General features: G+C 32.4%; 1 protein-coding gene across 1 annotated transcript; it reads right to left on the bottom strand.

The window, feature by feature from the left end:
• Positions 1-14,415: 14,415 nt before the first annotated feature.
• LOC139489795 (metabotropic glutamate receptor 6-like) lies at positions 14,416-71,216 on the bottom strand. Its single transcript, XM_071276646.1, has 7 exons — positions 70,180-71,216; positions 24,621-24,837; positions 23,024-23,311; positions 21,290-21,592; positions 19,898-20,024; positions 16,742-17,678; positions 14,416-15,174 (listed from the first exon to the last, which is right to left on the bottom strand). The coding sequence occupies exons 1-7, from the start codon at positions 70,696-70,698 to the stop codon at positions 14,821-14,823; spliced, it is 2,745 nt and encodes a 914-aa protein (XP_071132747.1). The 5' UTR covers positions 70,699-71,216; the 3' UTR covers positions 14,416-14,820.
• Positions 71,217-72,089: the final 873 nt, after the last annotated feature.

The raw sequence follows: 72,089 nt of genomic DNA, 5'->3' as shown, positions 1-72,089 counted from the left end.
TTTTTGTGCATCTTTGTTACACATTTGTTTGTTTTTTAAGAGGTTAAAATTATAACACAATGTTGACTGCTGTACCTCTATTTTTTACATTTTTACCTTTGTCGGTTTGTTTTGTTCACACATCGTAGTCAATATAATGGAATTTGATGAGACTGCCATACACGTGAGAGGTTTAGCTAGCTTTAAAAACTGGTTTTATCAATCATTCACATAAGAAAATGGGTTTTGAATTTTCCTCGTAGTTCAGTATTTTGGTGAATTTTTAACAAGAATATTAATATAGAAAATAAACATCTTTGTTTAGGAGCCAGCTGAAGGACGCCTCCGGGTGCGGGAATTTCTCGCTACATTGAAGACCTGTTGGTGACCTTCTGCTGTTGTTTTTTTCTATGGTCGGATTGTTGTCTCTTTGGCACATTCCCCATTTCCATTCTCAATTTTATTATCATCATAGAGACTAGAATTGTGTAGGTGACGGCATAATTAAATATATTTTCGAACCATGTCGGTTCCTCTTCCTAATCAAACCGCGCAAAAACAAATAGATAATTTGCATATAGTTACTTCAAACCAGAAAATAAATACTTGAAATAGGTGATTTATTATTCCTATAGAAAATAAAAATAGAATTAAAACCATCAACGATCAGACATAAAACAATCAGAATCGACTCAGAATTACAAGTAAAACACCACAACTAAATACATGGATGTTAGATGTAAAAATACCAAGGACATTATCAATATATTTGAAAGTAAACATAAAATAATTCGCAAGATGATTTTTAAAGTTTGAATGAATTTTGTTTGAATCGAGTTTGAAACGAAATCGGGTAGTAGGGGTACAATTAGTGCTAACTTTTAGTATTTTTTATTGTCATCTATAAAACGCTTGTGGCTAGTATTGAATGGGATGAAATTGATATGCACTGCAACTTGTTCCTCACTTGTATAGTTGATTATCGCACCTAGATCGGTAAATTGACGAGCATAGCATTTTGGATAACTATCATATAACAACTTTTACAGGTAAAAGCTTTCCAGGTTTTAGTGGCTGGTTTCAGACCAGCTTTGCAGAACTGTCTGAATTTTATTACACTTATTTTTATGTTTTAAATTTAACGTTTTATACTGCAACTAGTTGTGTTTATTTCCTAAATATAGTAACACAGCTGTTACTTGTGCAATGTTAATTTCTTCATGGACCACTTTTTACTTTTTCTACAATCAGAGGTTCTTTAAGATAATGATGAGTACGAAATTAAATTTAAATAAGATAGCTGTCAATGAATTAATTTATGTCGCAGTATTAAAACAATAGTAAATCAATGTTAGAAAAATACATTTTTTTTTATTTTCAGCATAAAACTGGGGAAGGGCACGGTACAACCTCGCCCTTCCCTAGTTTTTCAGCCTCATACAAACATGTTTATATTTTTCTGACATTGACTTATTTTTGTATATTCACAATATGAATAAAAGATACTAATCCAACACAAAGCACTATCTTGGAAAAGTCCATCTTTATAAAAGATGGCATTGTTTATAACTATCGATGCAGTTAGTTTGGAACACTTCTTGAATGTCATTTTTAACTCTTGAGTGACGCCTTATCTTTTACTCTAAATATTCGTTAGTTTAAAACGTGACCTGACATCTTAAAAAAAGAGTCAGGCTGCTATTTGATAAGGTACTTTACGTTTTGATTTTTTGATTTCGGTATTTTTGTTATTTTACTTAATATTTAAAAATTAGATGGAACAAGCACAAACAGTGTATAGGATGATTTTTTTCTTTGAAAAAAAAACCAGAGGTTGAAGGCTTTAGGTCATACGGTACAGTTTTGATCCCATGATGAATTTTTACGAAAATTTGCATACAAGCTATGTTCCACCTAGTCAATTCAAATATAACTTTTTGGAACTTTTGGTCTTTAGTGCTCTAAAACTTTGTACTTGTTTTGGCTTTCAAACTTTTTCCATCTTAGCGTTACTGGTTAGTCTTGTGTGGACGAAACGCACGTCTGGCGTATGAAATTTTTAACCTGTTACCTTTTGTTAGCTATTATTCGTGTTTCTCTGTCCTATATGTTCTCCCATTTATTTTTATTGCAGTTCTGTCATATAATGTCATTTTAATGTTATATTTAACATTGCCATAAAAGCCGGAGGTTTGGCATGCTACAAAACCAGGGTCAACCCGCAATTTTTTTCTTAAAATATCCTTACCAAGTCATGAATATGTCCATTGTTAAATTAAAGTTCGTTTCTGTGTGTGTTACATTTTAATGTTGTGTTTCTGTTGTGTCGTTGTTCTCCTTTTATGTTTTATGCGTTTCCCTGAGTTTTAGTTTGTAACAGGATTTGTTTTTTTTTCTAATCGATTTATTAGTTTCGAACAGCGGTATACTACTGTTGGTTGCCTTTATATACAAATGTACCTCTCTGTGCTACTTATAAGAAATAAATTGGGTCGAAATTTTTAGACATTTACCAAAAATTACGTGTTTTTTAACATTTCTTTGATAGACAAACCTTACTTTTTTTGTTTCAAAAGATAAACAGACGGGGACTTTTGTAAAAACATCTGAATAATCGTCTTTCAATTTTGGATAACAATAGTTTGCAAATGATTAATTTTTATCGAAGTTGCGGAAAATACGGCATTTTTTTGCTGTTTATTTATCTAATCTTAAAAAATTCCATTGTTGACTTTTTTTTATAAAAAATTAATACAAATAATCTTCATACGTAATCTAAACTAATATTTAAAAAAAAAGAGGGGTTCATGAACTCGTTTTTAAGTTAAATCAGTCTTAATAGAAAAAAATCAGCCGAAAATGCATCTCTTCCCTGTATGTCGAAGTTTGACGTCGCGAAAATAAATTTTACGTTAGCAACGTCATTACCCCCCCCCCCCCCCCTAATAACTGTATCGTATGTCCTTAAGGTAAAACTATTTTAAAAAAAATCAACATAAATGCCACTCTTTAAGGTCAATTCAAAATGGCTGTAATCGATTACGACCAATCAAAACGCAATCAGCCAACGTAAAATGAACAGTTCTCAAGTGCTAGGAATACTGTAAGATCGAAGTCATTATATTCTAGCTAACTTTTTAAGGAGAGTTCTTTTTAAATAGCAATTAATAGTTGACTTGGTACATGCCATCTTTTGTTTGTACCAAGCGTTACGACACTTGTATTAACAATCAATTACAGCCCTTCTGGCTATGTTATTACTGAGGATCTAAACATAGTTCAACATGAAAATCTCCGAAAGGTGATAACTCCAACACATCAATTGGAACCATAACTTCAAAATTACTATGGATTCCATTGAGGACTACGCCAGAGCATGGGCTAAACGACGAGAGGTTGAACTGGACACTTTGTCAGAATGGGTCTAAACTGTCAGGTCTCTGATAAAAACGTCGCATTCATAAGTTAAAGAACTGTGTGAAGAATTGACCAAAGTCTGTTTCAACGGACAAAGAGTCATTGAAATGTCTATCATCTCTTTATGATCAGTATGAGGTTGTTTCTGCGGACAAAGCTTCAAATAATATTGTCTTTGTATGTAATTCGTATTACTACGAATGTCTTGTGAAAGAATTAAGAATAAATGAGCACTCAGGTAATCTCACCTACAAAGACATCATTTGACAAGGATAAATTTTGTCAAATCATAAGGCCTTCATAGATTCAGTGAAAATTACACTGAACAAACAGTCGGAGGACTTACCTTGTTTGTTGTGATACCTAAGCTACACAAAATTCCGTACAAACAACCGTACATTGCCGCTTAACTGCATGTTACACAAAAGAATTGTCCATTAAATTGACAAAAATTCTGTCTGCAGTGAAAGAGGGTCTTGAGAAATACTGTGAAACTGTTTACTTGCGTTGTGGTAGTAACCATATTTGAATTCTTAAAATTTTTAAAGAACCTCTAGATAATTTGAAATCTCTGGTCTTTTTCTGAAATTAGGTATATCAGATATTATGAATTTTTAACCCTGAATCGTACCACGTCAACTTGTACCACCAAAAGTCAACACCTAAACTCGTAGCACTGCGAAGTCATACCATTCAAAACTTGTATACAAAAAAGTATATATACTATATATATATATAAACGAATGTTGTCATGGTATTTTTCTGATATTTCCATTGTTATTTATCTTCATTTCCTACATATATAACATAAAAAAAAATTACCGGCGACAAAAAAATGACCCAAGCGCCTGGGACAGAAATTGAAAAAAAGAAAATTGTTTTAGCTTGAAATGCAGATTTTTTGTTAATTTTATTACAAAAAAATCAGCCCCGCTACGATCGGAGAAATATCTGTTAATAAATATCTTAAAATTGAGAATGGATGTGCCAAAGAGACAACAACCCGACCATAGAGCAGACAACAGCAGAAGGTCACCAACAGGTCTTCAATGCAACGAGAAATTCCCGCACCCGAGGCGTCCTTCAGCTGGTCCCTTAACAAATATATACTAGTTCAGTGATAATGAACGCCATACTAAACTCCAAGATGTACACAAGAAACTAAAAGTTGAATAATACAAGACTAAGAAAGGCCAGAGGCTCCTGACTTGGGACAGGCGCAAAAATGCGGCGGTTAAACATGTTTGTGAGATCTCAACCCTCCCCCTATACCTCTAGCCAATGCAGAAAAGTAAACGCATAACAATACGAACATTAAAATTCAGTTCAAGAAAAGTCCGAGTCTGATGTCAGAACATGTAACCAAAGAAAATAAACAAAATGACAATAATACATAAATAACATTAGACTACTAGCAGTTAACTGACATGCCAGCTCCAGACTTCAATTAAACTGATTGAAAAATTATATCTTCATCATATGAATATCAAGCACAATCCTCCCCGTGAGGGGTTTAGTATCATACCATCATAACATATATGAGAAGAACATAACCCGTGTCATGCCAACAACTGGTTTATTAATAATAATTGTGTTTAGTTCCGATGCAAAGACCCTATAAGTGAATCAATATTAACGCCAAATATGCAATCTTTAATGATCTGACAACAGTATCGTAACTTTATCCCTTCTTACTTGCATACTTTGCTCAAAAAAAATTCTGGCTCACTCCGCTGAACAATTTGCCCAATTTCGAAGAACTACTTCAAACATACCAATTTGGTAAAAGTATATATATATATAAGTAATGATTTGAGGATAGAGAGAAATAAAGAAATCACAGAATAATTGAAATTAAACTTTATTTTCGTCGTCCTTTTGTAATTACGATATATCTTCTTGTCCGTCACCCCTTTCTGTATGTCGGGTGGTTACTCAAGGTTGCTTTTGACCAGCTTCATATGTATCACTTGGCGTCCCTCGTCGTCGTCTAACTTTCAAAAAAAAATCTTCTCTGGAACTACAGAATTGATTGGGCTCAAATTTGACCACAACCATTATAAGGGTTGGGCTCAAATTTGACCACAACCATTATAAGGGTATCTATTTTAAAATTTTGTCGGTTTTGTCCGTATATCAATAATTTGTATTTTGTCCAATTAGCTCTGAAACAATTATAGATGTGGAAAAAAACGTACCTACATATGACCAAACTGACCAGTTTTACATGCCTGAGAGGTATGACCGATGGTGGAAAGTCCATTTTTGTACTTTTTGTGGTTTATCTGGCTATTGATATCTTGATAACAATAGGAAATACAAGGTACTCAACGTAAACTGCTGAAATGATCTGTATGATAAGCTCATATTGCTTGCACTGTTTCGCCAATATCTGCCAGACATACGGACGGATTAAGGTAAAATTATATGCCCCTTTCACATACGTGATCGGTGGTATACAAATAATGGACGAAAAAAATATTACAGAAGTTAAGAAACCACCTTCCATACCATCATATATATTGTACGTCCTATCTTTGTCATTTTAGATCCATGGCTACACAAAAATACAAGAAATATACACATGAAAAGTTCAGCGAAGCAGTGGACCTAATAAAAAGGGGCATCCTAACAAACACCCAAGCGTCAAAACGATTCGTAATCCCAAGAAAACATTAGGCGACTACCTAAAGGGGAAAAGCACATTAGGCAAAAAGAGTGGGCAAAAACCCTACCTAACACCATCACAGGATTCGTCCCTTGCAAATTACGTCAGGTACATGTGTGAAAGAGGATTCCGACATACGAGAAAAGTTCTACAAATTTTCGCGTTTTCAATAGTAAAAAAAACAAGCTCTTCCACGAAATCTGCCCCGTCAAGAAAATGGTGCCAAAGGTACGTTTTTGAAAAGACATAATCTTTCTTTCAGAACCGCAACATCTCTCGCAAGATCAAGAGTAGCGGTTTCCTCACAAAAAGTAATTGACGACTACTTTACATTACTCAACACAACTATTGATAAACTTGGCCTTACAGACAAACCTGCCCAAATCTGGAATGCAGACGAAGTCGGCTTTGGGAAGGAAACTGAGCAAATAAAACAAAAGATTATAGCTACAACAGGAACAAAAAATCCATACCGACAACAAAATACGGATTACGACCACATTACAGTTTTAGCATGTGCTTCAGTGGCTGGTACTTTTATGCCAAACATGCTGATCTATACAAAATCCCTACCTTCCGGAAGATACGCCTCTGAAATGCCTTCGAATTGGATCTTCTCTTCATCGGAATATGGTTACATTAGAAGAAGTTTGTTTGAAGATTGGTTTTCCAGAATATATGTACCTAACATTGGTATGAGACGCCCAAACCTATTTGTTCTAGATAATCATAGTTCTCATTTATCATTGAAAGTTATAGACATGGACATTGAGAATGACATAGAGATATTAGGTATTCCGCCTCACACATCACACTTTTTACAACCTTTAGATCAAATATTTCACCCCCTCAGAAGTACCTACAGTGATCTTGCCCTGAACATTGGTTTGGTTTAGGCAGACATGGTTATTAAAAAAAAGAAGTTTGCAATAGTGTTGGAGCAGGCACAGATTAAAGCGTGGTCACCGCATCTAGTTAAACTCGGTTTTAGAAAAACTCGATGGCACCCTATCAACCACAAAGTGATAGACAAGTCCTTTATCAGACCTAATCATAATAACACTAATGATAATGATGAGGAAGACACTTCTTTGACGAACCCTGCAGACGATGTATGTAAAGAATGCGGACGTTTGGTAACAAATCCTTTGGTTAAGGCTGGACTGGTGGATAAAAATCTGCAGGATATATTGGTCCCAACAGACATTACAAAAACAGATAAACCAAAGAATAAAAGATTAACTGGTGCCCGAATATACACAGGGGAAGAGATGAGGAATAAACTTAAAAGAAAAGCAGAGGAACAAATAGAAAAGGACGATGGCATCAAGCGCAGAAATGAGGAAAGGGAAGAAAAACGACTCAAGAAGGTAGAAAATGACAAGACGAAACGATTGAAATCCGCCAATAGGAGGAAAAAGCTGTCTTAATCGAATCGAATCAAAGTAAAGTAATAGATGTCACAGAAACTGTTAATCCTAACACAACAACTATTATGGCAGTACGAATTCTTGAATTTGATCAGATTGACGTCAGAAAATCAGACAGAAATTGAGAGCGAGGAACTAAACATTGAACTTCCTCACCTCACCTCACCTCACCATTCAATTCAATTCACAATTCAATTCCTAATTGACTTCAATTCACAATTCACTTCACAATTCAATTCAATTCAATTTAATTCAATTCAATTCAATCCAATCCAATTTTTTTTCTTCTTCACAAAATGAAATTCAGCAAAGTAGACACATGCATTTATTATATTTATTTCCAGAATGATCTCATGTTCTTATTTCTATTTTATTTCTATTGCCTTTTCAGTTTCCTGAAGAGGATGATGACGATGAGGTATTTACATGTGGAGTATGAGCCACTAGAGGGAAAAAAAGTGATGAAAAAAATGGAATGTTCTGGGTAGGGTGTGACAGAGACACCTGTCCATTATTATAGTACCATTATAACTGTCTACAACGACATGATCAGATTACCGTGGATTTAAGTTTGCTATTTCCTGGAGAACAATGGATGTGCCCTGTTTGTGTTGACACCAATCATTTTGAAGAGTGAACATGTGATTATACCCCCATTTCTAGTAAAAGAACGTTGCATTTGGACAATACATGACAATTTATTTCATTATCTGTATTCCAAAACCAAAGTTCAAACTTTCTATAATTATCTCTAACATGCATAGACAACTGTAACACAGTGGTTACAATGAAAAATATATGGGCATAATATTTTATTAGTTTTAATTTTTATGACTGTAGATATGTAGCTGCATTGTTAAAAAAAATAATGACAAGAAAGTTTGAGCTGATAATCGAATAAGCGTTGGAAACGAAGGGGAATCAATGCAAACCCTAAAATCGATAAACAAACAACATCCAACACAAACGTGAAACACGACCCCACCCCCCCCCCCCCAAAAAAAAACAAAAACAACAAAATACAAAACAACAAAAACAACAAAAAAACAGACAGACGAACGGACGGACAAATTGAGATTTTATATAAAAATGACCCTCCTTTTTAATGACATCCTCTATTAAAATGCATTTACGTTTGACAACTGTATATTGATTTGGGGTATAATATATCTATAATACTAAAATTACGAGGTCCAATTTGTCAGCCGTCATCACGTAAAAACGACGAATCAAAGAATTCAGCGCTATATATAATTAATATAGTACAAAGGTGTAGATAAAAAATTACACCACTCCAGGCCCTTTTGTTTTCCACGAAATAATATTGCCAATAATTAAGAAGTTCCGGGTCGGGTCGGGTCCGGTACCGATACCTATAGTATATTCACCTGTTACCTATTGCCTTATCTGTACGTTCCGCATCTAACAGGTGCACCACCAAACGGCGTATTTAGGATTATGCTATATACACGGTTCATAATCACAGGGTTGACACTACTAAATTCAATCATTGTCAAATTGTTACCTATTGTAGTATTTTAATCTGTAAGACTTTCTAAGATAACAATACGAATACTAAAAATCTGGTCTAAAAATAAGGTGTACTAGAACACACCCGTATATCGCGGGTCCGTGACTGAATTAAAGTATATAACTATGTGCAAGCCTTATTTTAGTATTAGTATTGTCATCTGATAAAGTCATGCTGATTATAAGATACACAGTTTTCTCTGCTTTCAAATCTTTCTGTTTGAACCCGTCGAACTGGAACTTATCAATTATTGATAATATTAATTATTTGGAAAACAAAAGGTCCTGGAATGGAGTATTTTTTAATCATCAGCATTGTCCTATATTAGTTATAAATATTGAATTCTTTGATTCGCTGTTTTACGTCATGCCCGCTAACAAATTGAAAACTGTACCTATACGCCTTATTTTAGTCCAGATTTTTAGTATTCGTATTGTTATCTTAGAAAGTCTAACTGATTAGAATACTACAATAGGTAACAATTTGACAATTAAGTAGTGTCAACCCTGTGATAATGACCCGTGTAATACTATATAGCATATTAATCCTGCATATACCGTTTGTTGGTGCGCCTGTCAGATGCGGAACGTACAGATAAGGTAATCGGTAACAGGTGAATATACTATTGGTATCGGTATCGGACTCGACCCGGAACTTCTTAATTATTGGCAATATTAATTACGTGGAAAACAAAAGGGCCTGGCGTGATGTAATTTTTAATCTACACCTTTGTACTATATTAGTTATATATAAAGTTGAATTTTTTGATTCGTCGTTTTTACGTGATGACGGCTGACAAATTGGACCTCGTAATTTTAGTATTATAGATATAGGAACCGTTTTCAATTTGAGCGGGCATGACATAAAACAGTGAATCAAATAATTCAACTTTATTTATAACTAACATAGGACAATGCTGTTGATTAAAAATTACTCCATTCCAGGACCTTTTGTTATCAAATAATTAATATTACCAATAATTGATAAGTTCCAGTTCGACGGGTTCAAACAGAAAGATTTGAAAGCAGAGAAAACTGTGTATCTTATTATCGGCATGACTTTATCAGATAAAAAATAATACTAAAATGAGGCTTGCGCATAGTTATATACTTTAATTCAGTCACGGACCCGCGATATCACGGGTGTATTCTAGTACATATAAATAAATATGCTATTGAGAATCTTACATTATTAATGGTCAATTATTATATTAAATTAAATCAATTCATTTGAAAGTTCACCTTTATCACTGTTATCCAGGTGAGTGTCCAGGTGTCACCTCAAGGTTTTAACACAGTGGAAACCCACATCATGAAGCAAGCGCCGACGGCACTATAAATCAGTAACATCGTTCTATTTCTACGTACTCCTACATAGTAGGATGGCTAATGCGCTAAATACACCCACACCCACTTATGTAGTTAATCCAACAATCCATGCGTATATATAACGATAAAATATATGTGTACCAAACGATGTCAATTCATATATAAAAAACTTAAGGGTAGCTGGTATATTTATGAATTATGAGTGATGATGAGTTAGTGCTTATATAAGCATGGGTCATAATTTAAAATTTGTATATAAGTATAGGTCATTCTTTCTTAAATATTTATATAACTATAGGTACTGAATTTCAGTGAATGTTATATTAAAATGACACACCCCTACCAAAAAAAAAATCAAAGTTACCCCCCCCCCCTTTCCGTGGATAAACTAGACCCACAAATTCATGTACAATCAACAACAATAAACACTGAAAACTAAAAGTGAGAAACATGGACTACCACAAGGCACACGCTGCAGTTCAAGGTATGTTGTCATATGGATTACAGGCGCCTATTACAGGTCATTCAGGGTATAGTATGTAGAATTAGTATAAAAAAAAACGGTCACTGGTGATATTTATTTGAGCTCGTTATTCATGCAAAATTCAATGAATATGGAGACCTCGAAATAATTACAAGGACAATCAATCATAGGGTAAAATATAATTTATGTTTCATTAATGGACTTAAGGTTAGATGTTATCCAAAATAAATGCCAATCAGTAATGGATTGCAGCCATTCAATTAATGATACAAGTGGCAAGGCAAATGCTCACATTAATCTGTACCGATATAGGCTCCAAATGTCCTCCTTTAGTGGTAGTCCTATTTTTAGGAGGCTCATACGGAGACGATAAGATGATGCATATTCAGACAGTGTTGCATATACTGTATACATGAAGAGTGTAAATTTTTTGGTAGCTTATATTTGTGGGAATATCTTTAGTGCTTCTGATCTCTTCATTTTTTCATCCACGCATCATCTTATAAAATATTTATTTTTTGCCTGAAAATCACGCATGCGCAAATTTTTTTTTCTCGATTTTTTAAAAATAATTCGTTACATTGATTTTATCTAAAAAGAAAATGAATGGAACAACTTTTTGTTCCGTTTTCTGTATTTGGTTGACAATTTGTTAGTAATCAAAGACAACGGCGAAAATGTGTCCCCTGTGATGTGTGAAATACTTGATTTCGACCGACTTTGGGCTCTTCTGCAGACAGAAAAAAATAATGAACGAGTGATTTTAATGCATCAGTTCTGTATATCGAATAGTTAACTACACGCAAGTAACATAAAAAGATACTGGCGTTATAGAATTCGTTGTCTATGGGTAAAAATGGCCGTTTTTTTTTTTGCGGCGAAAATGGGCCCCCCCACTCTATGTGGTTTCTTAAAAATTCTAAAGAACTTCTGAATAATTTAAAATCTCGATCTTTATCTGCAATTAGTTCTAACAAACTTTAGATTTTTTAACCCTGTATACCACCATTCCTCATGTGAAATAACATTGAACGGAAAATTATTTTATATTTCTTCCTATGTGACGTTTTAATTGTATGACGTCAAACACGCGAAGCAATGCATGTGATTTTTAAGTTTGAGAGATGCTTTTTGTGCTTTTTTGTTAAATATAAGTTTGTTTTAAGATTGTGTCAGTGATGACTGCTGTGCCACTAATTTGACTATTTTACCTATAATGTCTGTTTTGTTCACGCATCGTTTTAAATATTATAGAATGTGATGCGACTGTCGTACAAGTCAGAGGATTACCAGGTTCAATCTACCACTTTCTACACTTGAAAATGCCTGTACCAAGTCAGGAATATGACAGTTGTTGTCTATTCGTTTGATGTGTTTGATCATTTGATTGGGGGCTTTCCGTTTTGAATTTTCCTCGAAGTTCAGTATTTTTGTGATTTTACTTTTTAAGTACTTCATGGCCGACCAGACAATGATGTTATTCTGTATTAATATATTCAGCTGCGCCGAACGAATGAAATTCGGGTGATTCGGAAACCAGGTGTGCAATCATGATCAGGAACTATAAATGGGTAAACAGTTACTGCTGCACATGTGGCTACCATTGTGATACCACTGGTTTAATCTTAGATCACTTAAACTTATGCATAACAAAGAACAGACATATACAATATACGAACCCTCGAAAAAACAAACAAAAGTATGTGTTGTCCATTTTACACCATGCTTAGGTCGCAATTCTACATGTGTGTATATCCGTGTCCAGTTAAACGCGGAATCTTGGTAAAAACCATAATTTGGCATATAATTAAAGAAGTTTCTCTTCATAGTAAAATTGTGTACTTAGTTAAACACTGGTGTGGGCACACACTACCTTAATTCTAAACTTGTATTTGACGTGGCTGTGTACTTACACATCCTGTTATTGTACTAGGGTAAATTATCATCTTAACAACGTGTTATAGCATTCTTTTTTGTTTGTCCTCATGAAAATTACTTTAACTGTTTAAGTCTTTGTTTGATGATATCCATATGTCGTGGCTCTGTACTTCTACTACATTCTGTTATTTTGATATGTTAATTTTTAGTATTCTTCTCTTTCATATTTGATAAATTGTTCTCTGTACATGTGTCTTTTTGTGTTTGTTTTTGTAGTTATTAAGATTATAACAGAATGTGGACTGCTGTGCCTCTATTTTTTTTTTTACATCTTTACCTATTATTTATGTTTTGTTCACACATCGTAGGCAGTATAATATAAATTTATGCGACTAGCATACAAGCGAGAGGTTTGTCTATCTTTAAAACCAGTTTTAATCCACCATTTCTACATAAGAAAATATCTGTTCCAAGCCAGGAATAAGACAGTTATTATCCATTTGTTTGATGCTTTTTAACTTTTGATTACATACTTTTGAATTTTCCTACGAGTTATGTATTTTTGTTAATTTACATTTAACTTACATGGGACAGATATTTCTCCAAAATCAATTATTCAGTTTTCGCTAATTTTTGTAAAACTTAAAATCAGGTTTATATGAATTACGGCAAAAATAATGCTGCCTCAACAAGAAATCAAGGATACGAGGCTGATATTTTGTATGCTAGACCCGCGTTTCGTCTACTTAGGACTCATCAATAACGCTCGATTATAAATCTAAACTTAGTCCACTTGCTTCAAACAGAAGGTGAGCATGCTGTGTATAAACAAGTAAAACTGTTACTATTGACAGTGTACAGTTGAAGTTTCTAGGTAAACATTTCTTAATTAACAGCTAATTTCTAATGAACCATTTGCATAATATGAAAGACCTAATATAAGAACTCACTTTGTCTCTTCTCTTTAGACATATTTGTCTATTATTTCAGAAAACTACGAATCAATTCAGGGAGAAATATGATGAGACAATCATGGACAAATTCGTTCCTTAGTAAATCGTATTGGCTGTAGCGACTGCGCGTAAGGTGTCGGACCACCAATTCACTAAACCGGAGGTAATGATATGAAATAATATCAATTTCAGAGCACAACACGCATATATTAGGAATAAACCATCAAGTAAACGTCTAAAAAAGCATTAAACAGATAGACCAACTATGCTCGAGAGAGTGAAGGAAATACATCTATGTCTATGACTTATTAGTTTTGAATGTCCCATAGTATCTTCCTCTTTGGTGCAAAGCAAAAACGGAACTATGTATCAAAATGTATCTTAAACATAATGTCACCATAGCGACACTACCTTTGGTGGCTGTAAGTTTACGTATCTTTGAACACAGCAATGACGTTTTTTAATTGTATAATTGCAGAGTTTAACAATGTCATAATTTGTTTCAAGAAGATGCGATTCATTAGAAAGTTCGAGGACTTTTATAATGATAGATTATGGAAATCAACAAAAGATGTTTCGAAGAAATTATTCAACGAAATCTGTTCACCCTTTTGCATGTCAAAGTAGAAGTATCTGTGATGAAAGTCGGAAGATAGCTCAAATATGACAGATCTGTACTATGCCACCGCCCACACGTCCAACTCTTCTTATTACAATAGGAATTCATATCAAAAACATAATCCAATATTTTGATTGTATTTCGTAGTATTTTATTATTGTACAAATGAGGACAACCTTATCCATTTATGATTCTCGAAATAAATGATATGTATATGTCAGTACCGGTTATTAATTTCTTCCTAGATTGACATATGTCATATTACAACAAGCCCTCTTGAGACTTTCTTAGAAAATTCCATTTACATTTATAAGGGTTATGAAGTTTGTGGATTAAACATAAATTGATTATAACGTCAGAGCAAATCAAAAACGCTTATGTGAATACTAATTGAATATGGTGGAAATGCATTTTCGAAATTACCATAAATTCTGTTCAATAAAACGACGAACATATATTTTACTATCGCCTGTATCCAGACGCTTGATGCAAGTATAAAAGTTTCTGTTCTGACCGATAATAAAACATTCTATTCATTCGGAATGATTCTCTGGATTTCCTGTTTGAGTACTGTTATTATTTACATTAGCATCCTCGTCACATGACAAATCATCCATGTCGTCTGAAAAGACGTCATTATAAGTAGTCTGCGTTATCTGAGTGTTTGCATTAAGATTATTAAATAGGTTTCCATTAGGGCACGGAAGAGGAAAACTTCCGAATGAGTTTTGGCGTCCGGACTTGTAAGAATTGTTGTACATTGAGGCGCCTTGTCTGACATTTTTATGAGGCTGTAGCAAAACAATATATAACTTCGGAACAAAAACACAAACAAGGGCAACTGTAGCACTGATACTAACGCACATGCACAAAGATGTAACCTCAATCTGAAAGAAACAAAAATAAAAATACAATTTCATAATTATAATGGTTTTGATAATCAAGCAGATACAAACAATTCTTAAAATTAGATAGTTCCAATTCAAATTTATAGATTAGAAATATGATAACAGACATTTTAAAAATAGATATACAACAATTTAGCGATATATTATGGCATACTGTTACAACGATAAGTTTAAGTTAAGATTCTTTAAATACTCGGGTGAATAAGACGTCAGTCAAAAACCTTTTGAGTAAAAGGTTATGAACATTTTAAAAGAAACTTTAAAAGTATTCCATCAACTTCGGAATTCCCTAAATACAAAGTATTGTATTAGATAGTTAACATATAATATAGATGTACTGCGTGTTTTAAAAGTCACTGACATGTACTTGCTGTGGTGTTTGGGTGTTGGTGTTTTTTTTTCTCTCTCAAGATGTAGACCCTTCCCCTGTTAATTCCAATCTGTGGAACAACACAAAGTATAAAAATAAGCAACATTACAGCCTATTCCATTGAGTGTGTACATGTAGTAAAAGGTAGAATCCTTGGTTAGGTTGCTTAGCAGCTGAGCAGCTGAGCAGTAGAGTCATTATTTGGTGAGGTACACTACCCTCCTTTCGAAGTAGCCTAGTCTTACAGACATAGATTGATTACCCGTCGGACTAGTCTACTCTCAAAAGGAGGGTAGTTTACCTAGCATAATAATGACTTCACACGGTTCAGTTTACCAAGAATTATACCTTTCCCTACACACTCAATGAAATCGGCTGTAAAAATGTATAATTTATATTACTTTAAGATATATAATTTTCCGACCGTGCGAGGGCTGTATAACCAGTTAAGTTCGTTAAAAACTTCCATCATCATGTATGATTTCAGAAATGCAATAACTCCATAATTGTGGTATAAAAGTTAAAAAAAAAAGGAACAGATACAAACGCAACATCAGTGCCAATGAATTATCGAGGTTAATGAAAGCAAGCTCACAGTTCTTTTCACCTAATACCACACTAATGAATGTTCTTTTTTTAAAGGATTAAACCGAGTTGTGGTCTTAATTAAAATGACTATTCAAACATAACAATGAAGTATCATAATTACTTAAGTTTAGTTAGTATTGTATGGCGTTTCTCGGTGTGGCAGAGTTAATACCAATTTAAACGCTTAATTGTCTACCAGTCTAACGAAGTGCGAAGTGGCTATATTATACTCATTAACCATAAGCACTGGGAAATTCTTTTTCAACCCCAAAAACGCACACCTGAACAAATGAAAAATGTACATATATCTCCATGTCGTGTTATTGATGTTCCTTCATTTCTTTCACATTATAGCCATGCCACGAAGGTGAATGTAGATGAATTATGGATTACTTATTATTTTCACTTTTGTGATATTAATATCCCAGACAGCGACACTACATTTGTAGCTCTTGGCAGAGATTAAATCCAAGATTGCTGTAATAATTCAAGCATAAAACATTTTTTGAAAAAGGCAAAAACATTGAAATACATTGCTTAAGTTCTGTAAATGTTACCTAAGGTATTAAACTACATGTACACACTTACCTTAAAATCACTGCTAGCACCAAAGTAGATTGCACCAAACGCAAGCCAAACTATACAAGTGCTGTACATTGTAAATGCTATACATTTGGCTTCATTGAAGTTTTGAGGAATTTTCCTCGTTTTAATACCATATATGGTACAAAGTATGATTAAAACAATATTGTATGTCAACGATGCAATAATTGCAATCTGACTTGCTTTACATTTCAAAACTTGAAATTCGGTATGTTGTCTTGTATAAATAGTATCCGGTTTTTCAAACCCAAGCCACGTTAATCCTCCAACAATCTGAACAGATACAAGAGCCATGCAGATAATAATTTGTGACTTTGGACTAGTATAGCTCGGTCGCTTAACCATTGCTTTAATCCCATTGTTGAAAATTCGATAAATTCTGTTAGTCTTTGTCAACATCGCAGCATATATTAAACATAAGGAAACTCCTAGACCGAGTCGAATGATCGTACACAATATTATAGTTGGTGTTGCTAGCATAATTAAAGAAGTACCATATGCCATTAAAATACCAACCAGTAAAACATAACACAGTTCCCTCCCAGATGCCATGATAATAGGCGTATTGTTGAACTTTATAAAAACAGCTATGGTCAGTATGGTGCTGACGATTCCAAAACTAGAGAATGCGATAGGTAGTATTACCCACAAACTGTTCCATTCCAATTCCAATAAAGGTAATGGTTTACAAGATGTTACGTTGTCACTTGGTTGAAAGCCATCTTCGCAGTCTTTGCATGTCTTTTCATCGACTAAATATTGGTTTGGTCCACATGGTATACAAATCCAACAGCAAGCTGCGTGTTCCCTTTCTACCTTTTCTTTTTTATGTCCAAATGTACACGGCTCACTACACACAGAATTTGGGACCTCATTCGGGTCAGCCTCTTTCCAGTTAAGAAAGCTACTGTTGAGCTTCAATCTAAAAGTATACAAATCTTAGAATTTCATCACTTAAAGTTAAAATATGCTGAATATCTATTTATAAAGTGTACACTTAAAGTTAAAATATGCTGCATTTTGAGTATATGTTATATAATATACACCTAAAAGTTATGATTCATGACGACAAAACCCACAAGGCATGTAAAAAGGGTCGACATGGTTTGGGTTGTACACAAGGACAGACTGTTGCAATACTGAATTTATTCCAGTTGATAAGAACAAAAGAATTATATAATGATTCCAAAATTATGACAATTCATCTAATAAATAATTGATGTATGAATGTCAAAAGTATTATAGTTTAACTATGTTATAAATGAATTTTGGATAACGCTATTTTAACACATATGAATTGTGGATTATTATAATTCATTTTACACATATCAATTTCTGATTTATATTAACTATTCATATATGCATTCTTTCTACGTTTCTTGGCTGTACATCTTGTACACACTGCATTCGAGAAATGTTTTGGTATAAATGGTGATTTAAACAGGTTGATAACAAAGAAAATAAAAACGACTTTAACATTTCCAACATTTCAAATAAATGTTTCTGTCTTCTCTTAAATTTCTCCGTCCACAACGAAGACATGTTAGGATTCGGCTCCGTCTGCGTCGCTTTGCATTTGATAAAGAAAGTCTTTGAATAAGTGTTGTACTACAAATGATTGCATGTTACTTGTCTTTGTTATTTTTGTCATCGGCTTGTTGTTTCGATGGAGTATATATACATATCATGTTTCATCTCATGTTAACATATTCCTCCAGATTTGATATGATTTTTTAGTTTTTCAATATTTGGGTATATATATATGTATCTGAATTTAAAATAAAGAGTTTAATTTACATATTTAAACCCGACGCATTTTTGCGCCTATCCTAAGTCAGGAGCATCTGCCCTTTGTTAGTCTTGTGGTGTTTTTTTTAATTTTAGTTCATATAGTTTTGGAGTTTAGTATGGCGTCCATTTTCACTGAACTAGTACGCATTTTAATTTAGGGGCAACAGCTGAGGCCCACTCCGGGTGCAGGATTTTCTCGCTGCATTGAAGACCCATTTGTTGCCTTCGGCTGTTTCCGTTCTTTGGTCGGTTGCTGCATCTTCCCAATTTCCATTCTCATTTTTTTTTGTCAATTATGATTATAATGTTGATGTTGTAAATCATAATTCTCTTTGTTTCTATTATTATTTGAAAAAAGGTACGTGCTGAAAAATCTTCGAACATTTTTAACATACTCTTTACATACACTATAACATTGCTTTAGTTTAAAGTATTGAACGCAATAACTGGAAAAACAAATTATTCTAAAAGGCATATCTGTGTTATACAATGATAATAACAAAAAGATCATTAAACACGTTAAAGGAAAGCTCGTCAAATACAGTGGTTGTTTTCAGAATTGTATATAATTTAATATATATTTTTCTATTTGCCTAATACATTGATACTGAGTATACCTTATCAACGTATTTGATTGGAGTGACACGACGAATGTCGCATGTGAAGCACAATCTGCTTATCCTTCCGGGGTTCCCCTAGTTATTGAAGGGATTCGTATTGCTAGATCGTTAGTTTTCCATGTTGTGTTTCGTGTATAAAACTGTGTTTTTGTCTTTTTCGTTTGTTTTTTACCATGTCGTTGTCCCTTTGTTTTTGATGTTTTAATGTCTCATTGTGGTATCATCATTTGCCTAACCCTTTCTTTTGGATTTAATATAATATCGTGGACATTTCATTTTACTTATTACGTCGTTACATCAATGCTACAAGTATCAAATGATTATTCCATGTTGCATAAGTTCAAATGTTAGTTAACAAACCTGTCAATCCATTCCCCTATCTTGACATAGCCATACCCGTCCGTTGATAATTTCTGATATTGATATTAGTTAACAAACCTGTCAATCCATTCCCCTATCTTGACATAGCCATACCCGTCCGTTGATAATTTCTGATATTGATATTAGTTAACAAACCTGTCAATCCATTCCCCTATCTTGACATAGCCATACCCGTCCGTTGATAATTTCTGATATTGATATTAGTTAACAAACCTGTCAATCCATTCCCCTATCTTGACATAGCCATACCCGTCCGTTGATAATTTCTGATATTGATATTAGTTAACAAACCTGTCAATCCATTCCCCTATCTTGACATAGCCATACCCGTCCGTTGATATATACAAACCTGTCAATCCATTCCCCTATCTTGACATAGCCATACCCATCCGTTGATAATTTCTGATATTGATAGACGTCATAACGACCAATTCCATCGCCTTGACTATTAAACTCCACTATATCACCAGCAATTCCTGAATATATAATCAGATTTCTTTATTTTAGCAATTTGAAAAGTTATTCTGTTTTCTATTACCACTAATCTTCTTGATTCAATTTGATATTTTTGTTAATATGATAAAAAAAAAAAACACTCTGAACAGGTTTTATATAAAAATAGACTGTTTTGCCTTGTCATATACGTATTCCCCATATCTCTCTATCCATATTGTAATTTCATTTGCATACCTTCTCATTTATCTCCAGGCTTAATCTTATTCGTTCAATATATCAATGTTCGGCCTTGGTAATGGTTTATAGGTATGTAATGATTGGCGTTGTACTTTTATCAAATGAGAATATAGAGTTTATTATCAATCCTAAGTCAGTTTTTCCCTATGTATGGGTGTTTAAAATTCCATTCGCCTATATTTTTAAATTTTCACCAAATATTTGAAAACAAGGAATTAAGATTTGATGAATTTTGCTATTCAAAATGTAACAAGGACCAAGCAAACTATGTGAATGACCCTGAGTGGTTTTTGGCTGTTTTATTGTGACCTGTTGGTTTTATCCTCACGAAAGTTTAATATTCGTTCTGCTTCAGTTTTGTTTTTCATTTTGTTAGCCATATACATTTTGTAGTTGTTTAAATCCACGTAATTTATTCTACAACAATACGAGAAAAACAATAATAGAAGGACAACGACAACCACTGTTTGACTCTTTGCTTGGAACAAATACACATTGTGTGTAAGTGAACTATATTTTGAATATGCTTGCTGTTCAGAATGAATAATTAGTGCATCTGAAAACGTCGGTTTAATCTAGGTCGAAATCAAATTGCACAGGCTACTTCTTAGGAGAGTTTTTACTTGCATCTCAATTTACTTGTATACTCGATAGATGCACATGTGGAGCAGGATCTGCGTACCCTTCCGGAGCATCGGAGATTGTCCCAAGTTTTTGGTGGGACTCGTGTTGTTCGGTCTTCAGTTTTCTATGTTGTGTCTTGTGTACTATTGTTTTCCTGTTGGTCTTTTTCTTTTTTAGCCATGGCGTTGTCAGTTTATTTAAATATATGAGTTTGAGTTTCTATATGTAAGGCTATGGGTAATCAAGTTTTGTTAAGCACACCCTAACTTAAAAATATTGTCTTTTAGGTACATACATTTTGTAGTTCTATGATTTAACATAAGTGCTTAAATGTGAAACATTGCCTTAAATTGTTTCAAGTCTCGTGCGGTAAACACTTTTTTCAAACTTTAACCTTTTGAAAACAAACTGATTGTGTACCTACCTGTAAAAGATACATTACGGATAAACTCCAACAATTCTTGTCTATTTGGTGAGTTCAGTAAAGGACAGTGCTCCATAACTGTTGTACATTTACTTTTAAAATAATTATGGAGTGCATGAGCTAATGCATATACCGAATCAATGACAAATTGTACCAGTCCTTCTTGTTCATATCTATGTTTTGTACAATTGTGTCGCTTTATATCCCTCTTAGAACAGTTATACACTTCTCCCCAGTATTCTTCGAACCATAAATTCTGTTTATTATTTTTTAATGTCAGATTTGAGAAATAATCATCGAATTCTGAAAAGAGAAACAAAAAAAAACCCTCTCTTTTATAAAAGTAAATATAAATTTTTCACGAATGTGACCTACTGAATTAGACTATTTATCGGGTTTGTAATAGGATGAGCAACACGATGGGTGGCACATATGGAGCAGGATCGGCTTGACCTTCCAGAGAGCATGAGATAAACCCTAGTTTTTGGTGGGGTTCGTGTTACTAAGTCTTCAGTTTTCTATGTTGTGTCTTGTATACTAATTATTTGTCTGTTTGTTTTATTTCTGTTTTAGCAATAGCGTTGTAAATTTATTTTCTATCTATGAGTTTGACTGGTATTTTTCGCCCCTCTTTTAGTGTATTGGTGTTTTCTCATTATCATACAACCAAAACCTCATCTTCTCAATATTGTATAATCATCAATAACAACATCATCCTTAATGTGCATGGTCGTTTTTTATATAAATAAGGCCGTTAGTTTTCTCGTTTGAATTGTTTTACATTGTCATATTGGGGCCTTTTATAGCTGACTATGCGGTATGGGCTTTGCTCATTGTTGAAGGCCGTATGGTGACCTATAGTTGTTAAAGTCTGTGTCATTTTGGACTCTTGTCGACAGTTGTCTCATTGGCAATCATACCCCATCTTCTTTTTATATGGAATATTTGCCTCTGGAAGGTAAGCAATGAGTTGTGACAAAGGATCATCATTAATTTTTCTGGGCGTTCGACCCTATCAATTCCTGCTATTGGCAACTTACACCTGTTAATTTAAAAGAAAGTCTGTTTTACAATGTTTGTCAATCTTATTTGACGCAGAGGTCAAGTGAACATATATGGCATAGATCCCATTATTTTTATTTCGTTTAATTTTCTTCTATTTATTCTTTCTTCCTTAATCTAACAATTCATTGCCAGTCTTTGTTCAGATTACTATATTACGTATGACCTAGTAGTTTCATTATTGCGCCTTACAACTATTGCCTAAGACTATATTAAAAAAAAACTAAATATATTGTTTTGTCTGGTCTATTAACGCCCGATTTCCTGATTTGATTTTCATGCAGACGCCATTAGTTAACAAAATACACGGCATAAATAGTACATGCATAATAGCTATCTGAATATTAATTGGAGTTTTAAAGTGAGAAGTTAAGGAGATCATGTAAAATAAGCGGGTTAATTGCACATAAATTTCTGAAACGTATAAGACGTCTTTACTTGATTAATAAAGTGTTCGCCATAACTGATAGTTTACTGGTACATGCCATGTTTCTGAGTATTTTTGGAGCAAGGTTGATAGGGCAATTTTTGGCTAGATTTCAATATCAAGTCGTCGATACACTTAATTCATTTTAGTTATTCAGTTCTTGCTAATTGTAAGACATCGTTGACATCTTACCTTTCACAAATGCACTTTCTTCATAAACAAGATAAACAAAACTTCGGAATTACCTCTAATATCGGATCTTTTCGGAAGTAAAGTAATTGCTCCTTCTGCCGCTTTTTCCTGGCCCACAACTGGATGCACTTTAGCTCCCCAGCTATCACTAGCAAGGAACCAAAGTTCAGATGTTTTGTTTGCATGCATAACTGCCTCCAGAAGATGTTTTGCATTATCTTCGTTTACAAACATTACTATCACTTTAGCTTTTTTAATTTTGAATAGGTCATCAACTGTTTCTTTAAATAAATCTTTCGTCGGGTCACGTGATATCACAAAAGATTTGGCGATGCATATTCCTGGAAAATAAAATTAAAAAAAACATTAATTCATTTCTTTCAACTTTAAGGGATTTTAAATAAGTGAAATTAAAACGTGTCAAAACTGTATCAGTTTTCTGAGATTCAAAGATCAGAGCTCTGACTGGCCCTTTGGTAGTTAATGATATAGTAGTATGACATATATTGTATAATTTCATTGGTATGGGGTAAAATAATGAAAGTGTTAATTAGTTCGGCATCAACATCTCGGAAATGCAGAGAAAAATTCCGAATTATAGATATTAAAGGACACCTTACAGTTTTTGGATTGATTTATTTTTTGGTTATGCGAAGACACAAAAATGTTATTGTTTAACTTCATATCGTAGCGTAATGAGTATTTTATCGCGGATCAAAAGCTTACAGCTCAGTACAAATTCAGATGGGCTCTTTCATCGGATTAATCAACTTTCGTTTTTGGTTAATGTCGAACATGAATGAAAATCTTACAGCCTTAGTTACTGACATCGATATTTGTATGTTTGTACCTATTATTAACCTTTCAATTATACAATGTAAATTTGTAAAGGTTAATATAATACAAATGATCATATTGATTGATTGCTCGTTGCCTAACGTTCAGTGGCAAATATTCCAATCATGTTTAAGACGAGAACAAATTAACGCTACATTCAATTGGTAGGTCCTATAATAGAGGCAGTTCGGGATGAAGGTCGGGAAAACTTGGGACTGCCACTGGAAAATAAGGTTGTTTCAGAAGCGGATTTAGGGGGGGGGGGCGGGGGGCCCGGGCCCCCCCTTTTTGGGAAAAAATTGGTTTCTTATATAAGGAATCACTGAAGCGTGACTGGAGCGGCCCCCTCTTAGGTCAGTCAGTGAGCCCCCACTTAAGAAAATTTCTGGATCCGCAACTGGTTATGGATATGAACAGAAACGCTGACTTGCAACATGTAAGCTACGGACCACTCAAAAAGTTGTGCAATGACCTTGGTCAAACTCTTTACACGAGGCTTCGAGTTTGATGTCCCCATTTTGACCGGACGCGGTTGCGTACTTATACATGTATATACCGCACAGCCAAATTAAAGTTCTACTTTTGAAAGAATTTAAAAAATTACTGGCAGACGAAAAAAGACAAAGAGTTTCCTTTTTCTAAATCACCATTGGGGGTAATCATATTAATTTTTTCATTTTATGTGGAATCTTTTGGTTCTATCCAACCATTTAACTGACAAAAATATTGTTTTACATTAATTTTGTCTTCAAAGGACTTATTTATGAAAAATACCAGACAGTTGCACTTTCCTAAATCTATTATTGAAAGTACCTGATAATGTGGCCCTTTCCTTAAAAGCACCAATTCCTTTGTCTCCATAGTTGCCTTCATCTTGAATAGTTATAACATAGTTCCAACTAAAATATTCAGCAATATCAACCATAGCTTGTGCTTGATACGAGTCAGGGGGAACAACTCTAGAAAAGTACTCATATCTGCTTTTATCACTGAGATCAATACTAGTAGAAGCATAACTTATCTGCGGTATCTGGAAAAAAAAGAACATAGTAATTTATGGATGTTGATACGTCAAGAAATGTATTAAAGATATTTTCTTTTGATGAAAAACAATAAATAGATACAGTCCATGGAGTCTGATGTCGCTCAGTTTGACATATCATCTTTGATCGTGTGTTTTACTCTGGTGATTAATTGATTAAATTTAGATTAAATTTCAGAATTGATTTATGATTTATCCGGTTAATGGGAATCAGGCCGATTTTGACACCGCAAAAATATAAGTTATATGGATATAATCAAGTAAAAATCTTTTTATACAATATAAAACTGTTGGAATCAATGAGGCTGTCATTAAAACCAAGCAATTTATGCAATCTTATCTTGTTTTTGTGTAATTGTATTACATTTGTACATGTAGTATGATTTACCGTGTGGTTTATTAATTGATGATGCCATGATCATATTTCAATGATCACAATTTTATACATGTATACTACTTAGATCCATTAGCTTTGATTTCCAAAAGGAATACGTATAATGCATTAGTATTACTAAATTAAGATTTACTGCAATGTTTGCAGTTTATTAGTCCAATATCACAACGATCAGATTCAAGTGAATACTTACTATTGAACTGATTATCTCTCACTACGAGAGAGACAAATTGAATTATGTGCAATATTAACATTTAAGAATTGAATGCTTCTTTTTGTAAATTTATTGGGGTGTAAAAGCGTTGACCGAAGTACATTTTGTATGAAGCGCGGAAGCACTTCATTCTAAAAATGTGCGCACGGTCAACGCTTTTACAACCCTATAAAGTTACAAAAAGATGCATTCAATACTTATAATTACATTTTTTAGCTATTATCATGAAAACACGAATTTTATATATTTTGTTATTTAATTCACCTGTGCACTTTATTGTTGGTCCACGTGTTATCATGAATGAAAAGTTGTATTGAGCAATGCAACTGCTTACGGAATAACTAGTGATGTACAGTTAGCCAATCAGAATAAAGTATTATAATGAAACATACATCTAATGTAATTATATGATGATGCTACCAATGTATATATTTTTACAATCAGATATTGCATCCAAATGAAAAACCAAATATTGCATAGTTTCGTCAGTATATACTATTAATTACATAGTGTGCTAGTGACCTTATACGGTATATATGGGGTAATTAAATCCAATATGGGGTGACAGCGAAGCTCGAATCCCCATATGGAATTTACTGACCCCATATATACCGTATTACGTCACTACCACACTATGTAACTAATTTATCTTGCTAGGTTTAAATGTGTTTTATGAATTCATTTCCATCGTAATCATTAATTTCTTCGTCTAGTGAAACCTTTAAGATTTTTTCTCAGTACCGTTTTGTTTTTATAAAGGGACGTAACACCACTACTAACCGTGTATGGAATAAGCCCCGTCTCCCTGCTTACCTCATATGGAATATAAAGGGACGCAACACCGCTACTAACCGTGTATGAAATAAGCCCCGCCTCCCCACAAACCTAGTATGCAATAAACACGGTCTCCAGGCGGACACTTTTAACCAATCCTATTCCTAGAAATGTATAGGAGGTAAGATACAGTCCTTTAGCGGATTATTTAAGCTAAATGAAAAAAGAACTTTACTGGTAAATAAACCATTCACATCACATCAGAAAGCATAGTTTTGGAAACATAACCCTTCATTCAATTAACATTACTCTCGTTTTTTTCTTTCTTTTCTTTTGTAATGAATAAAGCAGAATGTGGATAACTTAACGAAACGAATCTTTATAGATACAAGACATTACAGGGCATATATTTGTTAAGAAATGACCACTCTCACACATATATAATTTAATGTAATTATTTGTCCCTTGCATGTCCTCTCTCAAGTCAACCGAAGTGTAAAATGAGTCGATGTATTTTGATAGAGCTAATCAATCCTTCAGATGCTTTGTCACATTTTTTCAAACATATCAAAGACCATGAAGTAATTTGAAGCACGTGAGGTGACATGCAATTGTTAACATCGTTCTTTAGTCCTCGATGATAGTTGTCCCATTGGCAAACATATGTTGTTTTTTTTTAATTTCAGTTCTTTCTCGCTGTGTTGAAGACCCATTAGTGGCCTACCGCTAGTGTCTGCTCTTTTGTCGGGTTATTGTCTCTTTGACACATTCCCAATTTCCATTCTCAATTTTATACCACATCTCCTTATTTTGATATGTTCAAATTAAAATACTGTTTATCATGATGTTTCAATTATTAAACTGAGAAATTTCAACTTTTATTTTACAAATTATCAACCGAGATGGTGAAAAGTCCTACATGTATCAAGTGACATATTGAATTATTTCAACTATTGCAATTTACACATATAACGTTCCCAAGTAATCTTATTCTGAGTACGAGAGAAGTAAATTAGAACTATATATGTGCGAAGAAACCCATGATTGTTATTGATCGCAAACCATCAAATGAGTCTAATGAATTATTCACATGTAGAAGCTCTAATTAAAGTGATTGAAATAATTTTTACTGTTGAAGATAGAAGTTATAATTAAGTAGATAAAAACGATAACAAAAGAAGATCAGAAAGAGACGGGGCAGTAACAAACACGCACTTGCATCTTCCAGGAAACTATAGACTATAAAAATAATTAACTATTAAACTATAACTATGTATTCAACTGTCAAGTTGCAATTGAAATGGAAACCATTTTAAGAATCTTGTTTTTAAGAATGGTTCAGCTTCCGTTATCTATTTTCGATCTTACAGAAGTTAAATAAAAGGTATTTCTGAGAGGAGAGGCCAAAAATACAAAAGGGATATTCAAACTCATAAATCGAAACAAACTGACAATACCAATGCAGAAAACAAACAAAAACGACGAAAACCAACAGTACACAAAACACACCATGGTTATATAACTATATGATCTAAATATGAAGTTTATTGTGATGATTTTAATGAAACATAACCATGAATGGTATTCTTTCAATACTGTTCATTGTGTATTGTGGTGTTGAATATTTGTTTGGAGACGAGGGTCTTGTTAGCGGATATCATTTTACTTTCATTGCTGACTGAACAAACCGTTGAAACAGCTTAATTAATCAAGTCTATTTTATTCAACTATGCAAAATGTCAAAAATATTAGAAAGTCTTTTAAACATATTGAACATATATCATTGTCGAACAACATGTGTTTAATATCAACCATTTACTTATGTTTACTCGGTTTACTCCAAATAAGTTTATGAAAATAATCTTCTTTAATTAAAAAAATTACAATGGCTTCGGATCGTTATGCTTAAAATGGCTATAGAATATTCACATCTATTCGAAAAACCTTCTTCATTGTTTAATTTAAAAAAAAACAATCAACTGTAGAATTTCTTCTTACACATTTTAAAAATATATTTCATTGTAAAGCAATATACGAGATACATCGGATAAAAATCGACCTTATACAAATAAGTATCAATACATCTGTTTACCTAATTCTGATTGAAAAAAATGCCAAACTGTTTGAAATGTTTTAATTTACATTGAGAGTGTCTAGTTTTTATTTGTAAGGAGGTTTTGGAGTTTTACAAGTTAATATTAATCAAGCATACTAGGATCTGCCGAATATATGGATTGTTAAACATTATAGAAAGTATAATACACGTGTTCATTTAACACCACTCTGTCAATTCGACTTATTGAGGAGTATCAGTCCCCAAGAGGATCATTGGTTCATTAGCTGTTACTGACATGCTTTTAATGATACGGCTTGGTTGTACATGTAAGCTAATAGTCCAGTCAATCTAGCCCAAAAAATCACTCAACCTCAAACTTTGCAACAAAAGGTTTCTTGATATAATTTAATCTATTGACATATCCTATTGAACATATAAAAAATCGACAGAAATCGATGGGCTAATTTTCGGGAATTTTTGGGTCAAGATATAGGTTTTTGCACAAAAATCGTTGAAAACTGAAAAAACGATAAGAATTGAGTGTAAAAATAAGATAACAGTTATGAGAACTACCTATAATAGTGGCGAAATTGGGGGAAAAAGTTTTGAAAAAGAGTAATTTTGGGTTAAAAACTGCATTTTTGTGACAAAAATCGGCAAAAACTGATTGTTTTCTTTTAATGTTAGTAAATATATAAATAAATCGGTTTTCCACTTTATTTTAGACAGTATATAAAGTGTAAAATTGGATGGAGAGTTGACGTATGTATTGGCACTCATACCACACCTTCCTATATCTAATAGTATATGTTATTATACTGAAACGAAGGTTGTAGATTTAATTTAAGACATTTTTGGCTGTTATTTCTATATCCTGATTGATTGGTTTTGGTACTTCATAGCATTTCATGCAAATTTACTTCAAGACATGCTTTCATACTAAATGAAGATTTATCCCAGAGAAAAGCCCACTTGTACATCGGCTTCATCACAAAGATGTAGTGCGAATGCTGTAAGATATAAATATTTCGCAAATCGAATTATGTACGTAAATAAGTAGACAGGTATTTCTGAATTTTCATGTATTTCGTATGGAATGACGTTAATGTTGATATTTTACAACACACAGATTTTTTTTCGCAAGAGTTATCTAAATATACCTTGAATGTTTTGTGATCATAAACGTCCATCAAAAAGAATGTTCTGAAGCACAGCGATCAAATCTGTTCATCAAAACAGACAATCTTTCACTTTCCTCCGTGAACAATTGGACATGAAAACAATTTTTCTCTCAAATAATTATCTTTTGTTTGCATTTTTCAGTCAGTTTTCTTGTACGTCTGTCACGATTGTTTACACACAGTTTTTCCCGCTTAATCTCAACAATTGTCTTGTTTATTTTTTGCCGTTACTCTTCTGCATATCTTTGTATCTTCAAATCTTATTGTTCCGCATAGACCCTCCAATTTAAATACTACCATAAAATGAGTTCTACTAGATATGTTTAAATATAATTTTTAACTGAATAGGGACGATAATATATCGTCATGGTTGCCGTCTCATTGTCGTATACACCAATACTTCTATGATTGATACAGACACACACATATATATACATATACTCATTTATTTATCGTAAAATATTAAAATGTTTTGAGGGAGCTGTAGTGCACTTCAATGAGACAGCTACCAATCAACACAAAACAAATACATGTAGAGGTCTTTAATTATAAGAGATCATACCAAATGTCATGATCTTCATCGTGCAGTGAGTCGTGCTGAGTCTAAACGTAGAAAATAAACACAAACCAAAAACGATCACATAGCTGTTTCAATATCTTAATCTAATAGGATGTAAGGCAAAGAAAAAGAATGGGGGGAAATATATAAAAAGTATGTTTAAACTTATGACAATACAGATAGTCTTGTTATTTTTTTATCAGAAATTTCTAAATAACAAGTTGAATCTTTTACATAAAAACTTTAATTAAAAACTAAAATCAAAAATCGTTGTTTTTTTGCAACAATATGATTATTTTTTCCTATCATGTTCAGCAATTGAAATATATTCTACAAGTAGCATGTTAAGTATAGTATATAAATAGAAATTCATAAGACGAAGGACACAATTATATTTTCAGTATTGCATACACTAAATATGCTGCTGAATTAAGCCAAACTAATTGAAATATTTGACATCTGAATCTTGTACTAATAAAACTAGACACTCTCAATACAAATAAAAACATTGATTTGTAATAAATAACATGCGTCTTAAGTTTCTGGGATTAATAGTTGAAATGGTGTTTGGTAGATCTCTATCTATTTATTTCTTTACGCATCGTAGACTTCTAAAGTCAACATATTCATTAAGCGAGTCAATGGTCGAGTAAATAGAAAGCAGATTCTTAATCCTTTGATTACCGTAACTTGGTTTGACAAGGCAATACTTCAGATCAGACAGACTGCATTGGTTTCTTAAACTCAAAGACGAAATTGATGAATAAATAACAAAGACAATCGGAACAAGGAATTGCGTGCTTGTAACAGGTTTTGCTTCAAAGTTCATCTGCCATTTTAATCTATATACTGCTCATACAATTTGTATTCAAATGAGGACACCAAAAGTAAATCTTCATAAAAGCGAAACCCAACTTAATACATTGTAAGTTAAATGTTTGTGTCAAACCTTAGCTTTCTGAATTCATTCAAAATTTGCCCGATTTTAATGTTACAAATTTAAGAAAACATTTCCTATTTTTACCAAAAAAAATCCCATAAAATTTGCAATTTCAAAACCGTACTAGCACTTTTTCAGAGCATCATTTCCCGTCCGAATTTAAAATACTCTACTTATACAAGTGTGGTTGCTTAATAATTTCGAAGGCTAGTTTGAAGCCTCGACCAGTTATGTTTCTTCTGCCATAACATTTGTTTATGAATTGTTTTTCTGGGCATTTTTAATTAACATGCACTTCAACTTCGAACTTTATCTTGCCTTTTAACATTTTAATTCAAACGTCGTGCTTAGTCCTTTGTAGATGAATTATATGTTGTGAAATTATAGTTATGTCTAAAGATGATTTGGTTACTACTTTCTGGTTTACTTTAATCATATAGCTCTTCGCCCATTTTTATTTCTTATACATCATTGGTTTTCAGATATTCGGCTTTGATCGTTCCAAAAAGCGTTTTGGACACATAAAATTTATATAGTGTTGTTTTCAGGTTTTTTTTAGGCTCGCAGTAATGTCAATTTTTTAAAACTCCTTTATAAAAAGGGCATATTTATTTTCGTATCAAACATCAATAAAAAAGGAATGTGGGGAATATGTCAATTCGACAGACCCATTTATACAAAATAAAAAGGGAATAACTATACCATTCGATCATATATCAACAGTTTCCTAAGGTAATGATTTATTCAATTTTCTAGTCTAATTTAATTATCAAATGACATGACCATGTCATGGTTATAAGACCAGAGGTATTGTTCTTCATGTGTAAGATATCTTCTAAGTTGCGATGAATTGATACCCATACGACAATAAATTCCCCCTTGATATCGTACGATTTAGATAATATGCTTTGTTGATCTCAATTACAATAAAGTACATTCGTATAGCATGATCACACGCGATTCCCTGACACTATTGTGCATCACTAATGATAGTTATATAATCAGATTAAAAAACGTAGCCATTAAAAAGCATAAAATAAACTATAACAACAAAAAAACTAGATTGATTAACCGTTAGGTATTTCATGGTTGAAGATATTAGTGTCAAGTTTTGTATTGCGTTTCTTTGATTTATAGAAGATAGACATATTTTTATAATCATAAATGCAAAATAGTCTGCAAAGTTAGTACTTACATGTATCTAACGGAGCGACATAAAGATATAAACGAAAAATAGCCTGCACATTAAATTTAAACGATTTGATGTGCATTTCCTGAATACTCTTACGAGACACCGCAAGAGCAAATAGCAGATAAAGCCGAAGATGCACGAGTGCATGAAGAGTTATATCGCAAAAAACAAACTATACACAAAAAAAGAAGATGTAGTATGATTGTCAACGAGACAACTCTCCACAAGAGACCACAATATGACACAGAAATTAACAACTATAGTTTTGAGATAGCACATAACTCCTAGTATATATCACTGACCGCTTTGCCTGAAGTTGTTTAACCTTTCGTTCATCCTTTTGATTGATTGATAGCGTTTAACGCCACTTTCGTCTAACGGACATGAACGGATTGAAAAAAAGTTAGGCATCCGTTCGAGCTATCCATTAAGGTGTGACCGAGGCTTAAAGGATAACTTTTTTTACTTTTTTTAATCCGTTCATGTCCGTTAGACGTCCGTCCATATCCGTTGCATGTCCGTTTAGCATACGTTTTATCCGTCGACGTCCGTTTTGTCCGGTGGAAAATTTTGAGCATGTTCAAAACTTTGAACGGACGTCCAACGGCTGAAATGTTAGTTGAACGTTCAGAAGGCGTCCGTTTTGTACGGTACTCGTCCGTTTAGTTTCCATTTTGTATCCGTTACGTGTCCGTTATACATCCGTTGGAGGTCTAGCAGATAAATTCACCAACGGACGTCTAACGGATAAAACGGATGTTGAACGAATGTGAAACGAACTTCTACCGGACGTATAACGGATAAAACGGATGATGAACGGGTTTGAAACGGATAAATGACAATAAAATATTTCGCGTCAGAAATGCCAAATCGATATTTTAAGGTTCATGAATTCTTATTATTCAAAATCGATCTTAGAGTTAGGACACGTCTTCACAATCAAGCAGCTCTTTATTCAGGCCAGATACTGCCCTTTGGTGGCATTTTGAAGAACAAACCAAAACCAGTTACACAGAAAAATTTTGAATATTCATGCGATTTACATGTATTGTTATTTTCGCCTTAAATTTTTCCGTATATCTTGTTGATCCGTTTGATCCGGTACGCTTCCGTTAGGAGTCCGTTTCATGCGGTACCCATCCGTTGGATGTACGTTCGACATCCTTTCTGTCCGTTACGTTTCCGTTTCTCGTACGTTGCTTATCCGGTATATGTCCGTTATGCATGCGTGATTCGTCCGTTTTATTTGGTCAGTACATCAACGGATAACAATTTTGTCAACGTTTTTTCATCCGTTAGTCGTTTGTTCGTGCTATTGGGTAAGGCGTGACCGAAGAATAAATTAAGTCATGTCTTCACCAACTCTACCTTTGAAGGGAAAATCCAAAACTTTTTTTTATTAACATCTTAAACTCACTGAAACTAAATTGCTCACATCCACCTTCTTGTATATTGATATCGCCAAAGGCCGACTTAAATTACAAAAATACCAGTAAACTCCAGGAACGGATATTGAAATGTGCCGGAAAACTACGGGCCTTGAAGGCTCTTCAAAGCTTAATAAAAGAAACATATTTCCTCTCTAAACACAGTTTGCAAATGTCATCAAATATTGTTTCTAACTCGATTGAAAAAAGACAATCATTCAAGTTTAATTTTGGTATGAAGATTCTAATAACACAACTCTGCATTCTCTTGAAGGCTCTTAACAAACATTATTGCAGTTTGCACTTTAGTCGAACGCTTCGTATTGTGTTTTCCTAGCTTTCCTTGTTTTCTATATAAGGTGTCATCGTTTAATCCAAATGTAATATGTAGTATTTCGTTGCTAAAATGTACTTTACTCAGATTTATATAACGTGAGCGAATGTTTCACAATGCTATTGAGCACTCAGATTTTTTTTTTTTTTTTTAACACTTGAATATAAATTTATTGCACTAAAGCTGTTAACAATAACCTTACCGCTACAGCTTTAGCACTCAGATCTTAGCAATGTAATAATACTTGTAATGAGCATTACGATGGGTGTTCTAATGGAGAAATAACTGTTTACTCTTCATTTCAAAATTAAATTTGACTGATTTTAAAAATTTGAGTTCACTCGTTGTTTTTTTTATCGCGTACACGTGTTGCTCAATCTGTAAATAGTTGTTGCGTGTATTTTTATTGTATTGTGTTTTTTTTTTCGTCGACTTGTATTTTAAATAATCTTGAGGTACCTTCTGCGCTCTATCATTTTACAACATCATTACCCTGTTGTATGTTATTATATGTAGTGATCTACTTTTTACATTTTGTTTATATTTGCTTTAAAATAATGTGATTTTTTAATGGAAATTTCAATACATAAATGCAAAATCGAATTCAAATAAAACACTCTTTTCCTTAATAGTAGTATAGTATTACACTGATTGCTTTATGGGCAAAAATGTTAACTTACTAAAATATAAAACCTTCTAATAGTGCATTTCAGACGAACTTTATAAAAAGTATTCTAAATTGACAAGGATGCTTTGTGATGAAAAATGTTTAAGGCTTACGTTGTCAAATCCGATGATAGAAAACCATAACCGATGTCTGTTTAAAGCATTCTGGTTATATCAGAATGATCAAACATTCTGCCTAGCAATGATTGAATCGTATATGAAGAGATTTTCTGTTAATTTTACATGTTACATTAAAATGCCAATAATCATTCAGGTTGCTGATTTCATTCTGTTATTTTGATGTATTAAATATGCTCTTTACTAAAATAGAAAACATACAATGTATGATTGACGTGTAAACCAATTTGATAACACGATTTAAAAAGCTGTACTAATATTTTGAGTCGGATGAAGTAGAAGTTAAAAGAATGTTGTTAAGGTTTGTATTATTCAGAACCATAATGGCTTAAGATCTTCTTATGCTCTTATATACATATCTCAAATAATCAGCTTCAATTTATTCAACTTTGTAAGAATATTATCAAATTTGTGCTTATTACTCCTTGATTGATTATGGAAAATTACTTTCTTATATTTTTCAATTAATTACTTCGTTTTCTTTTCCATTTCTGATAATATTTAAGATGATGCAATTTATTTTTGTTGTTGAGGGTGTTCTATTCATATCTTTGGAAGCAAATGGAATTAACGAACAAGCAATCGCCATTTTGGTACTTCAAGACAGAATGATTTCCGGACGACAATAACTTCAATTTACGAGCAGACGGTAAATGACCATTGCACGTGACACATAATGGCTGCCACAGATGACAACTAATGAGAACTCATTTGACTATAATTGGCATGGCTGTCCGATATATGTCGACATATAGTAATGGTTTAGTCTTCCTAGCTTGTTATTTTTCCTGTAAGTACAACAAGTGACTTCAACAAATGTCGTGTGACCGAAATAACGAATTTGTCATTCTTGACAATGAAACTTTAAAATTTGCTTACAAAATATTTATGTACATCGTGAAATTGATAGGTTAACGGGAAATAAATACGGTACTTATTATGTGTTCTACCATTCTTGCGTTTTTTTAAAAGTAGGGAATATCATAGCAGTAACTAGATCACAAGAAAAAAATATGAAACACAAAATCTTGGGAGTAAGATTTCAGATCATACATAACCGTATGCATTGCCAAAAATCATCGACTAATAACAGAAACTTATTTCAAGGGAACTTATTTTAGTCGAATGTTTTATTCTAACGCCCAGTTCTGTACGAAAGATCAATAAAAAGACTATTTAAACCACAATTGCATACTAGTTCCTTGTCCATGATATATGTTTTGAAACTTTTACAAAACATTGATTCAAGTACATGTATCAATGAAACAGTCTGGTAAAACACAACATTATCCTTTCGGGTAGCCGTAGATGAAAAATATTCTTAAGATTTTATGATTGGGAGCTAACAGTAATCGGAATATAAGCTATTCCGGTACCTCAGTGTCTTGTAATTTGACATTTCTTGTTCTAGATTGTAAAAAGATACAAAGAAAAAATAAAAATCAATGGAAGCTAATGGTTTTCGTTGCACTATTGTGAATGGCAAGAAAAAGGTTGATCTAATAAATAATAATGGCATCGGTGTTATTTGTTACAGACACGTGGTTTAAATAATCTAATTTGTGTTTTGTCTTTATAAATGAGATAATAGTATATAGAAGTTTCCGCGTGAGTTGAACATGTAACACAATTGTCTCTGTGGATTAGTTGTTCGGGCTGTGGTAATCAGGAGAAAATGTAATTTTGACAGCCACAAGTTTACTCATTTTCTTACAAATGGAAATCACGAGAAACAATTCGTGCAGAAAACAATGTCGAGACTAGAATTTTTAATATCTTCTTTGATGTGTGCCTGGTAGAGAATACACTTGAAACTGAGATAACTTTATGCTTTATGCAATATACGTACATTGTTTAGACAGAACAGCGAGGTTCGGTCAAGCTTTTCTGAACAAAATAAAAAACACATTTTGATTGGCTGTGGAATCATGTTTATAGTAGAAAAACATACCAAGACTAAATAAAGCATTAAAATGCACATGGACATGTTGTGATTTTACAAGTTAACAGTATTACATGTTTATACGTTTAACAATCATTAGCTTTACTCATTTTAATTGTTATATATTATGAAAAAATATTAATGATACTTTAATTTGTTGTTCTTCTTCGAAACAAGTATTGGCACCATTAGACTCCTACACTACACTCTCTCATTGTCATATTCATTATCCTTATACGATTAAAAATATCAGTTTTCCAAAGTAGGTCATATAATAATATCTAGACGTAATTAGTTGACCTAGTGTATAATATGTTGATTTGGATTTGGAAATTAAAAGAATATGGATTACTCTTGTACTCAAATGAGTGATGAGTTTATCGTACTCAAATCAATATAGGAGGTGTTCATTTACGTCAGGATACCTGATTTCAACTCTAAATTTCAATCTCTTTGCGTTAACATGCTTAAAGTTCAATTCTTTAAATATTTCATGTCTTCTTTTTCAGAGAAATTAATAGCAATGTATGGAAACAGGTTGACATTCCTGCACTAGTTGATGTGTTTTATACAATTAAAAGATAAAAATGTCTGCAGGAAATATGCAGCCGACAGAAAACATATCCTGGAGTATATTGGGTACTAATTGATACAATTGTCGGCACTGCAGATATTAATCATTATTTTATTCGTTTTCTTAGATGCCGTTCTTGATTGACATATCCTTATATATATATAGTTTACTTATGAGTTGCATTTTGATAAATGTCGTGAACTGTCAATTAGTTTACTTTTTTCCAAAATGGGTTACATGAAGGAGACAAGGCTGTCGCTTGACCAAAATAACCATCGTTACAGACATTGGTAGGTTGTCTTTGGACCATTACTCATTGTTAGAGACACTAGAAAAAGGGGGATGTGTTCGGACGATTAGTATCGCAAGCGACACTAAGACATGATCATTTTTAGAGACAAGTTACCTTTGACGCAAATAGGATTTTAAGTGCATTAGACTTACTTTTAACCAAAATTAACCTTGATTTAGATACGTTGCTGTCTTTTGAGCAAATTTACTATTTTAAGAGATACAATGCCATCTTTAAACTCAATAAACAGACATAAGAAGATATGGTATGACGGCCAATGACACAACTCTCCATCCAAGTCACAATTTGTAAAAGTAAACCATTATAGGTCAAAGTACGGTCTTCAACACGAGGCCTTAGCTTACACCGAACAGTAAGCTATAAAGGGCCCCAACAACCATTGTTATAGTTACTTTGCTATCTATCTTTGAACGATATTATAGTTGAGAATGACAGTTGGCTATTTTTGGGCAACATAATTATTATGCAATACTGTCTTTGTGTCACATACATGAATCCATTGTAGTTATACATTTGGACCAACTAAACAATGTTAAAGACACCACACCGTATTTTAGTCACATTATGAATCATTGTCAGACACCTCTCTTTTGATCAAATATTTACTGTAAGATGTTGTTCTCTGGAATTGAGCCTCTTAACATCAAATACTTGTATTCAATTCAAACCATTGTATAGGCAGATTCAATGTAAGATATGTTTTCGGCTCTGACAGATATGGAATTGTACTTTACTTGTGTTTATGCATTTTAGAAACATGTCTCGAAGTTGCACCCTTATCACATTCAATATATTCGTGGTACTAACAATCAAATGTACTTAAGAAATGATTTTGCGAGGATGCATTTTAGAAACATGTCTCGAAGTTGCACCCTTATCACATTCAATATATTCGTGGTGTTAACAATCAAATGTACTTAAGAAATGATTTCTGCGTAGGCATAATAAATCTTGTAAAGACCCTTCAGACTGTGTCATTGTTTGCTTTCCGTGGACAAAAATCGTTGAAAGAAGAAAACCTTTTGTTGAAAAGTCGACAGTCAATAAATTTAAGAATAACTATAAACATTGTAGTTTATTATCAAAGTGACGACAGAAATCATCTGAACTACATGGGACTCTTGTCGCTTTCTTGTTTTGTCTGGTAAAGATTTTTGTATTTATATACTGTCCTCAATGTAATAGTTCCTGATTAAAACATCGCATTAATCAAACAATGTTGAATGTAATATAGATGGAAGGGTAACAAATCATTTAAGCCTTTATTGCAAACCTTGTAATTAAAAACTAGAAGCGACCCATCTATCATTGAAGGAGCTCAGCCTATTGATTTATCATGCAGTATTATAAAGAATTACGGCGGTATTTGACTAATGCATCACATGCACTTTTTCCAATGGTTTAACAAAGTTGCTTGTAAAATACAAATAATAAATGTTGCTTAAATGAAACAATATGTCTATACAAATTTCTTACGTAAACACATTTTCAAAATTCAGTTTATAATTTTAGAAATTAAAGAGAAACAAAGGTAGCAACTCCCTCAGCCAAAGTTGACCTTGAATAGATTTTGCTATTGCGGTATTTTTGCGCGTATAGCTCTTCAACTGTTTCGGTCCATATACATCTTTGACTTTTAAATATTCGGTCGTTTGGGCATTCTTGATGACGACTATTTACTATTAACATTAAAAATCAAAATGAATGTGGTTTATGCAAAGATAAAAAAAATATATAGAATGAAATTCATAACAGTGTAGCTATGGCCATTCATTGACTGGGGAAAATTAGGTGAACGTTCGTCTGTAATGCCCACTGCTCACGACGTACTTATCATAGAAATTTAAACTGTGAGGTCACCAAAGGTTCTAAACGCCTAAATAAAATAATTAAAAATACTAATCAGGAATAACCTTTGTAATTTGAAAATAAATAAAAATGGCCTTCAACACGGAGTCTTGGCTCACTACGAACAGCAAGCTATAAAGGTTGAATACTTAAAATTCTTTACTTGATTTTTTGTTATGGTTTGACCATCAATTTTCCTAATATGATATCGCACGTTCTTTCAGATTATTTTTTTTACTTAATTGGCTTTAAAAGTTACAATGCATGATGTCGTCTGTTTATGTAGTTCATATGTGTTTTTCGTTTCTCGTTGGTTTTTCCGTTTGAATGGTTTTACACTAGTAGTTTTGGGGCCCTCTATAACTTGCTGTTCGGTGTGAGCCAAGGCTCCGTGTTGCAGGTCGTACCTTGACCTATAATGGTTTACTTTTATGAATTATTACTTGGGAGGAGAGTTGTCTCATTGGCACTCATACCACATCTTCCTATATATATCTATATCTATTTCATTTTTTTTTCAACAAAAGAATACATCACAAGAATATAAGTTTTGTAAGAAACGTGAGAAATTGTGTTGGACTTGAAGATAAGGCAAAGTGACAAATATCTGAAAGAATGAATCGTTTTATGGTATTAAACAAAGAAATCAAATGATTTTTTAATTATCCAGAACTCTTCACAAACAAAACCCACATGTATACGCATTGAATAAATAGAAGGCCATTCTTAAATGATCACACCGTAGAAGTAGTTGTGCTCTTAATCAATGAGATATTTTGTGAATTAACCCCATCAACTTAATAGTTTTTTTTACAATGGATAAACCTATTTTTTTTATTATTATTAAATAATATCATCTCTGAACATTATTATTCTTATAAATGACACGGTTGTATGTGATGATTATAATAAATATTTAAAACAAATTCCTTTCAAGCTTTGTAAAAAGAAAGTTTCATTTTTATGTATCGGAATGTGTAACAAGTGAATATTTCAATCCCCACTTGAAGGCCTCTGACAGACTGGGTGAGCATAAAATCATAGCCGTTGACAAACAAGTTACAACCTACAAACGTTTTACTGTCGACCACACTGTTATGCAATTACTTCTATAACCGTTTGGCTTAGTTTTAACCATAAATAAAAAAATATCTTCGCTAAGGGAATGTTTTTTGCTAAAGTTGTATTCTTACCTCAAACCTTAATCCAATGACTGTTTTTCATGACGTTATTTTTCTTTTTTAAGAACCAAGATACGATAAATGTATTCTTTTAGATCAAGCAAAATAACAATAAAATAAAACGCAGCATAAAATATAGAATTTAATATTTTATACACATGATCATTTGGTTAAATACATTAATTATGAATAAAACTTAATAAAAAATACACTTCATTTTAAGAAAAGTTAGAATCGACTACGTAGGCAATAAATACTATAAGAAAGAGAAACAAATACCGAGTCAGATTACCTTAGCCTTATTTTGCACAGCTTTTGGAATTTTGGAACCTCAATGCTCTTCAACTTTGTACTTATTTGGCTTTATAAATATTTTGATATGAGCGTCACTGATGAGTCTTATGTAGACGAAACGCGCGTCTGGCGTACTAAATTATAATCCTGGTACCTTTTATAACTATCAACACCAACGCCAAAAGTAAAAAGTGGAATCACATAACACTACAAAGAACACTAAAGATTGATTAACACGGATTCCATCTAAATCGATAGTTATCCGACTGCCCCAGAAGAGAAGGCAGTTCCGGATCCACTTATAGCACAAGCCATGTTTTAAAATGTAATACTCAAAGAAAGTTTTTGAAAAACTCCCATTGAGTGATGGGGGTCAAACTTTTGGAGTTCATATCCTTGTGAACAATTTTTTTTGCAAGGGAATTTTTATTTCATATATTTAATCAGTTTTGTCATCAGATTAACTAAGTCGCCAATTTTGTGTGTGGCATGTATTTTATGCAAGAACATATGCACAAAAAAAATTGAAACCGTTTTGACTTTCAATTTTTGACTCAAGTATGCGATCATAACTGTAGTATTTGAATGTACACACATATGAAACTTTAAGATAAATTAAGATTTTGTTATTTTTATTTTTATCATAGGCCCATCTTTTTTTAGTAGTACCGATCCTTTAGTTTACCACTTTTAATCTTTTTAGAATTCCATGAGCATTTTTCATAGAGTTGTTTGACGTCTAAAAAAAGCAATAAACTATGAATGAATGTTAAATTTTGAATTTGATTATTAAGAGTCTATATAAAAACAAACTAAGACAATTACACGAGGATTGATTCAACAAAACGAAAACACTAACAGCAATTTTCTCCGAAGTTAAATCTTCACTGAATATTTGCTTTTTAAATGAATTTAGGAGTTGTTCTTTCGTGAAAAATGTTAACGCTATTCAGGGACAAAAAACCATCTGACTTAGATATTTAAATGAAAGGTCCTTCAGAATACTAGGAGCAAAATTTTAATGAAGGTCCACGCTTTAGCTTTTTTTTACTTAACTTATTTGCTTTTAATACTTTAAAATCATCAAACTTTTACCATTTCTCACTATGCATTCTGTGTTTGCTCACTGTCAAAGGGAGGCCGTATCGCGATCTATAGGTCTTTGGTTAAGAGTTGGTCCAGTGCAAATGATACCACATCTTGTTTTTATAATTTTCAATTATTAACCAAGGCATATGGTAAAAATTAATGCTGCAAACATTAATGTATAATATATAAAAATAAGAATATGTTTAATTTAAGCAGTAAATTATCGTGGAGTGGTACAAAACAGGACCATGTTAGTTGACTACGGGTTTTGATACTAATTAAGTGTCAAAGTAATTCATTGGAATGAGTTAATCTTTCTCAGTGTGGATACGTAAATACGTCTGAAGATATACTATCTGTATGAAAGTTTCAAAATATCAATATTTATATGTATCTCCGATTCAGCATATCTTTATGGGTCTTTATATTGATTCAACATGCACGTGTTTTAGCATGAATAAGGATGTCGGCTAGAATGGTTATTTAAAAAATCAATTAACTTTTTTAAGCCTTAAATAAACAACTTAATATGACTTCTTTATTAAAACAAGAAACCCCTCTTATTTAATCACAAAGATAAGAATTTGTGTTTTTGCAATAACACAGAAGAATGCATCGTTAAAGCTTGAGGATAAATCGAAAGACATAAAATCATCAACTCTTAATTTTGTCAGTTTTGAACGCGTACAATTTTATGCTTTTTACATACATTTCTTCTTGAAATCATGTCTTCTAATTTGGTTGACTAAGATCGAGAAATTTGTAATTCTTAAAAATGTATTGAACACTATTTTGATTTGTTGATGTCTTGTTTTTAAAGAATCAGATTGATTCATTTTAATTTCTTTTTAAAGCTTCAGTATGATTGCTGTGATTAAATTACATCTTTGGAATCGTGTAATTAAAAAGGCCTTGCAATATCACCTTATGTTTCTAGTAACTCTTCCCTCGTATTTAAAGTAATTTAATGTTTTTAAATGGTCACATTTGTGTTCAAGTAATAGTCGTTCTTTAATGATCATTAAGTCAGCATTATAAAACAGGTAAGTACAGGTCCTTGTCTTATAAGAGATACATTGTACATACCAAATTAAGTGACCCGAAGACAGCAAAACGTTTATCAAATATATTAACATCGTGTCTTATTGGTGATTGTCATCAATAAAACAGACTTTAAATATCATATTGAGAAATAGGTCTCAACGGACTACTATCAATATCTAGAATAGTGTAGCTCTTTTCTGTAACCATTTTTTAAATAAAATATATATCAATGGGAACACAGTAGAATTTGATACCATACATTTTCTATTTAACAATGTTCATTTCAAGTCTATCAAATCATGTCGGTTAATTTTTATATGTGGCGTATGCCCAATTCTTTCGAAGTCTTTAAAAAACGTTAAGATTGTCTGTAAACAAAACGTTTTCTGTAAAAAAAAAAAAAAATTTGTAACATTTGCAATTTTAAATTAAAAAAACTATTAAACAGCGACATGAAGAGCTGAGTCGAATTTTGAATTGATAAATAAATGAAAGTTTTCGAAAGTTATTTTAAATTTTATGATATAAACTCTCAAATATTAATCAATTTCAAAAAAGGACTGGATAACCATTCAATTTTGACCCTGTTACTACAAATGAAATGGGCCCTACCTCTGTTCCAATTTTACAATAACGAGTTGCTTTAATTTAGATTTCTATCTCTTTTTTTTTTATTTCCACCGTCATTATATCTCTATATTGTCTACAGGCCTGAAACCTTTAGCCAAGCAGATAATTGAAGTTTATTAAGAAAAGTAAGAAATCTTGATTCTTCTACTTTGTCTGAGAGACAAGTCGATAGCATTTATTACCGTTTAGGCTCGTTACATACATCAATCTTTATTGCTAAGGACTCGCTTTGACCTTTAAGATAATGATATATTTTACAGAAATTTCCTCGGCAAATTGTAAACTTGCTGAAAAATTCAACTTAAAACAGTTCGCATAATCGCCGATTAACACAATTAAAAAAATATTTGAAATAATTTTCTTTAAACTAATGATCACAACACACCTTGTTTATCAACTCCTAGTTTTTATAGTTGTAAAAATGAGTCAATAAAAACTGTTAGAAACAGATAATACATTGTACGCAGAAAACATATCTGGATTTCCTAGTGTTCCTGGAATGATTAGTTACAGGTGTAATACCACACTTGATTTCCCCTTTTCTGATGCAACCAGATGTTACGTACTATGATTTGGTGGTATTTCACCCATTATACCATAGTACGTTCCCATAAAATACTTATATACTTATGGTGAGTTTTATGCAGGTTAAGTTTTTAGACAGTTTCGTACATGATAAACTTTTCATTCGTATTTTTTTACTTGTTAAAATTGTGAATTTAAAAAATATACTGACGTATCATAAAATTCGCACATTCATTGTCTATATTATTGCGCAAAATAGACTAAAGTATTCATTATTGTGGTAATCTTATGTTTGAATTGTCTATTGAAATATCAATAAAACGGCAAAATATGATTGTATTTTATGAACACAAATAGATAATAAGGAAATATGGTATGATTGCAGATGAAACACAAACAACAGTTTACTATTCACCTAAAAACAAAAATAAGAGTAAGAGTTTCTCCACTTTCAAAATAAAGATGTAATGCCTTAACATTGGACAAAAATAGTGATGTTGGGTTACGCAATACGGTAAACTAGAACTTGAAAATTGGAATCCAAGAAGCCACATACACCATGAAAGTAGAAAAAACAAACACAAATATAACATAAAGACAACTTGTGGACATTCAAGAAATTGCTTGATGTTTGCATATTTTAAAAGGATATGTAATATAGATACAATGGAGAAGCGTCGATTCTTGAAAAAAAAAACATGAACTCGGACGTGCATGAGCTTATTTCGGCGACAGATTCAGGAAGCGTTGATTCTAGAAAAAAAATCCATGGCAAATTAATAGACTGACCATGGTTTAAGGCGATGTTAAACACATTTATAAACATCAATAATATCATGAAATGATAAATCAGGAGGAAGTCCACAAATTATTTGTGTATCATTCGACAAGTTATGGAACTTTGTTACATAAAATGAGACAACAAGCATGTTCGCTACTTTGTTTTATTATAACAAGCCTTTTGAAAGACTGTTTTAAATTTGTAGTATATAAAAAACGTAACTGTACATTTTGAAATAATATATCCTATACGATGACGAATCTTAACGATGACAATTGTGACTAGTTAAAAGTGGATAAGAATCTCCCAGGGCAAACATTTGATCTGTTGTTATTTACTTTTTAAATATTTGCAGTTTTCTTTACAGGTATTTTTAATTGAAATAGAATAATCGTGTGGACTAAAACGTCTTTTTTTTCTGCAATAAGAAACAAACATATTTTTCACAGGCGTTTATAAGAAAACTAATTTTCATGTTTAAGTAAAGCGGTGTGCATATCTAATTTTAAATCAACTATTTAAAGTACTCGTAAAATCAATTAAATAGCTTAAGATACGTAGGACATTTGTCAGTCCAGCAAGCACTGAAACGCAAACTTCAAAATTAACATCTCTGCCATACACTTATGTTTAATTGAGCAGAAAATATACCGAACAAACTCGACAGTAATACCATTTTCTAGTTATGCTTCAGAACATTGTATGCCTTTAAACAAAAGGTTATTCATGTCTTAGTACAGTGCCATGAATCTTCATTGCAGAAATATGCAATAAATCCCTTAATTTCCAGGCAAACCCGTCTTTAAACTGTAATGCGATATTTCGACTTAATTGGGATTTTATATCGTTCTATCAATGACAGAGTTGTACTCTGAATTAAATGTTTCATGGAGCAGGTCGATGCATCAGCAAGACTCTACTTTAGGTTTAAAAAATACAATGTATCTTGATTTATTTCAAATGAAACACTATACTTTGACCTTAAATGGTAACATTACTTAAGACAGAAGTAGTATTACCCATTAGATGTCGAGAATTTATGGAACCTTTGGCATTTTAAAATTTTCCAATTTATTTTTATAGAACCATTATGTTACTACTAGAAGCAAAATTACTTTTGAAATTTCATAACATTCAGAAGTGAATTACACGTTCTTTATCGAATGCAATTTTATCAAATTTAGTTTCAAAACACGAGAAAACAATCACGGCAAATAAAAAGAATAACATTTCCTTTGTCGAGATTTAATAAATGAGGCAATATATTAGGCACAACTAAATGTTCAGTATTTTAATTCCTACTTATGAAGTGCTTAAAAAAACAACAACAGCCTGTCTTTTTTAATTTTTAAACAAAGCTTCATAATAAGTTTATAAAAGAGCAATATCCTGGTCTTTGACAAACAAAAAATTATTATAAGTTAATGGAACGCATGTCAATTGTAGTTTAAGTCCAAATATGTAAACTCTCAGACACATATAGTGTTACAAGAGGAATTACGTACATACATTCAAATCGAAAAGGCAGCTACAACATACAAATGTTTAAAATTAAATGATTTATGAGCAGTATAGCTACTTACAACATATTTACTACATTCCTCAAAAATATAGCTATATTCTTTAAATCGTAGAAATATAGAATTTCAAATTTATGTATTGTATACCTTACCATAAGTAATTCTTTTCCTTCGCTTTTCAAATTTTCCAACAAGTTATCTCTTACATACTATTGTCACTTTGATTTCAGTTTTAAAGCGAAGTATTACTGGTGAAGACATTTCATTCTCATTTTAGCCAAGGTAAAAGTTTAAAAAAAAACCAAACACAAAAATGGGGTCGATTGGCTGACGTTGGCTGCTGTTTGTTATATTTGGGTATTTTTTGTAATTTGTATGCCCCCACCTACGATAGTAGAGGGGCATTATGTTTTCTGGTCTGTGCATACGTTCGTCCGTCTGTCCCGCTTCAGGTTAAAGTTTTTGGTCGAGATAGTTTTTGCTGTAGAGAAGTCCAATCAACTTGAAACTTCGAACACATGTTCCCTATGATATGATCTTTTTAAATTCAATGCCAAATTATAGTTTTGACACAAATTTCATGGTCAATTGAACACAGAAAATGATAGTGCAAGTTTTAGGTTAAAGTTTTTGGTTAAAGTTTTTGGTCAAGGTAGTTTTTGATGAAGTTGAAGTCCAATCAACTTGAAACTGAGTATACATGTTCCCTATGATATGATCTTTCTAATTTAAATGCCAAATTAGAGTTTTAACCCCAATATTTCATGGTCCACTAAATATAGAAAATGATAGTGCAAGTGGGCCATCTGTGTACTATGGACACATTCTTGTTATAGCATAATTCACGTCGATAGTATTCTATGTTGCACTGTTTCACATTTTGGACCTTTTAGAACTCAACATTGTACGTTCCACAGTGTGTATTTGGCTAAATGTTGATGGTCTTGTGCTGATCTATAATACTTTGTTTAAAATATTGTCGTTTGGTCCCTGGTGGATAGATGTCTCATTGGCAATGATGCCACGTCTCCTCATTTTCATATCGATAGCACTAAATTCCGTCTTTTTCGCAATTATTCATTCAAAATCAAGCTAGAAATTAGTCTATTATAGATGACCTCGGTTTCACCGATGTTGCTTTGTTTTTACAATTACAATATCCAATACCTACAGTAACTGATAAATGTACATTTTAATTACAATTTTTTTAATAAAGACTTAAGAATGACATATCGCATAGAACATTTATTTTATCAAGTTATATTAAGTCTAGAGAGTATCGTTCAACAATTTATTTCCAAATATATCCCCATCAGCATTTTCGATATATCAAATCAAATTACATGCATTGAGTTTTCAAACGGAGTTAGTAAATGACAAAATTAATTACACTCTAGCTACCTAAAGTATTTAAAGTGCAGCGCGAAATTTCCCTATAGAATGGAATTTGTTTATTTTGCTCATGATAAGAATAAGTTGTTTTGTCGTTTGTAACAGAAAGATTAAGAATATGCGATTTGTGCCCAATGCTAAACACATAATGTAGTTATATTATAACTACATTAATGGTGTTTCACAATTTTAATATGGGTTAAGCAAAAATAAAATTGCAAGAGGATAAGAAATATACTTTTAAATTTTCATTAAAATCTATTTTTCTTATTTGTGGTGAAAATTTTCAATCTAAATAAAATACAGATTAAGTGTCCACGCTTCGCTTTCATGGACAACGGCTTTTTAATAACCTTTCGAGATCTTCTGGTTTTGACGTGATGATAATGATCAGAACAGAAAATTGGATCATATGATAAGTATTTCAACCAGAAACACGAGTCGAGCACACGGAAATTAGTATCAAATGTGTATCATATGTCGGTAGTTTTTATTCTACCTTTGAGATGCAAAATCAATGTTTTAAAACCACAACAGTGACATTTATACTTCTCTACATAAACAGGCGTGCAAACAAAATGATGTGACAAAGGTATGGGTACATTGAACAAGGATCGAAGAGACTAGAAAAATATCGATGAGTACAACATAATATATCGTGTAAGACCCAAAAATGATATGAAAAAGCAAAGATGTTTGCAATACACAATGCTGAAAACATATATAAAATCCAGTAAAAGACGAGAAAAAATATTAACGAGCGGAGATCTTTTAATGACCGAATAGTCGTCTATCTGTTAATTAATCGATTGTGTCTTAATCCTAAAAGTGAGGCGAGAGATACCATAGGGACATTCAAACTCATTTGTCGAAAATAAACTGACAACGCCATGTCTCAAAATGAAAAAAACAAAAATGCAAACAACAGTACACAAAAAGCAACATAGAAAACTATGCAACACGAACCCACCAAAAGCTGGAGTGATTTCATGTGCTCTGGAATGGTGTGTAGATAATACTCCACACGTGACAGCCCACGTATCGGTTATATTATAATTGTGTTGGTCACATTCTGTGGCAAGGGGACGGCCAATTGTAGCGTTTTACAGAAGTGTTTCTTCGCATGGTGGATGCTGCATACATTACAAGATACTCTTAATATATCAAGGCATCCGATCTACTCAGTCCATTTTTTTTCTTTGTTTGATTTTTTAAATTTGATTTGTATTTTTTTGATGAATCTATGATATCAATTTCGCCAACTATCGTTGCCTCTTATCAAGCATTTTTAACATTTAATCTTTCACTGCTTCATACAAAACGACAATGCCTTGAAACCCCCAAATAATAGTGCTTCTTTTTCGAATATCCAATCAGAAATATTACGGCTAGTAACGTATTTAAAATGGATAAATCTGCATAATATGTATGTCGAAATTGCTCAATAATTAAATGCGGTGTTTTGTGAATTTAATGGGGGGGGGGGGGGGGGGGGGGGGGGGCGTTGACCGAAGTACATTGTGTATGAAGCGCAAAAATGTACCCACGGTCAACAATTTAACAACCCTAAAGAAGAATTCAAGACTTTTAATTACACCTTTTTTTCGCTAGGATTATGAAATAAAATTGGGAATGGAAATGGGGAACGTGCCAAAGAGACAACAACTCGACCATAGAAAGAAAACAACAGCAGAAGGTCACCAATAGGTCTTCAATGTAGCGAGAAATTCCCGCATCCGGAGGCCCCAAAACAAATATATATAGTTTATATATATATAAATATAACTAGCTCAGTGATAATGAACGCCATAAACACGTTTCTATTAAGCTTTTCATTTATTTACATGTGCACTTTTTTGTGGAAGCTCAGTGGTGTCGTCATGAATATTACATTTCATTTTGAGATGAAGGTTAATTTCAGAATTACTGTTAGTTAATCAAAATAACGTATTATGTAAAAAAACATACATGCACTGTAATTATTAAGTAATGACTTTAGTTGTCAAAGTTAAAATAGTGTTAAACATTATATTGACAACGAAACAAAAATAAACACAATACCACACAGTTACACAACTGATATAAATAATATTTAAAAACTTAAATCGGATTATATGAATACTATTTCGTGAATAATTCAAAAACTTTTATTGTTTTTGGTGCCGTAATCTGTTAATGTGAAATGCTGTTTTATGCATACTTCAAAGATATAACTGCTAATTCTTAAACGCGTTCCCACCGGACACTAGTTTATATGTCAATTTAAATGCATGCTAATTCATTTATTGTATGATACCGAAATGTGCAAACAAAAATTAGATGAGAAAATTCAATGAACTAATTAAAAAAAGGTTATGCTTTTCAAAAAGATATTAAAATCTTAATATTTCGAAAATGTCTTCAAATTAGCAAAGACCCATCGAAAACAACATTTGATACAAAAATTTAACAATACTTTTAGATATTTGGATGATATATTGGCTCTCAATAATGACGATTTCAGTATGTATGCTAAAAAAATTATCCTGTTGAACTTACTTTAAATAAAGCTAATACTAACAATGACCGCTACCAATTCCTCGATCTTGATATCTATATCAATAACGGGAAGCTTAATACAAACATTCATGATAAAAGAGATGATTTTTCATTTCCTATCGTTAATTATCCATTTTTAGATGGTGACGTTCCCTTGTCACCATCTTATGGTGTTTATGTATCTCAACTTGTACGATTCGCTCGTGTATGTAACAACGTATTAGATTTTAGCGAGAGAAATTTATGTATAATTACTTAAAAATTATTACACCAGGGTTTTCGATATCACAAACTAGTCAAAACATTTACTAAATTTTATCATCGGTATAATGAAATAATTCGTAAATATAACACAACATGCAGACATCTCATACGTTCAGGTATTTCACATCCAATCTTTTATGGTATAATATTCTTTACAAAGCACAAAAATGTCAGTATTCACCTCAAAAGCTTACAAAACCTTTAAACAGACATATTAAGAAGGGATATAGTTACGATACTGTTGTCAGGTCATTAAAGTTTGCATATTTTGGCTTTAATATTGATGCACTTATAGGGTCTTTGCATCGGAACTAAACACATTTATTTAAAAAAAAAACAGTTGTTGGCATGACACGGGTTATGTTCTTCTCATATATGTTATGATAGTATGATACTAAACACCTAACGGGCGGGATTGTGCCTGATATTCATATGATGAAGACATAATCTTTCAATCAGTTTAATTGAGGTCTGGAGCTGGCATGTCAGTTAACTGCTAGTAGTATGTTGTTATTTATGTATTATTGTCATTTTATTTATTTCCTTTTGTTACATCTTCTGACATCGGACTCGGACTTCTCTTAAAATGAATTTTAATGTGCGTATTGTTATGCGTTTACTTTTCTACATTGGCTAGAGGTATAGGGGGAGGGTTGAGATCTCATAAACATGTTTAACCCCGCCGCAATTTTGTGCCTGTCCCAAGTCAGGAGCCTCTGGCCTTTGTTAGTCTTGTATGATTTTTAATTTTAGTTTCTCGTGTATAATTCGGAGTTTAGTATGACGTCCATTATCACTGTACTAGTATACATATTTTTAAGGGGTCAGCTGAAGGACGCCTACGGGGGCGGGAGTTTCTCGCTACATTGAAGACCCATTGGTGGCCTTCGGCTGTTGTCCGCTCTATGGTCGGGTTGTTGCCGCTTTGACACATTCCCCATTTCCTTTCTCAATTGTATGTATAGATTGGAGAACAGAGTAAAACATATAATAAAGAATTGAATCAGATTATCTTTTGGATTTTTACAATAGATAAGTGGTCTGTCTTTTCTTTTTATACCGTGTTTCTTTGGTGTTTTTGCCGATCTAATGAGTTAAGCAGTTTCCAACTGAATTTCAGTGAAGTTTTTTCTTATGATGACGTGTGATGTTTCACTACTGTCCGTGGAAAGGAGAGAATCGAGCGCTTGTAAACATATTCAACCCGGCCACATCTTTCATTTTTCTGTCGCAAAACTGGTGTTTCAGTCTTGATTTAATTCAATCCGAACTTTGGTTTGAGCATTGACAACTTTTATTAAAAAAAAAATGAAAACAAAATAAACTCATTTATTTTACCTATTCTAATACCTACAAGAAACAGGATTGTTTTTGCTACTTTTTTACAGGTATGCTCGTACTTCAATTCGCCGTTTCAAAATCTAATGCATTCTGGGTATTACTTTCAAAAGCGTTCACCAAAATATTGCGATTAGTTTAAAACGCTTTAAACAATTGAAATTCAACCAATGACGTAACGTTATTTTCATTTTGGTGTACGAGATTATCCATAGTCCTTTAGATTCTGAAACGGTGAATTTGGAAGTGTTTTTATTTAAATATTTTGGTATTGGTCACATTCATCAGGAGAGTGTTTTCGTGTTGCTGAACATGTCTGAAATAAACGAATTGAAAGTAAAATCTCTGTCAAAGTGACAATTATATAACCGAAATAGTATTGGAAATAAAATGCCAATCCATTATTCAAATTAAGTTGAGTAATAAAACAGATGAAATAAAAATATGACAAAAGTTATATCGTGTGTTCATGTCAGAAACGTCACTGCAACCTTCAGGTTTCATTTCCGAAATGGAACAGAGCTAACAATGACGCATATCAGAATATGTCCTGAAAACTTTCCGCCCGGATTTTAAATGAAAAACAAATCAAAAATTCAAATCATAGATCTATATTTGTAGTACGGTTTTAACGTTTGACGAATCTCCAAACTATAAAAAAAAAAATTAAATTCAAGATCTGCTATTCCATCGTAAACGTATTTCGGCATTTATGTTTTGAATGTACGTTTATCAAACAAAATACTAAGTTATTGTTTGGAATGTTGTTACTAACTTACTATAAAACTTGTTTTGTAAACAAAAGCTTCATGTTTCTTAAATATTTTCGCACGTTATCAAATATCATGCATATTCTCATTTAAAAACAAGTTTATTACGATACAAAGTAATTATATTTCATAAACAAAATGATATATATCGCCTCCTGGGGGGCATTTGCATAATAAACCATACAATATTTCACAGAGATAAATGGATAATAATAAGTTACATTTTACTATGGAAAAGATATGCGGAAGTGTTCAAATTGCATGCTGATATTTTATCTTTAGATTTACAAAAATATCCCCACAATTTTGGCGATACCTGCCTTTATTTTAACGCAAACTTTTTATGAACTTTGAAATTAATACAACTAAAAGTACAAGACCTCGTCTGAATTAAACAAATCTTACAGGAAACATTAAATCTTCCCCTTGGGAGTCTAAGATTTTTATTTTACATAGGCATCAGTGTAATTTTTGATTCTTTTGACTTGCCAGTACATGTATCAAAAGCGGTTTCCAATTATCAATGGTCAATAACCAATTGAGTTTTCTATTTTGCGATATACTAGTATGGAAAAAGTAAAAGATTCACCATCTAATCATAGAATTGAAAAACTGCTGGTTTGTAACTATCTTTCCTTTATGGTCATATAATTCCTCACGCTATAAGGACTGAGATATACATGGTTTTTAAAGGTGCCCGATGAAGGTAAATAAAGAAAATTACCTTGGGCACACCAATATTTTCATTTCTAGCACTGTGTCAATACCGCTGCTTAGTGGACTGCTAGTCCGCGAACTTTGTATTGTCAGCTCAGAAATCTCTGCTTCGGTACTCACATAACTTGTAAAACTAATTTTTAAAATCCTATTGATTCGAACGCACCGATTTTTTTTCTCATTTTATTCTGCTGTCGTTATGTATTAAAAATGACTGCATTCCACTGTATTCCAGTGTTAGCCTTTCTATTGTTCTGTTGCACGCAATGATTTTTGAAAAAAAAGCCTTCTGTGCCAATTTGAGACCATCATTTGTACTACACAACAATGAAGCCATAGAGATATGAACAGGTATATTGGAACAGGAATGCGATTTATTGTTATGTCTTGTGTCATTCATTTCTTATTGCGTAGACTTATTTTGAAAATGCAAGCATTGCTACTAATTGCTATGTAGCTATTTATATAAAGAGGATAACAATAATTCCCCACAATACCAACCATCAACTCCTCCAAAATATGACAAAAACAAAGACGAAAAATATTTGAAACAAGCTAAAACATAGTGACCAACAACTTGAACAGAAAATTCATAGACAGTGGCTTTGTATTATCTGATGAATTAAACCTTTTTCATCTGATTTTTATAATTTTCTTATTTTGAGCGGTTACACCACTGTTCTAGGTTAGGGGAGGATTGAGTGCTCACACACACGTTTAACCACTCTACATTCTTTATGTGCCTGTCTAAATTAAGTCAAGAGGCTGTAGTTCAGTGGTTATCGTTGGAACATGTCTGTCATATTTGTTTTTTTCGTAAATTGTTTTCTCAATAGAATTTTCGGGGCCTTTTGTATCCGAAACATTATGGTTTTTGCCATATTTTTGCCTATAATTGCTTATATCCACTTTATTTAAACTTTGGTGGATACATTGTAGTTCTCTCATTGGCAATTATGATACTTATCCCTATTCTTATAGTATGTGCGAGATGATAGTACGATTTTAAAAGTCACTAAAAAGAAAACCTGAAGAAAAAACCTGTTAAACTCACTACATGTAGTTGTAGTATCTCACGTCTGATGCTATTTGCTGCTGAATGGTTAAAGAATGTTCAGCGTGTTTGCATATATGTGATGATTCAATTATATTTACATTTCTAAGCATTTCTAACACAGACAAAATTTGGATTACATAAACAAATGAAGATAAACGCAAATCTTTAGAACTTTATAAGAAAAACAAATTATTTAAACAAAATCAATTTACAATACAAGGAAACTTAAGAATGTGACAAAAGTCTTTCAGCAATAACATTAAAACAGAATTTATATGGAATAAAAATTAATAATTGAAAGCCTATAAATTATGTTCTATACAGGGAATTCAGTTACAACAACATTTATTTTATTAAATAATCTGCATTTTTTTTTATTGCATCTATTTTTCTATTGGTTTATTCTCCACCGTCAGCCAAGGTAAATATAAAAAAAAAAACACACACAGAAAAATCGAAAGTAATAATTCTCTGATAACCAATGTTATTCATGAGGTCTATAAAGAATGTGACCTTTCCAAAGTCATTACCGCATCTAGTTATACTATCTAAAATCAATGCACAGGTAATTAATTATATAGTAAACACTATAGACACGACAAATTAATCTTAAAACACAAAAAACTTCAGACTAAGATGAAACATTAGGGTACAATTACAATAAAATTTGTAGTGATTTATAACACAGCATAGACACCGTGGTCATGATCTTGAAGCTCGTCAATTTTTCAAAATGTTTTCGATTGCAAAATTGAAAAAAAATAGTGCTTACTGTTAAATTTTTTAACGTTTTTTTTTTTGTTCAAGAACGGTGAAATATATGTTGAAAATTTTGATACTAATTATAATGTTGAACGATTTGTCAGATAGGATTGTTTTTATAATTCAATAACTTTTATTGACTGCTGCTCTTGCATGGGAGCTATTGATACAATTTGAATTCATTCGTGATCCGATACCAGATCTTAAACAAGTGCGATTGCAAAACTCAAACCAAGTTATTTACATGTATTCTTTCCAGAAAATTTGTCTCGATATACCGAAAACTGACCGTGGTTAAGTTTGAGACTCGTTACTAAGAAATAAATGTGTTTTTACCGTGTTCTACATATGGTTTAGCTAGGAACCTAAATTATCTTTATCTGATCTCAATATTACCTAGAGTACCATAGACTGATTAAAGAATACCAATCTCACATCAAATCGTTGTTTGATCACTACTAAGGGAATAATTCCATTAAAGTAGAGCAGAATTACGTAGACACGCTACTGGCTTAGTTTGTTTTTACCACACATATATCAAAGCTCACGAATTTAGGATGCGTCGTTCTCGAGAGGCAGATAATTGAGGTAGCACAATTCTAAGTCGAGGGATAAAGGTAGAGCAATTTTGGTAAGAAAGGAAATACATCGAACCTTATCTGCAGTGGCACCATACATCAGACATAACATAAAAGGTATCATATTATACTAAATACGGGTATTAATTTGTTATAATATAATATTCGATTTCTGAATAAGTATTTCTCAACAGATGTGATCTGAAACAAGTACTTGAAATCCGAATGTATCATATTTCGTAGAGCAGTAATTTACATCTGTTAAGGTATTGGGAAACCATCTCAAATATAATTTGATCCAAAATAAGGAATTAGATAAAGACATATATAGTAATCTGAACTATCATCTGAATGTAGCCATGGACGTCTTCTTCTCTGTGTAGGATGTATAAATACACAACCATGTCCGATCACAAGGAGGTCTTTTGATCTGACGATTCATGAATTTGACAAATGTAAGGCTCTCTATATGTCGAAGATCACACGCAATAACTGTTGATGAGTCAGTAAATGATCTTCAGCAAGAAATGTTTACCTATCCAACATGCCCTATTTTTCCAGTAACCACCCAAATGCCCAGCCCTTCCTCTCGTTCGACAAACTCTATTAACATTAACGGACTTGATTTTATCCCTTCTAAACATGCTTCAAGTGCTTGCAAATGAACATTATCAAATGGTCAATACAGTAAAATCTTACCAGCACAAAACATTGATAGTCTGTCTAGTAATATTTATAGATTATCGTTGATCTGAAAAATTATCACAAAAAAAAGATCAAAGGAAAAATGCACAAAAAGCGATAACTATCATTATTAAATAAATCCAAAAACACAGGATTTTTCAATATGTAATAGATACATAGTTTGTTATTTCTGTGACAAAAAAGCAAGGAAAGTGACATAGGTAAATAATGTACTTCTGTGTTTAGCTAAATTTTCTTGACAAGATTTAAGATATAAGTAACGTCCATATACATGGTTTGATACCATTGAAAGACAAATTGCTTTCTGATTTGTATCGTCTAGCAAACTGCGTTCTAGAAAAGAAAACTGAAACAATAGAAATGGCGTTTAGAGAAAGGAGTATGATCTTGCATGTGTTAAAATACGATGGGTCTGACCTGTATCACGTAGGGAATTCCAATATACTTGTATCATCATGTACATACATGATTAAAAACAGATTTTGCTTTGTTCTTTTCAAGACGAAAGATTTTATAACACTCCACGTAAAAAGCTAACAAAAAATCAATGTAATTTTAGCAGAAATATCTGAACATTTAATCTTAGCATACTTTCCCTGAAATCATATCAGTGTTGCAAGATCTTCGTATTATCAATTATGACTCTATACTACGCATGTATGAAATGAAAACCCGAAACGGCCTCCATTGTTTAACATAGATATTATACCGTGCACTGTAAATTGCCAATTACATGCAATTAAGTCACACGGTAATGTCGCTCTCTATTCACTTATTAACTGACGTTTATAGAATGTATCTTTTCGTGAACAAAGCGTGCACTAAACGTTATTGAACAATTAATAAGCCGATATTAAAACAAATCAATACAAAGAAGCGATCGTTTTATTAGCCAGCTAATAATTAAGTTGTAATATGTTTTCTAGATAGGACTATTTGTGCATCAACTGTGAGCAATAATTGTTGAAGATACCATTAATTTTGGAATACAAATCCTTATTGGCTAGTCAATAGACATCATATTACATTTTACATGGGATTATTGAAAGTTTGAATTCATTTATTGCTATACAGATATGGCTGTTACAAGGATATTCACCTCGCTATATGAATATAGAAATCTCGTTTTTAATAAACAAATAGAATTTTGTATGTTTTCTGTTGTTGTTTTTTTCATTCCTAACATACATGTAGGACAGTAAATCCTTGTATAGTACCTAGTTTACTGGCAGTTTCACCGGTATCATTGTAAAAATTATCCCGACATTTTTACATTGATTTTTCAATGTTGTGCAAACTTTCTTGATTCCGTATATTAGATTATTAAAGGTTTGTCTGGTAGTTACGAAGATCAAAACATGAATGGCATACGAGATGATTTAGCGGGGAAATGAGGGGACTCGTCCTGTCATATCTACACATATCTTGATCTGAGGTGTGGGCTTTGCTAATGATCAAAGACTGTACGGTGACATATTATAACTGCTAAATTCAACGTCATATTGGTCTTTGTTGTCGTCTTTTCGGCAATCATACCACATTTTCTTTTTTATACTGGAAGATCGCATGGTAATTTCGTTTAATATTTTTTTATTGCCGATATACAGAAAGAAGTGAAAACATCTATTCAAACGCAGATTAATCATGCAATCCTCTCTTAACTATATTTACATAATATACCACATGACAACAAGGACTTTGTTTTCTTCGGATTTAAAATCTAATGAGTCTTTTCTACTAGTTATCGATAATTCTTTGGTCAAGGTTTATCACAAGGTTCCTTATATCAAGGTAAATCACAGGCAGTGCTTCTGATGTCATTCTGAAGTCATTGTTTATCACAAGGTTCCTTATATCTAGGCAAATCACAGGTAATACTTCTGAAGTCATTGTTAATCACAAGGTTCTTTATATCTAGGTAAATAACTGGTAGTGCTTCTGAAGTCATTGTTAAGCACAAGATTACTGTTGATAGGTACAAAAAATGTATATATGTAACCTTTCCCAGACACAATATTCTTAGAAGGAAACTTTATTTCATGTAGGGTTCATCATTGTTTAAAATCACTCACGAATGTCAGTCGCATGCTTAGAGGAGCAGCAGTATATAATATGATATTGAAAATATGGGTTTGATCTAACCATGACCTCCAGCACTCTAAGCGAACACACTGACATGAAATCCTACGACAAATAGAGTTAACACAATAGCTGCTTATCATAACAATTCCCCTGCATGCAAATATTGTGTGTATAGTAAATCAAAACAAAGAATCAGTAAAACAAATACTATAAGTGACATTGAAGAGAAACAAAACACTAGATTATTCTGACTTTACATATTAAATAGATTTGTTTCTGCTTGAAGAAAAAAAGTAATTTGCAACACAAATACTATAGTAGTCAAATAGAATAATGATCCAATGTTGTTGGTTTTTTTTATATCAAATAAACGGATATTAAACAGAGAGCAAAAACGAAAGAGAAAAAAGAAAATAATCTATTGAAACAGCGTTATACTATCTAAATATGTAGAATAACATATATATGTTCGCGTGTTAAAAAAAGGAATATGAAAATTACATGCGTCATAGCCGACGATTAAACAAGAGACTATAATGGTTTACCGATTTTGAACCTTTTTAAACATACAAACCAAATAACGAATTACTTTAAATTTCAAAACACGAGTTGCGTGCACGAAAATAATACCATATTTTTGTAAGTTACGGTCTCATTGGGATTTAAAAAACATCACCTTTATTTACAATATTTCAAAGAAAAAATGTTTTATTACTTAAAAACACATTGCCAGTAAAAGCTAAGCGACAATATTATTACACGAAGGTGGTTTTTATGACATGCATTCGTGATAGAGAGATATTGTATTAAAGTCATAATGTGCGCGGGTTCTTGAAGACACAAACTAGAATAATGAAAATCCCCCCCCCAAAATGACCAAAATCAAACATTCTTCAACAACACTTTTTGAATTATATTTTTTCTTGTCAGCAACAAAAGGTATGGTTAACGGATAGTTATATCCGAAATTTCAAAGTATAGGTAAACACGCAATCAAAAACATTTTGCTCGTCGAAATACAGACATCGCAACGGTCAAAAGGGGAAAAAGAAAGAAAGATGAAGATTAAACAAAACTCAGACAGAAGACAAAAGATCACGCATCATGACTGCCACCTTAATGACTTATATACTCATATGCTCTGAAACGGCGTGCAGTTTCTACTCACTTATCATGTATGAATCCCGATACTATGTTTGATTTGATAAAAAGCACGAAAGGACAAACTTGTAGTTCTGAATTCTGTACATATACATGCACATGTATAAGTTAAATCTCTATTTAACAAAATAGCGAGATGGGTAATATAATTAGTCAATTATTTCCAATAAGAAATAAAACTGACGTCGCACCAACTAAAATAAGTATAAAGGACAATGGATTTACTTTTGTGCAATTAACAAACACCTGCGTATACATTATATCAAAAACTGAATCTGTACTTATCAATATAGAGAGATTAATAATAGGTAGTTGAACCAAAAATACAAATACTATTTTCACACTAGCACGAATAACACAAAATCCAATGCATACGCAAATTTGTTTACAGTGTCCATCAAAACTGACCAACATCAATAAATTACAAAGGATATAAGCTAGTGTTATTTTTAACGAATGATTTAGCATACAGATTGAACCTTTATGGCACTAATGGTTGCATAGTTGCCATATTTGCTGTCCGGAACTCCTCGTTATTATTCATTAATGATCACAAAAGATCAATAGTGTAATCTCCTGTCTTAATAGAAATTAATGATTTCCCCTTTATTATTGAGTTATATGAAATTAGAACACAATATTGCATAACCTTTAACCCATATTTGCCAAAAATGTTTTTATTATTATATTGATGCGGGATCGTATCTTATTATGCATTACTGCACCATCTCTGTCCTCATACTGCATATCTCAAGCAATAGATGGAATATTGCAAAGTTGTCACAACACATTTGTACCTCGGTGATTTTTTTTTTATAACCTTTTTTAATGCCAAAAAATGCTGAAAAGAGTACTAACAAAACATTATACCTTTTGAGCATACACAATTTCAAACATATAAATGTACCGATTACAGTACACCTATAGTGCTGTTAGTTTGGAAGTACAATATTTACTTTTAATTATAACTTAGGCGTAGTAAGTGCGACTTCAATAATATTAAAAAGTGCAGATGTAAAAGATAGTGATTCTCTATCTTTCTTACTTTTTTGTTGTAAGATAAACTGGCCATGTCTGTTGTGTTCTAAGTTGCAGAATTTGAAATTGATGTGTTAGTCTGGATGTGTAGTGATTCCATTTCAGTTCTGGATAAAGTTTTACATTTTAAGCCATTGTTATGAATAAGTGATGTCCCAACAATACATATTGTAACGATAACCGAGCGGTCAGGCTTTGGTGTTAACTATAAATATTGGAACTCTTAGTGTGTTGCTATAAGAATGGAATATATGAACTAAAGTTATAACTGGCGACTCTTCTTTGGTAACGTGGTTCTCTGGTATCGTGGTATTCGGGTAGATCTACAGTTGGTTCTGTATAGGTTTTGTGGTACGTTGTGGTATTCTGATAGATCTTAGTTTGGTTCCGTTTAGGTTTTGGTAAGAATAACAAACTCGTCGAATAAAAATCAACTTGTATTTACGTGCAATAAATATCAGCAATTCGTACACATAATAAATAACTTAAGTAGCAGTATTCTAGTTTAACAAATAAATACCTTACTTTTATATTAGAATATCGTAAAGAAAATGGATAGCGGAACTATAATACATAAATACCTAGAAAGTTTACGAACAAGATAGTTTGGTAATCGGCAAATGGTAACGGAAATTCAATGTCAAACGTTTCTCTCGAGAAGTAATTCTCTAAATACAACTTGTTATGGAACTAACAAGTCCTAACAAGCCAACATTATACGGAAATAGTCTGGTTATTTCTGGTTATTTAATCGCTTGGAATTAGCGTGTGTCACTTGCCCAGGGTAAAGTCGTACTGAAGCCTTCTCCTTTCTCTCCTCAGTATTTATACTTAGGTAAACCATTTACCGAAATGGTTTACCATTTACCGAAATGGTTTACCATTTACCATTTAGGTAAAATACCTAAATTACCAAAACCGGAATTGGTAATTACCAAAATAATGTTCGGAACGATTGGTAAACGTTTATGTACTTCATTTGATATGAACAATCGAGGGGAGTTCCGAATATAAATTCAAAACATGGACGTTAAGAATAATAAAAAGTTAACAATGTTTACACAAAGTTGTACAAGAAATATAAAATAAAAACAGTCAATAAACGGTAAGGTTTTAACAACATCATCACACAATTTTAGGGAAAACAAGTTCCATTTCAAAGAACCCCCATTTTGTTACACTCTCCCCACCTTTGAAAAATAATGTTTGCCCTCAAACATGAATAGCCATTCCCTAAAATTTAAAACAAGTTCTCCAATATTTTTCATTTAAAATATTCTATAACATACATATTCAAAATAATAAAACAATATTTGATCAAACAGAAATATAATACAATCTTCTGAGTTTTCATTGTTCATTTTTGTCTTCCCGCAAAGTTGACTTCCGCACAGTTCTTTATGATCCTTTAGTTTTGTAAATGTTCATATAGCACCATGCAACATCTCTTCTTCGCATAACGATTGTTTATAAAAACGAGTTCTGTTTATTTTAACAAATGTTTATAGAGCACAGACATATCTTCTTCACTTGACAAATGTTCATAAAACACCAACACATCTTCTCATTACGAAAGTTCATAAAATACGAGTTCTGCTTATTTTAACAAATGTTTATATAGAGCACTGACAAATCTTCTTCACTTGACGTTCTAGACGAATGTTCATTAAGCAGCAACACTTCTTCTTCTCGTTATGCATGTTCTCGCATCAGAAATAATTCTGTGTATTCTGACAAATGTTCAAATATTCTCTGCGGGACAAATGTTCATATAGCGCTATTTTACAAATAATTTTCCTGAAAACAAATTACATATTACACAACAATCAATAAATGTTAACAATATTAATAAAAATCTGAAATAAATTGACACTTAATTAAAAAAACTCTTTCCCTTATCCAATATACACATGGACTTTTATCTATAAAAATCAAACTCTATAATCATTGATACAAGTATATCTATGTCAGCAATAATGAGACACGATACCGAGTATTTATTAGACGGTGTTGGTAATACAGCAGTCCCCATCGGCATAACTACGCTTCCATTAGTAATGCAGGGGTATCCCACTACGTGTATTGGTTAACACTGTCTTCACAATCTTGGACATGGTATTATTCATGGATGAATAACAAATAATAAAAAAACTACCCACATACAATGGACCTGGTATCAATCAAACAATTTAATTCGATGTCAAAAACATTGACAATGACATATAAACTATCAGACTGAATATATTTATCTGACTGAATTTCTCAAAATTATTGGACTCTCCTATAAATCATAATTAGTCTCAGCTAAAACTTGGTACTCAGTTTCAGTTACTAATAGTTTCCCCGACCAGTCATTTGGTCTACCACTTTTTTTTCTTGGAATTAAAAATTGTTATTTCTGTTATATGGAATTTTTGAAAGACGACCTGAAATGTCATCAACTTGTTCAGACAAATAAACTTCCCTATTTAAATAAAAATTATTATATTTATTTACAGCACGGATTGGCTTAGTGTCGTAATTTACGTCTATTGTTTTGGAAGGCTTCATACTCAAGAGCTACTTGAATGGCGTTATCAATATTTTTTGCTTTGGCCTGGAAAATAGCCCATTCCATGTCAGCATCATTTAGAGAATCAATAAAACAATCACGTGCTAAATAATCCCTAACTTCCATTGGAGCTGATGGATACGCTAATCTTACTAGACGTTTTATGTCTTGGCCTAATACAGGTATTTGTTCCGTGCGACCGCGTATTTTACTTTTCATTTGCGCCCTGTACAATTCTGCTTGGTTTTCTGGTTGAAAACGTGACGCTAAAGCGGCAGTTAGTTGTACAAAATTGGTCCGCATCTCTGGTCTTAAATTGGTTAAAATACTTTGGGCGGTACCTCTTAAGCTAGTAGCTAATTCTAAAGCTTTCTCTAGGTCAGACCATTTATTAATTGCTGCAATTAATTCAAACTGAACTAAATAGTCTTCCCAATTAGTCTCTCCATCATAAAGCACTGGTTTCTTTTTGTAAAAGTTTGTATTTTGTAAGTTTATATCATAATCATGGTCAAAAATTGGTTTATTGCTAATGCCAGAATAATTTAAATTACTGGTCATTTCATCAGTACAGTGTTCATGGTCGGTCCTGTTAACCCCAACTCTGAATCGTCCGCGGGACGTCAAAGGTAATGCTTGGTACGTTGCCCCCATATTTTGGAGTACGTCCCGGTCCAAAGTCCTAGGTAAATCTCCCGAATCCCATCTTGATTCACAAGACGTCATGACTCGTCTTGTATTCCCGGAGTCTCCCTCAGCAGAACCCTTTGCCTCAGCAGTTCCCTCTGCTTCAGCATAACCCTCTGCTATAGCAGTACCCCCTGCTATAGTAGAACCCTCTGCTTTCTGACTCCAAAACCCATACCTAGACCTGGCAGCATGGTTATAAAGAGTGCTTGACTCTTCACCAAGATTCTGTTTTACCGGCCACGTCGCATTTGGTTCCAAATGCACAACCGTTGCCCTATTTGTAACTTCCTTATTTTTCGCTTGGTCAATGGCCACTTTCGTTGATGGTGATAGACCTCCTGACAATGGCCTTTTGTCAGTATGATGTATACCATCCTTTTCATATCTATCTGTATTCTCTTGTGAGGGCCATTGATCTTGGTTCACTCTTATGCTTATCTCTCCGGTCGGCGTCAGATCATGGAAAATTTCACAGGACCGAGATCGGGGGAGCACTGGTCTACCCTGGGCAGTTAACCTAGGTGTTTCAAATTTATTTTCCGCGCTATCCATTTTACTTATATTTATTTATGCCTTATCTTAATTTATTATTAAACTTATTGTAAGAATATAAAAATGTAGGTACATCCCACCGCTGCCACCACTGTAACGATAACCGAGCGGTCAGGCTTTGGTGTTAACTGTAAATATTGGAACTCTTAGTGTGTTGCTATAAGAATGGAATATATGAACTAAAGTTATAACTGGCGACTCTTCTTTGGTAACGTGGGTCTCTGGTATCGTGGTATTCGGGTAGATCTACAGTTGGTTCTGTATAGGTTTTGTGGTACGTTGTGGTATTCTGATAGATCTTAGTTTGGTTCCGTTTAGGTTTTTGTAAGAATAACAAACTCGTCGAATAAAAATCAACTTGTATTTACGTGCAATAAATATCAGCAATTCGTACACATAATAAATAACTTAAGTAGCAGTATTCTAGTTTAACAAATAAATACCTTACTTTTATATTAGAATATCGTAAAGAAAATGGATAGCGGAACTATAATACATAAATACCTAGAAAGTTTACGAACAAGATAGTTTGGTAATCGGCAAATGGTAACGGAAATTCAATGTCAAACGTTTCTCTCGAGAAGTAATTCTCTAAATACAACTTGTTATGGAACTAACAAGTCCTAACAAGCCAACATTATACGGAAATAGTCTGGTTATTTCTGGTTATTTAATCGCTTGGAATTAGCGTGTGTCACTTGCCCAGGGTAAAGTCGTACTGAAGCCTTCTCCTTTCTCTCCTCAGTATTTATACTTAGGTAAACCATTTACCGAAATGGTTTACCATTTACCGAAATGGTTTACCATTTACCGAAATGGTTTACCATTTACCATTTAGGTAAAATACCTAAATTACCAAAACCGGAATTGGTAATTACCAAAATAATGTTCGGAACGATTGGTAAACGTTTATGTACTTCATTTGATATGAACAATCGAGGGGAGTTCCGAATATAAATTCAAAACATGGACGTTAAGAATAATAAAAAGTTAACAATGTTTACACAAAGTTGTACAAGAAATATAAAATAAAAACAGTCAATAAACGGTAAGGTTTTAACAACATCATCACACAATTTTAGGGAAAACAAGTTCCATTTCAAAGAACCCCCATTTTGTTACAATATTAAAGTGCAAGAATCTGCTTTAGTATACCAGTATATGTATTTACTGTATTTTGATATCTGTTTTGTCTGTCTGCTATGACTGGAATGGCATACTTTTAAATAATTACTTGTCTGATGTCAAACACTATTTCAACGCACATTCCGAAAAAAAGAATTGAAAAACAAATACTAGAGGCTTTACTTGTTTTTAAGTGCCTGGTAATAAAAAATATGAAAGTACGAATCTATTAAATTTCACATATTTTTTCCATGGCCATTTTGTTTTTTTGAGGAAAAAAATGATATTGACAATTTCGACTTGAATTAATCTCTTATATTACATATACGTTATCAAGATCTCTTTAATATTTAAATAATTTCATTAGTATAATTGGTGAAGGATATCAAATACAAATGTACATCTGCCGATTCATAAACTTTAAGATGAACGTAACTTATACATAATTTAACTTCTTGATAAGGTCAAAATATCTGACTATTGTCCTGAAGCAACAAACCATCAACAGCAGAAACCATGGGTGGATGTAAATGTCTTGTCTATATATAGACCTTTACGGATCAGCAATTGGAAATAAGAAGAAAAATCCGATGGAAACCAAAATAAGTTACTCATTTGAATCATGTCATAAATAATTCAGTTTGATAGTTGCGCAATAGGTGTCACTAGTGAAGCAGGAACATATTTTCTTATAGTTTTCTTTATCATTATTTTATTTTGTTTTATAATATTATCTGTTTTCAGCTTATGGAGTTTGATAGCTACCTTGGCATTTTCTCAGTCTATTTAAGACATAAGAGGAAAGAAGAAACGAGCACTCCAAATAATTAAATTAAAACTAGAAGTTTGACAACTATTGCTTTTAAGATAAATAAACCCATCAAATATTTTATGTAGGGATGTTTACCTAAAAAATAATAGTTCTGTTTCCTCAAAAATACCACTTTATATTATTTTTCTATAATGCTTTAGTTTTGCGTTTTTTGGACAACATATGTTATTTATTTGCAGTGTTATTTTACGGTCATGCTATTTAAGGAGTATAATTGCATTGACTTTATAAACATATGCGATATGGGTGACTGACCATATAAAGACATGTTAGTGTCGTAAACAATATGTTTCCGAATATTTCATATTGGTATATAAACAATATATTTCCGTTGATATTTATTTATATCTAAGTAAATAAATTTCGTGAAATTTTTTAAATCCCATGCTCCATGTCCGAATTCACGATTGTCATCCAACCGTGACGTACACTTTATTTTGAGCATAATAGTATAAACAGGATACCAATATATTCTGTTTGGCAAAATATTGTTTGAATTCGGCATGAAATATGATACACAATATGTAGTATATGTATGTGATACTTCAAATATGAAATAATTTCAAACATGTGTAAACAAGATGTAATTGGTAAAATAAAACTTACAGAAGAAACTAAATTATTTAAATTAACTTATTTCAGATAATTTTGTAAAATGTTTCAGTGGCTGTACATGTTATAAAGCATAAAATAATGTATACTTCAATAGATGCATTTTAAAGTTATTGTTAAGAATCTCAGTGGGGTGCCCTTTTAGCCATGCTACTCAATGAAAATTATCGATACAGATATGCAAGTTTGTGGTTAAATGTTGATTTTTAAATATTTTTCAGGGTTCGTCTTTCAAGGTTGTGTGCCTGTGCATCTGTTTTGAAATGTGCAGATGCGTAAATCAAGTAACTTTGTAAACTGTCATTATTGTGATTGTTTTAGGACAGCAGTGTCCGGATGATAGTTTATTGATTAAACCGATGCTATCCTTCTGTTTTCTGTCTTTGCTGTTACCCGAGTCTCAGGACAGAGTTCACTCTCAACTACAAAGCTGTCAAATTTAATATTATTAAATGATATTGCTTGTCTCTTCCAATATCAGATCTTTACGTGTGCGAAAGTTCAAAAGTTCATTTGAGGCTCTGTGGTATGTCATTGACTATTTATAACGCGAAGTTTTATATAATGAATGCTTGGTATCATTTATTTTTTTCAAATCAAATAAATGTAATGGGTAAAAAAAAATACCAAATTTTCTCTAATCCCCCCCTCCAAAGTATATATAATTACTCATCTCATTCTCCACATAACTATTAATCAATAAGAATAGTTAGAAACTTGTTACTTTATATATAATGAAACATCTGATTTGAATTTTTTCTACTTTCCGTATTTTTTGTCATTAATATTATTTCTTCATTACTAATAGTTTTTTAACAGCTAGTGATTAATTTGTGAACTTTCGGTGACCTAAGATAATGCCCAGAAAGGACCCCCTCCCCCCCTGCAAAACCTTTGAACTGTTGAATGGTAAAATAAAGTTGCATGTATACTGAACAGCTATCCGACAAACCTTTCAAAGACACATAAATTAATAATCATACAATAAAATACTTAGTACTTATATTTATAAATTTAATTTTAACGGAAGATTCACCATCTCAGCAGGTTATCATGATCTGTGAGAGATGCTAGGGAAATATTATTTATATAAACAATGATTTGCTGTTTGCATTTGTCTTTAAGCATGCATACTTAGTTTTGCAGGGTTAAACAGTCGTAAATTATCAGTGCCACGAAACAGTAAACGCTTATAAATCTTCATCAACACGCTTAGTGTTAAATAGACAAAAAGACATTCAGAATAAATCTCAGAATAAACAATTATTAATACAGATCTATTTTTAAGTAGCGTATTATGAACGTGCCGATTACCATTAACTTTAACATGGGGGGATTTTCTTTATTCTATGAAAGTGGTAAGGAAATTAATTTCTTAAAAACGGAAATTTCTTGAAATACTTCATGAAACTGAAATTTTGTCAAAACATCTGTATCATTGTATACAAATGTAATATATAACTACTTATAGAGCTACATGAATCCTCGATCTGCTATATAATATACTGGAATAGTCATGGATGTTCTCACAATTTTACAGAAAGATTGTTTTCTTTTCAAGAACACAGAATATTTTATTTACCAAACGTTATGTGTCAATAAATGACAAAACATCAAAGAGGAATGTGAACATTTCCTAGATCCCTCTTTCTTGTTATTTTTCCCACTGTCCATTTTCCTCAAGATCCCATCTTGTTTTACCTCCAATATTCCACATCTCATGTCCTCTCAAAAGGTTTACAAATGTATCAACATTAGCTACCTCAAAACATAAACCCTTTAGACATATGAGTATACATTTCAACCCAACTTTCTCAGAGAAAAGGAATTATATTGGTAGACCTATATGTAAAGTATAAATTCAGTACTGTATTTAAGCATTTAAATAATGTTTTGATGTCTCCCTCACAAACCATGTGTGATTGATTCTTTGGAGAATGATGGTTCCAGTAGAGAGTTGAACCTTACATTCTTAAAATGCTATTCATTGAAATATTTAGAAAATATTCTTTTGTTTTCAATCAGACTTCTTAACCCATAGTGTCATTTATATGCAAAGGTTCTGCATAAAATCAGTATCAGAAACTTTAGAACTTACATTGATTAAATTAACAATCTAGTCAAATTGAAAATAAACACGAAATGTACTATAGGATAGACATATCCCTTGAGACAAGCGAAGGAAATAAACCGTATAATCTGATATAGGATACAAAATGTCTTTCCTGGATAATATAAGATAAAATATACACAATTTAAGAAGTTGATTATTTTTTTTTCTGTCCTTACATTGGAAGGATTAGTCATCACAGATACTATATTTTAATTATCCATAATTTGTAAGACCTTTTCAAAATCTACCCGATTGCAACTGTATATACATAAATAAATGGTTTCAATACAAAACATAAATAAATCCGTCTGAATGAGTTTATTGATTTGACAATCCATTCTTTTAGCTAAACAACTATTTAAAGTTTAATTTAATTGCTTTCATTTAAAAGGTGTAAACTATTAATATATAAGTAAAACTAATAAATTAAGATTTAAATTCGCATACATGTATAAGTAGCGTTACGATTAATTACCTTCTTATTCAGACATAACATATTATACAAGAAAACATGCAAAATAAAGAAGTTTATGTGCCTTTTTACCTTTTTTAAATTTTTCGAATGAAAACCAAGTACATGTAGTGTCATATACATGTAAATTGACTTTCAACCAATGCCTTGATGCACATTCATTGAGTATGTTCTTAGTTTTGTCTTGTTTTCTTCAGTTGTTTCATTTTTACCCCCAAGTTTCCTTCTCTCATTCTCCATACAAATATATAACACAACATTTTAAAAGCGAAAAGGACGGTATGGTTAAAAAGATCATTTGCGATGCACTAGATATCTGCAAATGTTTATCTTCATTCCAAAAAAGAAGTAATTTGAAGTCTTACCTTAAAAAGCCTCAGGATATTAGCCACCATGATAGACACTGTACTGGATGCAGCCCCTATTACCCCTACCACAGGTTTAATGGGGTTATAAAGGGGGGTCTCTCCATTATCACATTTGTAATCTGTAATATCTATCGTCGTCATTTGGGCTTTTATAAAATCCATGCACTGTTCTAAAGCATATGTATCCGAGCTACACGTGTCGAGTATGTGCACACCTATTGGTATACCAGGTAAAATATCAATATCATCATTTATTCTCTTCACTGCAAAAAGCATTGCTTCTAGTCTTTGAATTCCCTTTTCTTTTTTTATTTTACCACATCTATCTTCACCTTGTTGTTTTTCATGCATTGGAAAAAGACCGCCAAAAATTATTTTTCCGTCAATTAGAAGTTTTTCTTTTTCGGTTCCAAAACAACTATTAATATTTGTAGAGAACGTTAACATTAAAATTAGCAAACAATGTTTGAAATTTGTATTATAAATTATTGTCATTTTCACTTCTAATAATAACATCAAAAAGTAAACAATTGTCACTTTCTCGTCAAAAAATCAACATTATACTAAACACTCTGCCTGAGGAGAATAACACATGCGCAATGCATCAAGATATTCTACATCATTCTGATCAGATTCAAGACGTTTATGCACAGAAATCGATTTTATAGCCCAACGAAGGAATTACCTTCAGAAAATACACCTGATGGCATAATGTTACCTATTACAGTCCGTTTCGAGTTGTGAATGAAGAGAATGTGCCTGGGATTTCTATTGATAAAATAAAGTACTGTCAATTTCAATAACGAGTTCCTAGAAGAGAGGCATCAATACAGCTTAACTTTTACGGCAGCATGTCGTTAAAGAGTCCATATTTAGCATGTAAGATTAACACTTTCTAACTTAATTAGACTCGTTACATATATAATTAGGAAAAGATCGAATGACTAAATAGAGTACAATACTGATACAGATTTGTCCAATCACAGGATTTGATCGAATATGTACTATATCACTTACATTGATTTTATAAAACTAACATTAATATTGTTCTCGGTAAACATAGACGGAAGTAAACTTTTAGAGGTTTTACTGTTATAAAACATATGAATATCAAGTTGAAACGGACACAGAGTCTTAATTTCAAGTGGAAGTTGACGCCACATTTATCAGCTCTATTACATTGGTTTTTTGTTTGTATATATTTTGTCATGTCGGGGCCTATTATAGCTGACTTCACTGTATGGGGTTTCCCCATTTTTGACGCCATACAGTGCCCATTAATTGCTTAAATCCGCTTCATTACGACTCGGTTAGATTGTTGTCTCATTGGGAATCATGCAACATAAATAATCCTTTTTTGTAACTCATTTATCTGCATTATCTTATATTCATACAAAAATATCTGACAATTCAATGTTCAAGGAACCAAGATCTGTTTTAAATTAGTTCCAACAGAAATAATTCATTATTTAATAACAATACCTTTTTAAATACTTTGTCTTTTTAATTCAACATCTTAGATATAAGTCTTATAATTGTGTACGCCAGATGCAAGTTACGTCTACAAAAGACCCTGTATATTTTTTTTTACTGATTTAACAAAAATCGCTTCTTAAGTTTTTGATTAAAGTAGTTTCAATGTCCCCCGCATCTCACATATTTTATATAACAAAAGGGCATAACTCTTTTGAAAAGGTCGATCACCCACCATTATAGAACTTGTCCGAGATATTGCTGATATTAACCTATAGTATAAATTTTATAAAAAATCTGACAAGAATTGTACTCGTGAGAGCACTAACAAGACCGAGCACACGGACGGACGCCCGGTATTTCTATGTTTCTCACAAAGATTTACGCGTGGGACGAAAAGCGCAGATTGGAAACAGAAACAGCGCATGCGGAAA

Source organism: Mytilus edulis, chromosome 1 (genome assembly GCF_963676685.1).
Source record: "Mytilus edulis chromosome 1, xbMytEdul2.2, whole genome shotgun sequence".
Lineage (NCBI taxonomy): Eukaryota > Metazoa > Mollusca > Bivalvia > Mytilida > Mytilidae > Mytilus > Mytilus edulis.
The sequence above is the reverse complement of the archived record's forward strand: the minus strand, read 5'-3'. Positions and strand labels throughout refer to the sequence as shown.

Bases quoted from the DNA above. Each gene is read 5' to 3' on its own strand.
- LOC139489795 (XM_071276646.1), bottom strand. From the start codon at position 70,698: ATGTTATTATTAGAAGTGAAAATGACAATAATTTATAATACAAATTTC. The intron at 23,312-24,620 runs GTACTTTCAATA...TTTATTTTCCAG, and splicing joins GGAAAGGGCCACATTATCAG to GAATATGCATCGCCAAATCT. The intron at 15,175-16,741 runs GTAAGTGTGTAC...TGTTTCTTTCAG, and splicing joins GTGCTAGCAGTGATTTTAAG to ATTGAGGTTACATCTTTGTG.